This window comes from Centruroides sculpturatus, unplaced genomic scaffold (assembly GCF_000671375.1).
Source record: "Centruroides sculpturatus isolate CEXI.00-Female unplaced genomic scaffold, Cexi_2.0 scaffold55, whole genome shotgun sequence".
Taxonomy (NCBI): Eukaryota; Metazoa; Arthropoda; class Arachnida; order Scorpiones; family Buthidae; genus Centruroides; species Centruroides sculpturatus.
The window spans coordinates 434,818-495,765 of NW_019384374.1; the positions used below are offsets into that span (position 1 = coordinate 434,818).

The 60,948-nt window shown below is 33.1% G+C and overlaps 1 protein-coding gene across 2 annotated transcripts; it reads right to left on the reverse strand.

Annotated features, from left to right (window-relative positions):
* Window positions 1-31,879: 31,879 nt before the first annotated feature.
* Window positions 31,880-57,749, reverse strand: LOC111616079 (putative uncharacterized protein DDB_G0286901). Of its 2 annotated transcripts, XM_023357522.1 has the most exons (10): window positions 57,288-57,748; window positions 53,311-53,476; window positions 49,120-49,305; window positions 44,163-44,263; window positions 38,888-39,029; window positions 38,096-38,238; window positions 37,964-38,018; window positions 33,504-33,943; window positions 33,376-33,421; window positions 31,880-32,308 (listed from the first exon to the last, which is right to left on the reverse strand). In XM_023357522.1, exons 1-10 carry the CDS (start codon window positions 57,552-57,554, stop codon window positions 32,262-32,264), a joined length of 1,593 nt encoding a protein of 530 aa, XP_023213290.1. In that variant the 5' UTR covers window positions 57,555-57,748; the 3' UTR covers window positions 31,880-32,261. The 2 variants fall into 2 exon arrangements, with proteins under 2 accessions (XP_023213290.1, XP_023213284.1); XM_023357516.1 differs by having other exon boundaries at window positions 31,880-33,421; window positions 57,288-57,749.
* Window positions 57,750-60,948: the final 3,199 nt, after the last annotated feature.

Sequence of the window (60,948 nt, forward strand, 5' to 3'; positions counted from 1 at the left end):
AGATCTGACATCTAGCGGTATTAACGCGAACTACGTAATGGCGGCTGCTAAGGGTATAAAGTCTGACTGCAGTAAAGTTTGTGGTCTGTTAGAATTAGAAAGTGTTCAAGCTACAATGGTAAATAATAAGTATTGCTGTGAATTTAGATGCAAGTCTAAAGGTTCATCAAACTCAGTACATATGCGCACATTCGCAAAAAATAAATTACATCGAAAAAAGTGGGAAATAAAACTGAAGTTATCACTTTAGTTTCACCAACACCTAATTTTGCTGTACTTAAAATTCTTTTATTTTTACAAACGTTTTTAACCTATCTAATATAGACCATCGTCAGGTTTAATATTATAAATGTTCCAAAATGGAACGTACCGTTTTTGAATATTTTACATATTTAAAATTCAAAAAAATAATTTAACTTTAAAATAAATTGAAAGAAGTGTGTATATTAAATAAATAAATAAAAAGTAAATAAAATAAATCAAAGACAAGTCTGTCTAAAAGGGATCACCATTGAAGTAAGACGTCTGTGTGTCACCGATTCTTTTTACTTTTAATTGGATGTTTGCGTTTTTTAAAGGACTTTTTTTACCTTTGGCGGCATGAAGCCCAAAAAAAGGAAGACCTGTCGCCATTAATGTGTATGTGTAGTCTGAAATGCAAAATAAATGGTGATCCCTTTTGGACAGTGATTTATTTTACCATAATCCAGCCATCGACGGAAAAATTCAAAAAGTAAATAAACAAATAAAATATAGAAAACAAAGCTAACTAGAAAGAAACATGGTTTTGGGTGCTCTTTTATAAAAACTCGAGAATGGTCTATAAGAAAAAGAGCACCCAATATCTATAGCTTGCTACAGAACGATAAAGATAGCATAAAAAAAAAAGAAGAAAAAGCTGGGGTATTAAAATGAAAATATATAACAGAAAAAATAATGGGACTTAAAAACCCTTAAATCATGTTTCTTTCTCGTTAGCTTTGTTTTCTATATTTTATTTTAATTAATATACACACTTCTTTCAATTTATTTTGAAGTTAAATTACTTTTTTGAATTTTAAATATGTAAAATATTCAAAAACAGTACGTTCCATTTTGGAACATTTATAATATTAAACCTAACGATGGTCTATATTAGATAGGTTAAAAACGTTTGTAAAAATAGAAGAATTTTAAGCACAGCAAAACTAGGTGTTGGTGAAACTGAAGTGAATTAGTTGCTTGGAGATGGATAGATATGAAGTTATCTGTTTTAATTATAATATTAGCCTTATCCTTAAACCTATGAGTTAGCCTATTTTCATATAATCACCCACGCCCTCTTCAAGGCCCTAATATTTCTTTGCGCAGGATTTGCCATCCACAACATAAAAATTAAACAAGATATACGAAAAATATCCCTTCTTTAGCATTTCCTCTCCTTATAAGGCCTCTTTTCCGATCACCGACATATTCTAAAATGTCATAAGGTGTAATCATTATGACTTAAACAACTACGAAATCAACTAGGATTAATGTCGGACACAAATGCGAATAAAACGTTTTGACTGCAGAGAGAAAATACATTAAAAAGACAACACACATATAACTCTCGTATGTTGCCACGCACGCTATACCCTTTGTGGCAGCCATTTTGGTCGACTCATACGCCACCTATATTTACTGGCACAAGCGAATAGAGAGCGGGATCCTTGTCATAATGCGGTTTGCGCGTCAATTTTCGTACGTATGTTAATCTAGCCGAATAGTTTGGCCGAATATACTATTCGTTGCAACACTAATAAAAAATGAAAGCACTTACTATTAATACTTCGCAATGTTCCTCCTCCTGATCGCCTCTACTTTGATGCTTCCTCTCACCTTGTTCCGTTTTATCTTTTTCTTCTATATTTTCTTTAATCTTTCTGGCCATCTGTAACCAATATTAAAATTCTAAAATAAACTATATGAAAAAAACTCGCGTGCCTCAAATACACAGAAAAAATACAATGGCGCGCGCTTATGAACACTCGCAACTCCGTTAAAGCTCGAAACGAACCTTTGAACACACTCGACTCTGCTTCTTTACTGTCTGTCTATTCACTCTCCGCTCGTCAACACGTCTGACGTCGCCGAGCCTTGACCCAATATAGGCTATATAATATCGTAGCGCACCTGTCCAATCGCTTGCAATGCGACGTAATCCGCCTGCCGTCCAATTATCTACGACTATATAAATATATAAAATTGCTTGTCCTGACTGATTGACTGACTGAATGACTCGTTCATTCACTCACTGATTCATCATCGCTCAGAGCAGACCGCTTAACCTAAAGAGGTGAAATTTGGTAGACAGTTAGGGTACGTCATGGAAACGCTCACTAAGAAGGGATTTTTCGAAATTCCCCCGCGGAGGGAGAGGGAGAGGATTTAGTCTTCATCGAGTACTTAGGTGTATTAAATTAATAACATTTCAGACAGTGTTATAAATATTTTTATCTATTTCGATTTTTAAAATGTTTGAACCGTTTTAAATTCGAATTATTTATTGCATATTGATTCGATTATAGAACGATTGTAAACGTTGCAGAAAATTGATCAAATCGAAAATATTTCGTTTGATTCTCGGCAATTCTCATCATTCTCAGCGGTAGGTGTTATATAACAATTACTATGGTTTTTGAAATACATGAGGTTTGCTTGCAAAATCCGCGCGGGCAAAGCCGCGAGTAACAGCTAGTATGTCATATCCAAGAAAAGCATTAGAAGAGGAGTTGAATTTGTATCAGTCTGATTTAGATTCATTTAAACTTTATAGAGAAAAAAGTTTTAAAGTCTGCTTCACAATCATTTAAAATTAGTGGAGAAGGATTAGTTAATGAATTAGATAAATTAACTGATAAGCTGTTAGGAGGAAATAAGAAAGTGTATAATAAAATTGTTGAAATTCTACATCTATTATTAAATTCGGGAGAAATAACAGCTGATACAGTGAAAGAATATTATTCAAATTAGTTAGTGAATTAGAAAAATTAACTGATAAGAGTAATTATATTAAGATCAGAATCTATCTCAGCGAATCTCAAAAAAATAAATTGAAATCAGCCTTTAAGAATGATGAAGAAATATATTTACAAATTGATAAATCTAAACCTCCTAATCATGACATGTTTTTAACAAAAACACAAATAAAAAATATTAATGAAGGAAAGAGAATAAAAATAAGAAGAACTCAGTTTAAAAAGAATGGAGGCTTCTTACCATTTTTAATTCCTATTCTAACAACTTTAGCTACAGGAGCTTTATCAGGTGCTGCAGGATGGGGAGCTAAAAAAGCTTTAAATAAAGTAACTGGATCTGGATGTAATAAAAAAAACGGTGGTCTCCTTCTTACCAAAGCCCCTTTAGGTCCAAATTGGCCAAATTTCAAATTAAAGGGGAAAGGAGTGATTCAGAATTGGGAATATCCAATGAGACGATAAATAATAATTTAAAAAATGAAGAAGGTTTTAGAGGTGTGTTTACGATTGATCTATTACCGAAAACAATTAGAAAATTTGAAAACGGTATAATTAATTTAGATATTTCAACTGGAGATGATACACACTGGGTTTGTTATTATAATGATCCCAAATATCCCTTCGTTGAATTCTTCGATCCTTTTGGAGAATATAAGTAAAAAATGTAAGATTGAAAAGAGAGATAATTCCAAAAGAAATCATAAAATATTTAAAAACATCTAAAAAAAAAATAAGATATAACTCTAGTTTTATTCAGAATCCTACATCTGTTAGATGTGGTTACTATTGCATGAAATACATAGTAGAAAGAAATAAAGGAAAATCTCCCATTGAAGTTTTATACTCATTTACGCAAGAACCGAGCGAGTTTAATGAGAATTTTGTTTTATATAAATGAAACTAATAGTCTTAGATTCGAAAAATGCTGATAAATCAGAAGACTTTACAATTGAGTTTAAAAATCCAATACCCGTAAATAANGAGTAATTATATTAAGGTCAGAATCTATCTCACGGTATAATTAATTTAGATATTTCAACTGGAGATGGCACACACTGGGTTTGTTATTATAATGATCCTATATATCCCTTCGTTGAATTCATCGATCCTTTTGGAGAATATAAGTTAAGAAATGTAAGATAGAAAAGAGAGATCATTCCAAAAGAAATCATAAAATATTTAAAAACATCTAAAAAAGCGATAAGATATAACTCTAGTTTTCTTCAGAATCCTACATCTGTTAGATGTGGTTACTATTGTATGAAATACATTGTAGATAGAAATAAAGGTAAATCTCCCATTGAAGTTTTATACTCATTTACGCAAGAACCGAGCGAGTTTAATGAGAATTTTGTTTTATATAAATGAAACTAATAGTCTTAGATTCGAAAAATGCTGATAAATCAGAAGACTTTACAATNTATTAAATTCGGGAGAAATAACAGCTGATACAATGAAAGAATGTTATTCAAAATGTTTATCTTATTAAATGAGTAATTATATTAAGGTCAGAATCTATCTCAGAAAATCTCAAAAGAATAAATTGAAATCTTCCTTTAAGAATGGAGAAGAAATATATTTACAAATAGATAAATCTAAACCTCTTAGTCACGACATGTTTTTAACAAAAACTCAAATAAAAAATATTAATGAAGGAAAGAGAATAAAAATAAGTAGAACGCAATTAAAAAAGAATGGAGGCTTCTTACCATTTTAAATTCCTATTCTAACCACTTTGGCTACGGGAGCTTTATCGGGTGCTGCAGGATAGGGAGCTAGAAAAGCTTTAGATAAAGTAATTGGATCAGGATGTAATAAAAAAAAACATCGCGGCATCCTTCTTCCCCCAGGCCCTTTAGGTCCAATATGGCCAAATTTCAAATTAGGGGGGAAAGGGGTGATTCAGAATTGGGAATATCCAACGAGACGATAAATGATAATATAAAAAACGAAAAAGGTTTTAGAGGTGTGTTTACGATCGATCTATTACCGAAAACAATTAGAAAATTTGAAAACGGTATAATTAATTTAGATATTTCAACTGGAGATGGCACACACTGGGTTTGTTATTATAATGATCCCAAATATCCCTTCGTTGAATTCATCGATCCTTTTGGAGAATATAAGTTAAAAAATGTAAGATTGAAAAGAGAGATCATTCCAAAAGGAATCATAAAATATTTAAAAACATCTAAAAAAGAGATAAGATATAGGCCTAACTCTAGTTTTCTTCAGAATCCTACCTCTGTTAGATGTGGTTACTATTGTATGAAATACATTGTAGAAAGAAATAAAGGTAAATCTCCCATTGAAATTTCATACTCATTTACGCAAGAACCGAGCGAGTTTAATGAGAATTTTGTTTTATATAAATGAAACTAATAGTCTTAGATTCGAAAAATGCTGATAAATCAGAAGACTTTACAATCGAGTTTAAAAATCCAATACCCGTAAATAATTCGAAATTAGCTCTGAAATCAATGTCTGTGGGTTTCTTGGCATAATATCGATGACAAATTTAATAACAATACCTTTAGATTTTTTGATGAAACAAAGTGGTATGACGTAACGATAGAAAATGGAAATTACACTCTTTGAGAACTAAATAACTTTTTAGTAAAATTCTTTGGAATACCTCCTATAAAGTTTGGAATTCATTTTGGAATAACAAGATTTATAATTCATTTAGAACCTGGATATAAAATTGATCCAAGTAAAGGTAAACTCCACGAGATATTAGGTTTCGAACCAAAGATATACAAAGACGAAGAACAGAAACGAAAATACATAGCAAATATTTCACAAGGAATCTATGATATTCATATTCATTACAATGTAATCAGTGGAGTAGAGTACAACGATTTCACCGGTGATATCTTTATTCTTTTACACCGTCTCATCTGATAAAAAATGAAGAGATTAATCGCATATTTGCTGACCTTAATAGAAATCATTATATTTATAAAATTCGAAAGTGGATAACTGATCAAGATGATAATTTAATTGACCTTAATAAACATAAACATAGAGTTGTTTTTTTGTTTAATTTTAGACTAAATAAATGAATTACAATAAACATAGACTGTTAGTTCGAAGTAAAAAATATTATGGTGGAAATATATTTATCGATGCAATTAAAACGACTGGTAAGAAGTTGTTAAAAATAATAGGCAGCCAAGCAAAATTTGTGGTTGAGGATAAGATAAAGCAGTTTGTTAAAAATAAACTTGTATCTAAAACATCTCCGACTGTGGAAAACAGAGTAAGGAATATTATAAGTAAGCAAAGTTTATATGGAACAGGATTCAAGAAATTTTTATGCTAATAAATGGAAAAGATTTGGGATTTAACTCTTTCTAATTATTACAACAACGAAATCGAAAGTTTTGAGTACAAACAGCATAGAGCAGACAAAGTTACCGTCGATGAAAAGGAATCAGCGAAATATGAATTTAATATTAAAGATGTAAATGATATGATTTTATATTCTAGTGGTTATATCTGTCCAGAACTCAAAATTAAGAAACAGGATGGTTCTTCCATCGGAAGTGATAACGTAACCTTGGTAAATACTGGAAATTTATTTTCGAGATCTGAATTACACATTGGTAAGACACTAATTGAAGAAATTGAATTACCCTCCTTAGTCCATCACATTAATGGTCTTATAAACTTTACAAAATATTATTCTACTTCCGAAGCAACCAATATGCTGTTTTTCATTGACACCCTAGAATCACCAGATAAGCAAGTTTTGATATTTTATGGACCCGATGATCTATCTCTTGGAACTGGAGAAAAAAATGGAGACCTTTTTAAAAGGATTAAAGAAAAATGCAAATTATAACGAAGGATTTACAGAAAGATGGGTATTAACCAAAAACAGTAACAAGATCAAACTGTGGATACCAATTTAACAGATGTTTGGATTTTTCAACGATATTAGGAAAATAATATTAAATATCGATGTAAGATTTGTGTTCTGGAGAAATTCAAATAATGATATGATCTATACCGACGTTGACAATCTGAATTATAAAGTTATAATATCTGATATTTCACTTTGATTTCCACATATTAAACTATATCCAGAACCTCAAGTTAATTTTAATAGTGTATCTCTAAATCCCTCATCGAATATAGAAATTAATTGGTATTCTGTTAGATTAATAAAAAGTAACGTTCAAAATGGTTCTAGCGGGACAATAATTGTAAATACAACCACAGATGAAATCAGAAATATTTTCGTAATCCCACAATATCGAGAAAAGGAAAACGATCAGAATCAAAATAATATGATATTCGATAACTTACATATGATGAGATACTGGTTAAGAATTAATAATGATAAATATCCAACAGAAGATTATAATGTTAGTTTTAAACCCGGAGAATTAGATTATTCCAGATATTATTCTGATTTCTTAGCTGCGGGATTAAATACTAACAGTGCAGTCTGGTTGTTTAGTAAGTTATACAAACTATGGAAGACTATCCAATAATTCTGTGAGGATCCGAATCCAGACTTTCAGTATATTTATATTATTAAATCAGAATATCACATAGTAGCTATACTTTCGTTAAATAACTGTCAACTTTTACACCTGGGAGCTAAACATCTGTTTAGTTCTCAGGCCTAGTAACGACGCTTTCTCATCATCTTTCGACCTAATATTTCGACATTACAACATTGGAACAGACCAACAAAGTGACGCAGTCGTCGCCCTTCCCTCTTGGATTAATGTCAGCGAAATTTTCCTTGTGTCAGTGACAATTTCTGTGCTCAATCAGTACCCTGTCGGATTTTTCCCGTTACTTTCCATTGTGCCTAGAAGAACTTTCTTGATCCAGGCCAAGCCAGCGATCAAAATCCTCGCCCTCAAGATCCCAATCTCAACCCCAAGTCAAGAATCTCAATCAAGATATCATAAAAGGTATTTATCGGCACGCGAAACTTCTGTAAACTCGCTCTCTCGGGAATGGGAAAAACCGTAATATCAAATAGATCTAATATCTATCAAATCGTAGAAATGTATCAAAAAACTAGCATATTTAAAATTGAAATGTTGTATGGTCTCTCGTTACCCATTAAACTTTAAAGCCATTCGTTAACCATAAAACTTTAAAGAAATTAAATGGCTCGGTTTCCTTTTGGTCATTATTACGACGAAGTAAAAGAAGGTCCTCCGGGTAATGGTTTCAAATTAACGTATGATGGAAATTATGACATGAAAAATAAGATCTTAAAATATTGCCAACATCCAATAGACGAAAACCATGCTGCAATCAAGGAATATATTGATAATAAATTTAAAATAATCAATGAATTAAATATTGATTTTCAAGCTTTTGCTAAAGAAAATGCTAATAAATTAAAAATATTAGAAGATCACATAAGAGATAAAACTAATTCAGAAAAAAATATTGATGAATTAAATTTAAACGTTAATAATTTCATAACAGAAACAAGCAAAAAACTTTAGATATTAGATGTCTGAAAATACATAATGGCGCTTTCAATGCAAGAAACAAAAGAATTGGTAATGTCGATGATCCAACGGAAGACAAAAATGTTGTGAATAAAAGATATTTAGAGAATAATGCTTTAACCATAAATGATGAGGATGTGTTTGATGCAAAAAAATAAAAAATAACTAACTTAAAAAATCCAATTAATGACACGGATGCAGTTACAAAATCGTATCTCGAAAATTATTTCAAAATTAACCATTCATTCATCCTAAGGAGTTTTCTGAATTTAACAAAATCAGCCGAAGATGTGGAATTTTATTTAACTTTAGGCCATCTTCCTATTGATGATAGTGATATAAAAATGATGGAAAATGTGTGTCAGAATCTAATGGTTTCATTAGCAAGATTTATTTTACATGCAATTTAACAATACAAGCAATATCTTGTTTATCTGCGGGTATATTTATCAGTGAAAAATTAGCATTTTCTTTTAAAAAAGAGAAAGAAGAAACATAGTCATAAATGAAACTATTCCATTCAAAGAGATATAATTACAGTTAAAACTACAGAAAAATATCCATCTTATGAGGAAGTAGATGATGTTGAGAATTTCTTACAAGAAATTTTAAAATATAGTATTTCAATATTTATAAATTACTGATTAATTTTTTTCCTATATAAATGGAGACATTGAAAAAACTAAACAATATTGGTAAGCTTCAAAATACTTCAACGAAGAAATTATACGAGTTGGAAATTGATTACGAATATCCAATTCATTATATTAAAACAATATCCACTCGCTTTGGTGAAAAAAAAAATTAGTAGTCCTTAGGGATAGAGAATTGAATGAATTTCAAGTTTTTCTACCTGATCGATTCAATAAAAAATTAGAGGATGACGATTTAGATGAGAGATTTTAAATTTGTATACAGAGATTGTGGGAATATGTATAAAGCTCATTGAGTTTGTTTGACTTTTTTTTATATTTTCTGTTTTTTTTTTGTAATAATTGACTATTTTACAGGCTTGATTAAATTTAATGAATTAAACAGGCTTTAAATAAATAAAAGTAGGAATCAATGAGATTTCAGTGGTTTCTAATTCGTGTTTAAATTCAGTGAATTATACTTTTGATTTGATTAAATTCATTTCATTTTTTTAGACTTAAAAATTGTGGGGTAGAACTGATATTTTTATAGGTCGTTAGAACTTATAGTGACTACTAATGTCTGAAATGTTATTAATTTAATACACTTAAGTAATGAAGACTAAACGTAACAAAAAATTGCATTTAAAATAGTACAGTAGAAGCCGTTCTTCGGGTTAAGCCTTAATCCTTCCCTCTCCCCCCGCGGGGAAATTTCGAAAAATCCCTTCTTAGTGTGCATTTCCATGACATACCGTAACTGTGTACCAAATTTCACCTCTTTAGGTTCAGCGGTTTGCTCTGGGCGATGATGAATCAGTGAGTCATTCAGTCAGGACAAGCAATTTCATATACAGTATTTAGATTAATAGTGGAATTATCTCTAAAAAGAAAGAGAGATTTACCGGTCTCTGATAAAATATGTCATCAATAAAAAAAATTTTATATGCTCGGTAATTTTTTGGTTTTTCATACTAAGAACACAGTGGAATAAAATAAACGTTTTATATTATTTTTCTGCTCGTCTTCGGGAGCAAACAATCGTTCGGGACGGTTACATTCTGTAAGAGGTATTCGGCATATACAATAATAAAGTGTTGTAAAATGATTAAAACGCATCGATTTACTTAAACTAGGCCCACATTTCGTATTAAAATCCTACGGACCGAAATAAAAAATATTTAAAATGACCTTAAATATTATTACTATATCTTGTAAGAGTAAAAACGTATTAAAGAAAATACAGAAAATAAATTGATTCGTTTACCTCTCGGTTAATTCGAATATAATAAAACTAAAATATAATTAAGCTAAAAGTTTTGTATTATTTAAATGTATAAATGGTATCTAAATCTGATACTGTATGAATTTTTGTAGTCATGTAATAATATATTGTGACGCCACAAAATAACACCAACGTGTGTGTTATTCGCCAGATCTTATCGATGCTTCCTGTCGAGTGTCCCAGAAGATAAAAAAAACCCGTTAAACATTAGTAATTGGTTCCGATAGTCTCGTGGCATTTTCCGTATTATTTATTTCACGTGTCTCGCGGAGGCCTTCCTTCTTGGCCGATTGCCCATCCCTTACTTTGCTGTAACTAGACTAGGCCCTTAAAAGTGACGTTTTAGGCGCTTAAAATAAGCTCTTAAATTGCGTCGTTTAGGCTTTATAAACAAAAAATAGGCGGTCAAAATTCGCACAACGAACAATTAACGTACTTATCGGGACGATGGATTTTTTATTTAACATACGTGTTCCAAACAAAAATGCACGTATTCAGAATGATGCAAACACAAATGTAGACGAACAATTTTTACATTTTAAGTAAAAAAAAATAAATTTACATGGCCAACGACTGAAACAAAGAATTATTCTTTGTAAAAAGTTGTATTTATTTTTAGTATATTAATCTTTACATTTTTTATTCGCTCTTGATTATCGCTTATTGTAAATCAACCAATTGTCGTTTATCCATTACATTTGAGGCAATTAATTAATTATATTTGTGACGCATCTGAAAAATCGTTTACGCTCATTAGTATTAACAGTAAGCTTTTAGTCCCTTTTTTAAGATATTTAATACAAATATACTTTATTACACATACGTAGAATATTATCACAATGGAAGGGTATCGCACACCTGAAACTATTAATGCCTTGTATCCCTAAAATGCATTCGGCCCTCTTCAGTTAGGTGAACAACACGTACGTGCATTCTAACGAACTAGAATATACTTCTTATTCAAGCTCGTTGGACTACTACTAGGCAGAGGCTGCATAGCATAGTAGCTCAAGCCCAACCGTCTCATAACCAACCAACCAACACAGAGCAGTTCACTAGGTTAACCCTTTCATTGTAATAATATCCCACGTATGTGTTATAAAGTATATTTGTATTAATATGTTTATTAGTATTTTAAAATTTTGAGTTATTCTATAAAACCGTTAACTATTGCGTTAAGAAAGAAGCGAGTGTATTAATACAGTAAATCGAATCAGTCAGAGAAAAAGATTCGTACCTGGAGTTAAAGAGGTTTCGAGTTACGAATGTTCGGATAAAAATCAAGATGTGTTCGAAAAAGGTTTTCAACGGCAGTTACATTATCTAGGTCACACGCAATCTGGAAGCACCATCCCCCCCACGCCTGTTACAACACCCGATATTTGTTTTTAGTCACACAGTAGGTGGTTGCCGCCCTTTATAGAAAGTTGTCGATTAGTTTATTAGATAGACGAACGTTAATTATTTTATTTAAATTAAAATTCCTGAGAGTTTATATAAATGCTGTATCGAAACCCTATTCGAGTTAACTGGTTTGATTTACGTGTAAATCCCTAACATAGACTTGTAAAATGTTTTTTCAATTAATAAAAAGTCTTAAAGATTTTATTTTATGTTAGTAAAAGTAACGTTGTTTTTATGGGGGTTGAAACCACTACGGGCAGCTAAATTTTCTCAAGACAAGAGGAAAAGTCCCCAGCTTCTTCCCCCTCTTGACGGTTCCGAATACAAAAAGAACGGAGTTAAATTACAAATTTTAAGTCTGTATTTAAATTATAGGATTACGTTCGAGTATAAGCGCCAAGTGTAAAGGACCAAACCCGTTCGGCTCCCGATAACAATTTAAGCGGTACCGAGCCGCTCAAAGTTAGAGGATAAAGAAAATTATAATAATAATAATACTTATCTTTCAACTTTGGGGGCCGAATGGACCCCGATCCCTTACAGTCGACGCTCGCGTTGTATTAGTGTATAGAGGAACGAGATACGGTTGCCTGGACAACAGACGTATATTGATAATCAACACTACAGAATCGCAGAATTAAAATAAATAGATGAAATCAATAACCAGTGGCGTAACGAACATAACTGGCGCCCAGGGCATGAAAATTTATTGCCCCCAGTAAGAAATCTTGTTTGTCTTGGAGACCATTTGGCGCCCCTTTGCGAGTGCCGCGCGGGACATGATAGACCCCTTGCTCCCCTCGCTACGCTAGTGTCAATAACTTACAACGAAAGTTTAAATTAACTTTATTTTTATTTATTCTAAATAAGCCACGAAACGAAACTGCAAATCACTTCCGAGAAAACCAGCAACACATCTCCGAGTTGGGTGCACTTACCTATCAGCTACGAGGGAAAAGCCCCTGGCAATTGCACTTCATCCGCAATTGGATGACGCAGTTCTCTCGAAGTGGAGAAACACCTGATTAGGTGCGCCTAACAAATAAGTGGCGAGCTAATAAGCGATCTTTTATTCACTTCCGCGATCTTATTTTTTAAGCATACGGCCCGAGTCGAGTTACGGATGCTTCAAAAGTCAGTTAACCGTGTTCTTGTGTGCTTTGTTTCTTTGTGTGTTTTGTGCGTGTGTTCCAGATAAACTGAAAAATGCTCTATGTGTATATTTTATCCTTTAAAAATTGAAAATAATTCGTTAAGAAGCGGTTAATTAGAAAGATTCACCTTCTATACTTTTACGCACATTACTAACAGGAAACAGTAAATCACGGAATATTGAGGTGAAACAACTGCTGCGGTCTTGGGAGAGGAGGAGTCTTCGTGTACACGAGGCCATTGCGATACGTTTTAGGCGGTCCTAACCATGCTCGGACCACCTCCTCGGTTACGCCTTCGTTCGCGACGTCGAACGATTACAAGTAGAGACAGTAAACACTTAAACATGCAAATATGTAATGTTATTGTTAATTGACTACTTGGACTTTACTTATTAATAGGACTTAATACTGGTGTTTAAAGATTGGCACAGCAATGAGAGTTAGTTCAGGAAAGAGCAAAATTTCGTTATTATATCACCTGTAGTAATAATTTCTGCTCTTTCGTCCTTGGGTATTTTCCATAGTAGATGCTCAGTAAACACCGCAAAATCTTCTTTTTTCATTATTGATGGTCCATTAAAATTAGTTCCCAATTCGATCGTTCTTCTTATTGAACTCGGTATTACTATATTTGTTGTATTCACAATTAAGTTTTTCTTCCATTCTTCTCTTTCTTTAAGTGAAGGGTAACCTATTTTTTTGATTAATTTTTTATATTTATCTTCAAAACACTTACCGGTATCCTTTATCTCTATTTTTTCTTTCTTCTTTTTTCTCAGTAATTTCTTTAGTTTGTAATTCTTAAATTTAATATTAGATGACAAGATTATCTTATTTTTATTACATCGTGGTTTTGTAGGTTCCTGCTTATACTTACAAGTAAACTCAGTGTTGGTAATCTGATTTTTATCTTCTCTATTTCCTCTGATAACTTTTCATCCTGCATCTTCTCGAACACCAGAATTTCGGCTGTTGAATTATTTCAAAAAACAAGTAATTGTAAAAGTATGAGGGGCATGCTAGCCCGAAACACGTATAATATGTATACAGAAATTATTACTACAGGTGATATAATAAAGAAATTTTGTTCTTTCCTGAACTAACTCTCATTGCTGTGCCAATCTTTAAACACCAGTATTAAGTCCTATTAATAAGTAAAGTCCAAGTAGACAATTAAAAATAACATTAGAATTTAAGGACAGTAAGGCTTTTACAAATGCAAATATGTAGATTGGCGACTTTGCTTTTGCATTACGATGACGTTTATCGCGCCATTAAATTCCAGTAAAGGACGTAAACAATGGTCAAAAAAATCTCAAATAGGCCTAACTCGCGATTGTAAATTTGCATAATCGTAAATTAATACAAAGGTTATGTGAAGAGGGTTGGGGAGAAAAAGTTCAACTCCAATTCGGTTGGAAGGGAAAGTGTTAGAAGACGACGGATCTTCGGATAAGGAAATCTGGCAGAAAGGATATTTGTACCTTCTCTGGCAATGCTGAAGGAAGGATGAAGAAAGGATCGAGTTTGCTTCGTCGGCCCTTATCTAAGACGGTAGAACTTATGGTGAATGCAACACTTTAGTGTCTTTTAGAAGATCTGTGGCCCAGTGATCAATCTATTGGGAAGAAAAAGACGTTAATGGATCCTTCTGATCCAACTACGCCTTTTTCCATTCGAAAGAGCTTCTTCATAGGTCCCGGTTTTTTTTTCAGAGAAACTCTTTCTAGGGATGTTTCTCAAGAAAAACGGTATGGATCTCTGGGTGGGGAAAAGAACCCGTGACTTTGGGGACACAAGTTTTTATATAAATCGTATTGTTTCTGTTCTCCCGATTGGTCTCTGTTCTGTTGCTAAGGTCCGAATTCGAGTCGCGGGGAGACGGACACCCCTCCAACCGATGCCGGCCCCGATTCTCCCCGAAGAGTGTAATTACGACTTCCTCGGGATGATAGCCTGTAATTAGAGGGAAAGATGTGTTTTCCTTTCCGTTTTGGGAGGATGCAGTTGTAAGGATACTGCCCGACGATGGTCTATCTTACTTGTTAGTAAAAGACGAGAATACGCGCTTTATCCGCGATCGGTCAGAATGACGCGAGAATTTAAAATCGTATGGGGTTAGTTAAAATGGAAGCGGTCGCCATGTTGTTTAAGAATTTTGCTGGATCTAAAGCGCATCTATAGCCAATTGCGTGGTGTCTATAGTATGTTATGAATTTCAAATTCAAAAAATAGGCGGAAAAGTAGTTTATACTTATTGTAATCAGCAGTTAAATAAATCATCGCTACAGAACTCGCCGAAAAATGATTTTCTATGTTAACCAGTTCGCGTGTTAACTGCCAGTAACATCACACAATGAAAAATCACGTGCACAGATACATAACATAAAAAATTGTGCTATATGCCTGTACACGTGTCTTAAATATTATATCTAAAATTTGACAGATTACATGAAAAATATTAATTGTAGAAGCGAATGAATTAGGCTGAATTTTATTCGATAAACAGAAGTAACTAACCCACTTTTGTTATTAAAAGTTAATACGGTAAATACAATTCTCTAGTTTTAAATCAAAATTTGATAATTTTAACAATTTCAAAATCTAATCGTATAATAATATATAAGCATTATATAAAATAAAATTCTAATTAATTATACTGATTTTAATCGGGGAATTTAATGGTTAACACAACTTTCCATGTTCTACCGGAAGTTGAGGAAGGTCCAATCACGTGACATTCCTCAGGTTTGTTTACTTTTAGACACGGTCAATAGAAATATAATTTATACAGTGACGTACAAAGTACACCATAAATATAGGTGATATAGGTGTACAGTACGTAAAAACTTACCAAAAATAAGTGTTTCCTTCAAATTAATTAATTAATAGTCGATGCGAAAAACATCGTATCAGTCACGTTTCTTTAAATAACTATATTGTCTCATAAAATTATTGTTAGGATATATTATTATTTATACATAAAAATAAATTTAATTCGACTTTTTTCTCCATTTCTTTGGCACTTTTTTTAGAGAAGAAAGTGCAACATTCCTCTCTTATTCTTGCTTTGTTTACCCAATACTATTCACAAGTGTCTCTAATTACTCAAAAAACTCTTACTGTATTTATATTTAAATTAAATATTTTCGATTATTTTTAATTTCTTACAGGTTTTTTATACGAAGATAATGCTCCATACAAAATAATTTTGAAATATATTTTATACATATAGCCTATTGTCTAAAGAGGTCCTATGTAGGCCTATAGAATTTTATAAAGGGGGGGAACTTATAAAAGTGCTAAAAAATAATTTAATTAAACTTTAAATGATTATAGAAAATTAGGCAGCGAATGGCTAGCCAAAGATGGGATTACTGCTCCTAAAAAATTAATTTAAAAAAAAAAACAAAATAAAAGTTTCTTTATCATCAATTTTAATTTAAATATAATACTGTTTTAAAGTAATATTTACTCTAAAAACCTTAATGTCGTGCGAAATAACTTAACAGTACATCGTTCTAATGAAAGATGTCTTATTATAGTTATTGTCGTGTGACAGAGATTTTTTAAATCTTTTTTCAATTTTATATCTTGGTTTAGCTGAAATAGTAATGAAAGATATAGATAAAAAAATAGAAAACATTCCAGGTGTAAAAGCTGTAATGAGGTATGTGGATGATTACTTATTGATTTTTAATAATGAAATAACAAATGAGAAGATAATTTTAAATACAATAAATAATATAAACCAAGATATAAAATTTGATATATAAATTGAAAAAACTAACTGTCAGAATCCGAAAGAATACATAGGGGAAGCACGAAGGACATTAGAATTATGTATAAAAGAACACGAAGCTGCCATAAGACTAAAAGATAATAATTTCCCATGGTTTAACCACATAAAAAATAGCAACTGCCAAATTGATAGAAATAATATTAAAGTCCTACACTACGAAAAAGATATTTATAAACGTAAATTTAAAGAAAACATAGAAATAATAAAATACATTTATTAAATTATTATTATTATATCAACCGGTATGCAAATAGACCAGCAATGGTAGGCTATACAATAATACAGGGCGCTAAGATAGATTAGTTACATCATAAGGATTATACATTTTTATTATATAACAAGATACAAGTTCTTAAAGTAATTTAATTAGAAAGATATCAGTATTTATATTTGATTTTGTTTAGTTTTTTTTATTAAAAAAGTTGTTTAAACATTTGTAAAAAGTTATAATTTGTATGTTATAAGGTAGCAAGCAGACCTTTTTTACAATACAAGGTACAAGCCCTTTGAGTAATTGTAAAAATATTGTAAACGGGACTAAAAGTAACGTATAAGTGTAAAAATTAGAAACTCTTTAAGGTATTATGAAATGTGCTTTTTAATTTTGTTGTAACATTATCTACTCGAATTGTTTTTTATCAATTTTTATAATTTANGTACAAGCCCTTTGAGTAATTGTAAAAATATTGTAAACGGGACTAAAAGTAACGTATAAGTGTAAAAATTAGAAACTCTTTAAGGTATTATGAAATGTGCTTTTTAATTTTGTTGTAACATTATCTACTCGAATTGTTTTTTATCAATTTTTATAATTTATTTTGTAGCACTGAGGAGGGGCTAGTAAATTAACCTAGCTCGAAATGCATCTGTAAATAACAATAAAAGGAGTTTATAATCCGAATTGGCTGAGGTGGTCTACCGGAAAAATTTTTCGGATTGAAGAGACGTTCACTAAATCAAAGAATATTTTGTTATTTTTATGTACTGTACGTTTCTATTTAATTATAAGTTTCTTAAAAGTATATTCGTACAATTGAAGAATATTTTGTACCAGCTATGTACAGTAAATCCACCACATATTTTACCAAGTTGTTATTATTTTCTTTATAATTGTAGCCCTTATATCGTGGTTAGCGATTCGGAATGTAATTGTGATACTAAAAATGAATTTAGAAGAAGTCTACGGTTTTTACTGGCTTATCGAACAAACGATACGAATGGACCCTTGACCGTCACTGACGCGCAATGAACCGATTGCCCCTGGAAGTCGGCTTCTTACAGAAACACGGCTTCCCCATCATCAAATGTCGCGGCACACCACTGGAATATAGGTCCCGTATATCAAATGGCATTTACAAGTTTTTATAAAACCCATCCCATTGGCGTATCCAGGGATTGGGGAGAATGGGTACGAACTCCCAAAAATCCTAAAATTTTAAGTATAAAAGAGTTTTCCGTTAGTAGAACTACAGTACAAATGATATCGATGTTGACATGAAGCTCAACCCCTAAATGAAATTCCTGGATCCGTCCCTGCATCCCTATCCTCAAAATTAAGCTTTTTGCCATTTTATAATAATTAAAAACTTTTTATATTTTTAATTAAGTCCGCATTTTTTTGAAATTTTTACTCTTCCTCCCCCATATGTCCCAATTTGTTCAAGTTCCCTTAACCTGCTATCCTGGGAAAGTCGAGCAAGAGCGCTTGCCATATTTTTGGTGTGTCAGATAATACACGGACACGTAAATCAAAGGTGTTTAGTCATTCCTGTTAGATTTCGGTTTAGTATGGCTCGAGGAATTCTAAGAGAATTGTGTTAAGTAGAATTACTTGTTACTAAGCGAGTTATAATTTATTCAATAACTTATCCTGCAAGTGCCCAGGGTTATCTGCTTGTAAAATAAAATGAGCAGAAACAAAATACATTTTAAGCAAATGCAAAGATTTATTAAGCTATTCGAATTACATAATTACAAAGTAATAAAATAAAGCAATACAAATTTTGTGAGTATTTAAAAATTTTTAATTAATTTTTAATTCCAAATAATTTCTAACATTGGTTACGAACAGAGTAATACAATACACTGTCAAGGTAATAACAATATAACTTATGGTAATGCAGTCAAACCTTAATAACGAGCACGTTTTCAAGAACGATTTTGGTTGTATTGGTTATAAGTGGGCAATCTGCATAGGAAAGATGCCTTCCGGGAGGACTTACAATGGGAAACTGGCCCCTATTCAGGTATTACAATCGTGAAGAAAACCCGGAAAACTTCACGTGGCCAGCCCGTCGGCAAAGGGCAAACCCTCCACCGACTACCAGTGTTTGGTGGTTTTATTCGCTCGGCCACTGGTGGGCCTACGCTAAAAAAATATATATACAAAATAATCTCCAAAGAACAAATGCCTTATGTTCCTGTTGGTGGCCTTGTTCACAGGTTTCACTGTATTACAAACTATATTTCAGTCTGACTATTTTTTAGCACCAATGTCAACAACTATCATATTTATACTGCTACCATAACAATAACAGTAACAATTACAAAATTATCATCAGCGGTGGCCAAACATATCACATACATTCTATTTTCATGATACTAGTCTCAAGAGGGTCTTCAATTAATAAGTCTTAAAAATAATGTAAACTGCTTACAAAAGACAATATAATGAATGTTGAAAATTTAATCATGGTTATGACACTGCAATAATCCAAATACAGTACAGTACTCATGTGTGGGGCCAAATGGAATTAAATGATAGAGAATCAGTTTGTAATTAAAAAAAATTGTAAATTATTTGATAAACAAATGAGTATTCATCTGTCATCTATAATTATTAATAAATTGGATGATTTATATGTATCTTATATATTCAACATCTCTGACATTGACATTGTTTTATAATATCAATATATTGCGCGAAACCCCATGGATATAGATTTACTTAGTGGCAAATCAATCAAATAGTCAGAATCATAGCCTAGTACTGAGATGGCCATCTGGCTATTTCATTACTAGCTAGACATAAGCAGATGATAAAGATTTCAGTTGATAAGGAAATTCAGGAATATTTTTTTATAGTCAGTCTGTCCCAGATATGACAGACTTGCCCTTACCACCCATTGTAACCCTGTTAGAGATATAATAGGTATGATTAAGAGAAGCCTTGGTGTGCTTAGAAGAGACTATGCTTTTCAAAGCATAGTCACTTCTAAATTTAAATGTCATTAGAAACATCCAATGATTGCCTAAATGATTGGTCTACAATTGCACTAATTTTAAATAATTAATACAAAGCAATTTGTCACTAGCGGTAAGCGTTAGGTGCCATCTAATAACTAAATTAATAATTATAATTTTTAATAATTTATTAAATAATTTAGAANCGGATCGGGAGACCTACACCCTCCCCGGCGGTTCACACATAGGTTTTATAAATTTTCTGAATTCTAATTTGTTGTCTGTTCTATTAATGGTTATGTCTAAATAATTTAAACTATTATTACATTCTGTTTCGGCTTCAAACTGTATGTTGTTTCTATTGAATTTGCCTGTTTTAAATTTTTTTTTCTTTAGTCTTTCTACTATCAAACAAAATAATGCAATCATCCACATATCTATTATAAAATATTATTCCTTTTATATCTGTAATTTTTTTATCTATGTCTATCATAAAGATTTCGGCAAGTCTTGGGCCTATGCACGTTCCCATTGGTATTCCTTCAGTTTGACTATAAAAGTTATCACCATACTTGAAATGATTGTTATCCAGTACTAACAAACATAATTTAATAATCCAGATAGGTGCGTTAATTTTCTGTAAAGATTTTTCAATGTTACTTTTTGTTATACTAGGATACATATTTTTTATATCTAAAGATAACAATTTCGTATATTTATTAATTATAATATTATCGTTTTTTAATCTATTTAATAATAAATCAACATTTTTTAAACTATAATCGGAAATTTCTAACGTATTAAGCTTATTTTTTAAAAATTTTTCTAGATTATAGTATACATAATTTTTTACATCAATTAAAGGTCTGTACTTAACTGGATTTTTATGCGTTTTTACCCTAATATTGAATTTAGGGATGAGATTGTTTTCGTTATTAATTTTCCTAAATTCTTCATCTGGTATCAGATTTCGGTTTTTCATACCTTCTAATTCTTTATTTAAATTATTTAGCAATCTTTTTCTTGGGTCCTTTTCCAATAATTTATATCCACCTCCTTGTATTAATTCTGTTATAATATCATTTTTCTTTTCAGACTCTATAATTATCGTTTGTTTTGTTTTATCACCTTGGAGTAATTCCAATTTATTTTCTATTAAAAGTTTTTTAACGTTATTTAAATGTCTTTTATAATTTTGTACTTTATCTATCGTTTTTCTTTTTAGTTTTTGATTTTTTATGATGTTTTGCATACCTTTTCTTGTTCCTTCTCTTTCTTCCTCGGGTATTTTCCATAGTAGATGCTCAGTGAACACCGCAAAATATTCTTTTTTCATTATTGATGGTCCATTAAAATTAGTTCCCAATTCCAGCGTTCTTCTTATTGAACTCGGTATTACTATATTTGTTGTATTCACAATTAAGTTTTTCTTTCATTCTTCTCTTTCTTTAAGTGAAGGGTAACCTATTTTTTTGATTAATTTTTTATATTTATCTTCAAAAAACTTACCGGTATATTTTATCTCTATTTTTTCTTCCTTTTTTTTCTCAGTAATTTCTTTAATTTGTAATTCTTAAATTTAATATTAGAGGACAAGATTATCTTATTTATTTTTATAACATCGTAGTTTTGTAGGTTTCTGCTTATACTTACAGGTAAACTCAATGTTGGTAATCTGATTTGCTTCCTTTTGCAAGTTCTTAAATACCAGATTTCTGATTTTTTTCTTCTCTATTTCTTCTGATAACGTTTCACTCTGCATCTTCTCGCCCACCAGAATTTCGGCTGTTGAGTTATTTCAAAAAACAAGTAATTGTAAAAGCCTTACTGTCCTTTTTAAATTCTAATATTATTGATATTATAAATTTCTATTTAATTTTTTCACTAATTATTTATTTACTCAACAAAATTTTTGAAACGAGAAAAAACATCAATACATGATTACACCTGAAAGTGCATTAAAATGACAAGCGATTCACGTGCAATTACAAAGGCTGTGGATCTTGCTTTAAACGAAATTATGAATTGCAACAACATATGTACAACAATCGATCAAAAAGTTCTACATATAAAGATGAACTTACATATTATGACAGCATTATTGTAAAGAATGACCGACTCATTATAACTAAGTGATATTTGCAAATGCTTTGCAAAGATTATCCAATAATCTTTGCAAAACATTTTTCTTAAAAATTGCTTCAAAATATATATATATATATATTTATATGGATAAACTAGCTGTTACCCGCGGCTTTGTCCGCGAAAATTTTGCAAGCAAACTCCATTTATACTTTGTATTTCAACAATCATAGTAATCGTTATGTAACACCTACCACTGAGAATGATGAGAATTGCCGAGAATCAAACGAACTATTTTCAATTTGATCAATTTTCTGGAACATTTACAATCGTTCTATAATCGACCAATATGCAATAACAAATTCGAATTTAAAACGGTTCGAACATTTTTAAAATCGAAATATCAATAGATAAAAATATTTATAACAATGTCTGAAATGTTATCAATTTGATACACCTAAGTACTCAATGAAGACTAAACATAGTTGAATACAAAAAATCGCATCTAAAATAGTACAGCTGAAGCAGTTTTTTCAGTTAAGCCATAATCCGCTCCCTCTCCCTCCGAGGGAAAATTTCAAAAATCCCTTCTTAGTGTGCGTTATAATGACGTACCCTAACTGTGTACCAAATTTTACCTCTTTAATTTCAGCAGTTTGTTCCGGGAGATGATGAATCACTCAGTCAGTCAGTCAGGACAAGTAATTTCATATACTTAGATTATATAATCTGTAATAGTATCTGTATTCATTGGTAATAATTATAAGTGTCGGAAAGCAGTTCGCGTGTATGGTGTGATGCAGTTGCGAGACACGGATTGTATTTAACTATAAACTTTTGCACAATTATATAAGCCAAACAAGTAACGTTTTAAAATTTCTATTGAACGCAAAAAACTATATAAATTTTTCTCAACAATTAATAAAAAGATGGAAAAATATGACTGTGGTATCCACCGCATTCACTTCCCTTTAAGGTGACATTTTTCGAATGGTTAACCGGAACTCCAACCGAAATTCGTCTATTTGCAAAGACCTATAACATTACCAAAAAAGGACAATTAAAAAACTAGAAGGACCCCCCCGAATAAAAGGGAGGGATCGATGACGATTATAATCCAACATTATCAAAACTTCGCCCTCGCCAGAGTTGCACTAGCGCTCGGCTACCTTACCGACACCGAAGATTTTTAATAAATTCACTTTCCTCTCTCTGACGACCCTCCCGTCACCTGAATAGTCCGAATATCAAGATGTCAAGACCTTGCCAAATATACCGAGTCTTTCCATAGCCATCCATCGAAACTTTCAAAATATCAATTCGACGTGTCGTCAATTCAAATTCTCAACCCGATTGGGAACGAAGCGCATCCTCAGATCCTCTACAATGTATTTATCCGTCAGAGAATTTGTGTAAACTCGCGGACGGATACACAACATACTAGCCTTATAAAGGGATCGCCCAAATGTTCAACTTTCCAATTGAAAACAGCCTGTGTTTAGTCTAATTGTAAATAGCTTATAGTTAATAAACGGATATTTGTTATTGTTGAAATTGCTTGGTGCACTTCCTTAAAACGCGCCGTCTCTCGTCCCGGATCCGACCGCTATTCAAATTTTTGTCACTTAAGACATAGTAGTGTCATTTTGACGTAGTGCCGACCAGGCGGTCCAGAACTTGTGGTTGCTTTTAACCATAATAAATCCATCGCAGTGGTTTTAACTTTAGCAGCTAATTTTTTTCATCGCGTAGAGTACATCAAGCACCTACTAGTACGTGTAGTTGTTTGACCTTTAGTACTTTTAAGCAAAACCAAATCCTAATGAGTATTTTTCTCCATACATTGTATTTCTTTGAATTTTAAGTATAAAAATTCAATTTCGAAAAAAACTCGTAGAACTAATGTTCTTCGACATTAAAAATTGTAAATAAAAATGTTTAGAGGCTAAAACCCATATTTTATAGTTACAAACCGCTGTGCGTTGTATCACTATCTATCCTATCACGTATTCTTCTCTATTAATCAATGACACATGTACATAAACTAGTAAAATTACACTATGTTGATTCAAATTTGTAGAATTACTTTTTAATCAACGAAACTATTTTCTTTCGGTACATAAAAGCAATTTCTTTATATACAATATCAAAGTTACAGTATGAAAAAAATAAAACTTCAAACATTTCTTCTCTTTATATTCAAAAAAATTGAAATACGAATATTAATACGAATAAATACTTTTGATAACATTTTCCTTCATAACAAATAGCGTTATTCATTGTTATTATGACATTTAATAATATGACTATTTAAATTACTTTTATAACGGAACTTTTGAAAGCAATACGTACACGAGAATGGCTTTATCCCGTATGAACTCGCAGAAGTTGATTCAGAGTTCCTTTCTGTGTAAAACTCCGTTTGCAATGATCACAGGTGAAGGGTTTTCCCCTGAGTGAGTTCGCAGATGTTCAATCAGAGTTCCTTTCTGTGTAAAACTCCGTTTGCAATGATCACAGGTGAAGGGTTTTCCCCTGAGTGAGTTCGCAGATGTTCAATCAGATTTCCTTTCTGTGTAAAACTCTGTTTGCAATGATCACAGATGAAAGGTTTTTCCCCTGAGTGAGTTCGCAGATGTCGAATCAGAGTTCCTTTATGTGCAAAACTTTGTTTGCAATGATCACAGTTAAAGGGTTTTTCTCTGGTGTGAATGTTGACGTGCATACGAAGATTGCTGGATTGATTGAACCGACGATTACAAAATTTGCAAGACAAGAGTCCTTTTCCACTATGAATCCTTTGATGATATATAAATCTTGGCTTCGAAATGAATATTTTCTTGCAACTGTCACATTGATACTTCCCATTGTTTCTCTTCTCAATTTTTAAACCTGTAAAATCCGATAAATAAAAGTAGTAAAAACCAATGTTTAAAGACCAAAACTGTATTCAATTAATTTTAATCAAATATCTAAATTTAAACCATATTATTTTAAAAGTACTGTTAATATTTAGGATGCGATAGAAAAAGAATCTTTCTTCTCTGGTAATTTTCTTTGAATAAAATTTAAAAGTTAAACCTACACGAAGGAAAATATTATACCAGAAACACTAACTATTCAACCATATTACCCACACACTAAACAATATCACAAATTAATAACAATTGTAATTTATACATTTTTTCTGAAAACAATTTATATGGAGTGTATTTTGCAAAAACATAAATATATATTTGAAAAATAATTTTAAAATATCTTCGTTGATTTTTCTTTCTTCACTCGCATGAAAGATGTTTTCTTTGCTGATATATTGTTGTAATGATTTCCCAACACTAGCTTCAATTTCAGTGTTCCGTTAACGACGGAAGTCCAACACATCCATCGACTATTCTTGTGTTTTTCTAGAAACTATTCTTCATTTAGTTAACAGGAATGTTTTTGATTGGCGGTTAGTGTATCTGAAAGCAATAAAAAGTCCCGAATAAAATCATATAGGATAATATCGTTACACATTATTTTCTAAGTAAAATGTAAATATTTCAAAATTAAACCAGTAATTTTAGAAATTATTCTTTAGACATTCATTCAGCTCATAAAATTACGGCTCGGATTAAAACCTGAAAATGAAACGAATTCTTATTTAGAAACAATATATTTATACGTATGAAATAAATTCATATTGGTTTTATCTGTAAATTTTAATAATAAGAAAATTAGTTATAAATGTATTTTATGAACAATTAACTTCCCTTCGGTATTCCTATTTTACAGCTTTCATTATAGAAGTAAAAGTTATACAAACTCAATCGTTTCTTGAAAATTGTTCTTAAAATTACCTTAGGAAAAAAGTGAAAATCTACTTACTACTTTAAAAAACTTCAGTCAAGAAAGGCACGGAAAAATACCACAATACTCGTTAACACAGTCCACAAGAACAAGGAAATTCCATACTTCATCAAATGTTACCTGATAGTCTACTGTCGCTTCGTTAAAATGTTCCTTCTGTTTTTTTTTCTGGTGAAATCGCCAACGCGGTTTTCTCCTTTTATCAAGACTGGTAATTATATTAAATTTAAAATAATCCACACCCAGACTATTGATTGTCGAAATATAATGGCGACAGTCAAAGAGTCGACAAAAGGACTCACCTGCCTGTGTGTTCGAGAATTCCAAATGCTTGCATTCATTTCGTCGTACGGCTGAAAGGACAATACAATCTTCACCCTCTGTGTCTTCACAGACGCAAACAATTGTGGGTTATCAACAGAGTAAAATAAAACTTCTGTCGACTTTTTTTCTGTAACGAAAACAGAAATACGTCACTAGTAACGAGCGAAAATTCGTGTATTACACCTATTTATGACGAGGTACGAACCGACCCAAGACGATGGCTTAAAAACGAACACCAGTTAAACACCTAAATGAGACGTCTCCTTCAATTTGTTAGTAAAAGATTTAGCTCATCAGAAAACAATTTTGAATCTATTCATTACTTNCACTCAACAAGCCACCAATAAAACTCAACTGCCTAACCTATAACCAAAGTCTCCTTTTAATTTGTTTTTTAAAAAAAGCGCTTGACAAACTTGCCCCGCATGCCGAAGTTGCCCCGATCTCCCCTATTTTATGAAGAATTAACTTCCCTTCGGTTTTCCTATTTCACAGCTTTCATTACAGAAGTAAAAGTTATACAAACTAAATCGTTTCTTGAAAAGTGTTCTTAAAATTACCTTAAAAAAAGTGAAAATCTACTTACTAATAGGATCGACGAAAGGACTAACCTGCCTGTGTGTTCGAGAATTCCAAATGCTTGCATTTATTTCGTCCTACGGCTGAAAGGACAACACAATCTTCACCCTGTCTGTCTTCACAGACGCAAACAATTGTGGGTTATCAACAGAGTAAAATAAAACTTCTGTCGACTTTTCTTCTGTAACCAAAACAGAAATACGTCACTAGTAACGAGCGAAAATTCGTGTATTACACCTATTTATTTTTTCTTCCTTTTGCTAATGACGAGGTACGAACCGACCCAAGACGATGGCTTAAAAACGAACACCAATTAAACACCCAAATGAGACGTCCTAACTTCCAATTTAAAAAAAAGTAGCGCCATCTAATATTTAAATTCAATGATGTCTAATTATTTTTTCAGAATTTGTAGGTGTAAAATTTCTGAAAATAATTGTGAGTATACAGATTGAACAGGGTTCATTTCTAAGAAATTAGGAAGAGAGAGAACGATTTAAATTTCAATAGAAATTAAATTTTTGTAACTTTAACAAATTTTCGAATCAATGGATGTTAAAAACTTTCGACTTTGATAGGAAGTTCATTTCCTTTCTCTGATGAGTACTAAGTTGATTCAGAAACGGTTGCACACGACACTTTGCCGGCTGTAGGCCGTCGACTAGGATAAAAGGGACAATTTTTCCACTATTCGGGGCAGTTCTCGATACGATGTCGGACTGATAGCCATACCAGTCGGGCAGTCCATACAGACAGAGAACCATACGATTCAACGCAGTTCTCCATACAAGAGATGACCATAGTTAGCCGTTCTACGCATTCGCCATACGATAAGTAAGAGAGAAGAAGACCGCTCGAAAATGTTGATCGTGTCGAAAGAGCGCATCTTTAGAAGCAACGATTACTGAATGTTCCAATNCTTTCATCTATAATTATTAATAAATTCGATGATTTTTATGTATCTTATATATTCAACGTCTCCGACATGTCGTATGTAGTATAATTTGGGGAGATGTGGGTATAGTCAATTAAAATAGGTTATACCTTTATCTCACTGTTATCATCTCGCAATGATAATATCTATACCTTTCTACAAATCTGATCATCTTGGCGTCTTGTTGTACAGCCATGTAATGGAAAGGCAAGTTGAATAATTTTTTGATTTCCCCCCCTTGTAGTTATCTTACAGTATATTCATTAAGTGTCCAAAAGTTTGTGATAAGTTTTTATTGCATAATGGGGCTCCTCGATGATAGCAAAATGACTGTCATTGAGTTTGTTTTCCCAGTTGATTATGTATTGTTGTTTGAATGTTACAGTAATGCATTTGATAAAATGAGACATGCTTGTCCTATTTTACAAAATGCAACAAATGGCATTTCACATTTTACCTGACTTTATGGAGAAGTAGACCAAGACTCACATATTTATTAAATTTAATATAGTAAATATGAGTACCCCATTTTACCCACATCTCCCCTTTAAATTATATATTAAACATCTCTGACATTGACATTGTTTTATAATATCAATATATTGCGCGAAACCCCATGGATATAGATTTACTTAGTGGCAAATCAATCAAATAGTCAGAATCATAGCCTAGTACTGAGATGGCCATCTGGCTATTTCATTACTAGCTAGACATAAGCAGATGATAAAGATTTCAGTGTGGATAAGGAAATTCAGGAATTTTTTTATAGACAGTCTGTCCCAGATATGACAGACTTGCCCTTACCACCCATTGTAACCCTGTTAGAGATAGAATGGGTATGATTAAGAGAGACCTTGGTGTGCTGAGGATGGAAATATTAAAAAATGACAGACTTTATTTATGTGTTGCTGATATTTTTCTAAACAACACTGAACTCATTTCAAAGCATAGTCTCTTCTAAATTTAAATGTCATTAGAAACATCCAATGATCGCCTAAATCAGCGGTCCCCAACCTTTTTATCGCCGCGGACTAGTCAACGTTTGATATTTTACCACGGCCCACTGAGGGGGGACAGGGACAGGACGTTGATTGTTTATATTTTAGATTGATTTAATTTAATAATTTTGTATTTAAACAAGCCTTCAAAATAAAATATAGTTAAATCACATTATATTCATTTTTTGGTGTAACATTTTAACTCACTAGAACGTTAAATCAATGAGAACCCTGAGCTTGTTTCTTTGCAACAAGACGGTTCCATCTGGGGGGTAATAGGAGACAATGATACCCAAAGTGTGTTTCTTATGTCCAGTTTATTCCATTGTTCCGTCGTCCATTAAAAGTCGCACAAACTCGAGAGAAATATACCATAGTAAATAAAATGGAAATACCAGTAATTTAATGTTCCTTGGGCGGCCCGGCACCATTTGATCCATGGACCAGTATCGGTCCGCGGCCCGGGGGTTGGAGACCACTGGCCTAAATGATTGGGCTACAATTGCACTAATTTTAAATAATTAATACAAAGCAATTTGCCACTAGAGGTAAGAGTTAGATGCCATCTCATAACTAAGTAAATTATTAAAAATTATAATTATTAATTAAATAATTTAGAACCATCAGGAAGAACAGAAACTGACTCGGGATGGGGCTTGAAACCCAGCATCCTCTCGCTTGCCAGTTGTGCCACCCAGACCCTGGCAAGCCTTTGCTTCCAGATGTATTTGAATTTGGATATAACCTTACACTGTTAATCATGGTGTCAGCTGGCTTCTCCTAAGAATAACTCCACCAAGGTACTGTACATGTGATGGAGGATGTAGGAGTCATCCCCAGTATGTCATATATTTGCCATGATTTGTATTCTATACAACATTTAGAACCATCAGGAAGAACAGAAACTGACTCGGGATGGGGCTTGAAACCCAGCATCCTCTCGCTAGCCAGTTGTGCCACCCAGACCCTGGCAAGCCTTTGCTTCCAGATGTATTTGAATTTGGATATAACCTTACACTGTTAATCATGGTGCCAGCTGGCAACTCCTAAGAACAACTCCACCAAGGTACTGTACGTGTGATTGAGGACGTATGAGTCATCCCCAGTATGTCATATATTTGCCACAATTTGTATTCTATATAACATAAATAACTGCAAGTACAAACCATTTGATTCATGGACTAGCATCATAGAAATGACTATTAATAGAGTTATACTGAAAATATATGAGTATTTGAAAGTTTGGCCACCCTTGATTTACAATTATGTACATTTATTTATCTACTCTTACAAAATACTGCATAAAAAGATCAAATCTGAGGAAGAACATTTGCTCTCCCCAGATTTTGAAATATATTTAAGATTATATATGAAAGATTTTGTAAACATAATAAGAAAGGCAAGCAAGGTTAGTAAAATATTTTGTTTTGCTATTTGACTACATCAACATTGCACATTGTAATCTTTTCCTTCTCATTACAAGGCTTTCAATATAAATTATTTCACGTTTATAAAATCTACTCAAATACGACTGAACTAAAAATAGTCATTGATCATTTATAAATTATATTAAATATTTCAAATGTAGTTAAATTTACACTAACACATTTTAAACATTCAATTACATTCAACAAGATTAAAATTTCAAAATATAAAACAAACAAGCATTAATTATACTAAGATGTAATTTACACTACTTCTGATCAAATAATGTGTTTTATGTGCATCATTTAAAGCACTTTTATCACAAAATCTTAATGAAGTTTCCAAATGCAAAATTCTAAAATCTGTTTTAATTTAATAAACTAATCATCAAATTTTTACTTACTAAAATACCATTCTGGAAATTTTTGATAATAAATGGAATCTGACTGTAAGGATTAGATATTTGAATGAACTTCCTTATTACTAGTACCAATTGTTTAAATAAAATTATGGCTCGATCCACATTACTACGCTGCTCACAATTCAGTCAAACAATTATCAATTATGTATAATGTATGTATTTACCCATACACTATGAGTAACGCTAAAGTCTCAGTCCAGTATCCAGAAGAGTTTATTACAAATAATATTTTATGGAGAAAGATCATATTTGTCTGGGACCTCTACTAATAACATGAATTGTTTTTTTTTTCTTTTTTTTTAACTCTAGTCTACTAATAGTCAGTAGTGTGTGTCATGTAGCATGTTGTGTATATAAATTATGAACATGTGCTTATTTTTACCTTTCTAACTTTTAAACACAAATATTTATATATATTAAAACGGTGACATTTTTATAGAGCACTTGGAATAATTACTAATAGTAAAGTGGGTGATTTCATTCAAGATGGAGAGTTTCTGACTGTGGATTGATTGCATGTCAAAGAGTATTTATTACAAGAACAGACCAAGAACAGTGTGTAATCAGATGAAATATCTGAATATGTTACGTAACTGTGATTAGAGTGTGAGCAGCTCAGTAGTATGAATCGAGCCTATGTGGAATTTCATTCGATCACCATCACATCCAGATATCATCTATTAGCAATAATTTGCAGTCTCAATTTTATAAAAATTGATAAATTAAATTATCAATTTTTATAAAATTAGACAATTCTATGTTATAAATTTTATTTCATTCGATAATATAATTGTTAAGATCCCCCTAGCGGGAATATTACTTATCGTCTGTCAGACGAAAAATGCGTGACGAATTGTGACGTCACGATTACGATATTAAAAATCCGTGGATGAAGATATAAACAATTTCAAGCATGGCCGCACTTAGTAGTAGACATTTACTGAGAAAATTCATCCGTTTTCACAGACCTTCATATTCATCAGTTAAGGTCAGAATTACTTTAACTATCTTCTTAACCGATTATAATAATAATAAATTGCATAAAATGCTCTTAAATGGTAGAAATCTTCAATTTTGTGAACACAAATAATAAAAATATGCACTTTGTTTATGTTTCTGTTCAGTTTTATTTAAGGAATAAACTTAAACAAGGAGTAAACAAAAAGTTTTCTTGCTATTATGGATCGGGCTATGGCTCGGTTCGAGCACCGGACGATATGTTTGGGACCTTAACAGAGCCGTAGAGCGTACTCGTAGGAAGAAAAAAGTCAAAGGAACCGTACCTCTACGAGCAACCCTTTGCAAGATATAGNTTTTAAAACAAATACATCATTAAACAAAGTTTTAAACTTGTGTGATCTCTAAAATATAATTATACAATACTATAGCTTATTTGTACATGACAGTATATTCTGATGTGTAAATTGCATGCAAGAAAAATCCAAACTTTGAAATGTTTCTAAATTTAAAAAAAAAAATGTGATTTGAATATTGATATTTTGTTCGATAAAATTTTAGAATAAACAGTGAAACCAGTCATAATTTTAACATATTTAAGTGTTAAATTGTAAATTTGGTAAGTACTTTCAGCTTGTAATCACCTAAACTTATCACATTACATGCGCAATATATGAAATTTGCAATCAGATAGCAAAACTGTTATCACTATGATATATAAATATCACTGCAAGTTTGACAACTTCAATTGGTTTTGTCACTTGGCATCTCTTGTTTGTCAACTTCCATTTCTAGTAAAAATAAAATTTGTTTAAGACTACTAAACAATTATTATTAATCTAATTTACAATGAAATTATTTTAAGATATTTAATTATATAAACACACACTTCATAAATTTACATGAGTAAAGCTGCAAAATATCAAGAAACTTCATAAGTATCATCAAACTTCAAAAATATTATAAACATTATTGAGATTTATTAAATGTACAGAAATAAGAGAACCGTATTATAAGTATATCAGACTTATTCCATTAATGTTTGCAAGCATTAAAAGATGGCTGGATGGCTGAGGCAGTTAAGATTGAGGGACATGGGATTTTTTGCAAGATACCTGTCACAGATACTGTATGTTGGGCATAAAATTATGCTACTCCTCTGCAGTCTGCCAAATCCACACAACAAGTGGGATTATAAAAATGTTGTTAGCACCAACAGGGCAGGAGACAAAAATTTGAAAAAGAAACATGAAGGAAAATAATAATTCTCAGGTATATTTGTCTTTAGAAAGTATGATATTGATTTTATACATTTTAAGGAAGGAAAAATATTATATGCATCTGTCAGAGAAAAAAGAATGCACCTTTAAAAATGTTTGACAAAACGCTGAAGTGTAAGTTTTCTAATTGATTTGGCATAGAAAAAGTTATAGCATCTTATATTAATTTCAAAATTAATTTTCATCAGAGATAAAATAAAGTTAAACACTAATCAAACGTTCAGATTTTACAAGGTTCTATATATATTTTCAGATAGTTAAAAATTATAAATGAATTTAGCACCTGAGATACACTAGTAAAAACAATTAGGAAAGCATATGATTGACTGCTGTCATTGAGGCATGGCAAAAAACTTCCCAACACCTCACTGATAACATTTTCAAATCATTAAAGGGCCATCTTCCAGATTTCCCATTTGACCACCCATGCCTGAAGATGGTCCTTTAATCACGGTGAAAATATCAGCATTCCTTAATCTTCATCCACTGTTAAAGGAGCATTGATTAATCATATACAAAGTATAAGTCTAGTTTAAAGACTAAAACAATAAAATATAATATGTAAAAGTTAAACATACCTTCTGTTCCTAAAAATTCTTCATTATTAAATAATGATAATGATGGCTAAAATAAATAAATACATTATATAATGTATAGACATAATGAAAGTATTTAATAATAATTATGTTCAAATATAAAAACTTACATCAGTTGAATCAGAAAAATTTTGAATGTCAGCTAGGAGTTCATCTATTTCTTCCAATGAAAAACTGTTGTTATTTTCAGTTGGTGACTTATCTCCACAAGAACTAATCAAATCCAAATAATTGTTTTTAACATTGCTCAAATCTAATAAACTTTGCATTTCATTTACGGCAGTTATTTGATTGTTTTGAGAATCTTGATTTTGTATCCAATTATTCTGGTTAACCAAAGTTTGAGTGGCTGAGTGAGTTTGAATGAGAGAGTGGCTGAGAGTTTGTTTTTCATTTTCTTCATTATCATCGAGAAACTGTATTTTGCATTCATTAAATTTAATATCTGTTTGAGAATCACAATTTTCTTCAAGGTTTAGACTTCTGTTTTGATAGCAATTTGATGGATTTTTCGTGTCAGAAATGTTTTCATTTCTGTTACTTTCCCATTCTGAAAATAATCAAAGAGTTAAATTGACATTGTTGCTTCTGATTTTGCATTTCTCAAACATCATTTTTAGATTTTCAAATAGTTTAAATGAAGGCATTTCATACATCTCCATACAGTCTATTTGAACATCTAAAAGAAAATGTAACTGATAGCTTTATTTACTTTATACGATGAATAATAATTAAATAAAGAAATAAATAAAATGCAATCTTAAAATTCTAATTTTTTAGACTAATTTTCCTCAAAAATGAAACTTTTCGTTTTTTACATTAAATCTGGATTAGAATATTTAACATGTTTATATAAATATGGTCTTTCAGAAAAAATGCTACTATTTTAAAATTATTAAGCTGCAATTTGAAAAAATTGTAGACCTATACATTCCCACTGTCTTTCCTTAATCTCGAGAACAGGGTTAGATAGATGAAGATGAGACCAGAAATGAAAACCTTAGGGACAGTAGGCTTCAATTAACTATATATATAAACTTCTGAAGCAAAGCAGAAATCAAGTTATTTCAATTTTAACCTTTTCCCCTGAAAGCAGTTAATAGATGACTAGCATAACACTAGTGCTAATGGAAAAGAATGATGTTCAGGGACAAGACACTACAGTATTAATTTGAGGTAGAGAGCATATATTTTAAATGAAATAAATTAAAAATATGATTTAAAATTTTAGCCCGACATTGTGACGGTGTCACAATAAATAATTGCTCATAATTATGTTAATTATTATCTGAAAATCTTCCAAGTTTCACATTTGCCCATTACAATTTCTCAATGTATGCATGTCATGTCACATGGCACACGTCCAACTGATATTCAAATTCTTCCTATTGATAGGTTCTCTACAGGATATCCATCATCACTCCTCCTGACTACAATTCTATGGTTCCTGCAGATTACTCCTGTTGCAGATGATGAGTTATTCCAAATTGAAAAACAATATATTTAATGTTGTGGAGTTGCCATTTTCTTTTATGGCACTTCTGAAATATAGTAAACAATGAGACCTTTGCAGATGGAGGCAAAACTGAGATGATTATGAATTGTTGTACGTTGCATACTTTTCTGATAATAATTAACATAATGACAGTAATTTAAAATTGTATAATTCATTTTGAAAGAGCCTGTATTTTAAGTCAAAATAAAACAGTTTTCATATTTGAAAATATATTTCTTGAAGAATTGATAGTGAGATATTAAAATTACTTTCACTACTAATTTTTTTTACATTGGTTCTCTTATTAGAACTAACAATGACTTATTCTTGCTTTGTTACACTTCATAATTAACTTTTATATAAAATACAGTCACACCTCCAATAATGGCCACTTTTTGGAGCAAAAATGCAATGGCATGCAGTGACATTTGATGATAGGGAAGCTGTGTTTCTGTAAGAAGCTGACATCCAGGGGCAATCAGTCAATTTGCCCATCAGTGATGGCCTAGGGACCATTCGTATCGTTTATTCGATAAGCCAGTAAAAACCGTAGACTTTTCTAAATGCCTTTTATATATCACAATTACATTCCGAATTGCTAGCCACGATATAAGGGCTACAATTAAAAATAAAATAATAAAAACTTGGGTGAAATAAAATATGTGGTGGATGTACCGGTACATACCTGGTACAAAGTATTCTTCAATTGTATGAATATACTTTTAAGGAAAATTATAATTAAATAAAGCTTTGTAAAGAAACGTGCATAAAAATATAAAATATTCTTTACTTTTTTAAATCTTAAAACAATGCACTTATTCAAAAAGCTCCCTACGAGTGGCTAATGGATAGGATGGAAGACTGTTGCAGAGCATACATACACGCGGACTGCCAAATCCCCACAGTGCCGATACCGGTCAATGTCAAGTACCTCTTTTGTCGCATCACTAGTATATCTCAAAGGACGTAACAGGGCTGTTGTAGATTTTAAACGTTCCTCACCATAGCCATAAAAATCTAAATATGTTAAACTTAATAGTCCTTTGTTTCTAACTAATTCGTTTTAGGACCAAGTGTCCTCGGAAATTTCCAAAATTTACAACTTTTCAGTCACTTTCATTAAACTGGAAAAATTTCTGTCTTTATTACATCTAATATTTCAAAGAAATCAGTCCCCCTGTACTCGGCTAGAGATGGTTTGGTTAGGCTTTTGTTTAAGTAAAATTTCGGCTCTTTCGTCAGGGTTTTGTTTATGTCCCCAATTCCCTAATCGCTTAATTATTTAACTACTACTTAAGTAGAAATAAGTCGAAACTGGTTACTTTATACTCAAATATTTGTAGTCTTGGGAAAAAAGTGGAAAGACAAATTTTTATGACAAATGGATACATAAATCGTAAATATAAGGAAAATAAATTCTAGAGCTTTTTCTGGACCTGGTGCATATCTCTCATTCATTAAATTTAGTTGTAAATGACGCTGTCGAAGTAACGGTTAATTTTTTAACATTATACAAGAATTGTACACGTTTTTTCTACATCCCCTTAAAGATGGGATATATGAAATCATAATATCACTGGTTTAACATTGAAATCTGTGAGTAATATAAAATCGGAGAGCGGAATAAAAATATCAAATATTTTAATGGATTTTTTTAAACTCCTGTCAACTATACAGAACTATTGTAAAAACATACCAGTAAATTCTTATCAGTTGGGTTAAATTATAAATCTACTTGCGATTCACGTAAACTGGCAAGGGCGGCCAAATATCTAGCAAGCAGGCGGCTAACAGCCCAGAACTGGTCCCGGATAGAATTGAATGCGGTGTACATGTAGCATCCACCCAAGGTCCTAGGCTACCACCAGCTAAACTGGGTGAGGTTGGTGCTCTGTAAAGCGCATGCGCAAATCTGGCTTTTTGGATGCTGACAATACAGAGATTCCACTCCGCCACTAATATTCAAATATGTAATATCAATCTTTTTTTTTCACGTGTAGTACAGAAATTTGTAATAAGATACGTAATGCGGCTATAATAAAATATTGTGCGATTATTTTCGTATAATTAAAATTAATATGTATTTATTTTTTAGGAAATACAAGAAAGCGGCACATCCACTGCTTCTAATGACAGCATGCCACTGGATTCTATCCAGGGCCAACATAGCTTCCCTATCAACAAATATCACCAAAACGACTACTAGTCTTAACATTGTATTGAGTAACAACAATCCACAAAACCTTTGTATGTATTGTTACGGACACAACAGTGTTATAAAAAGGTTTTGTGGATTGTTGTTACAAATATCACTGCACGTCACTGGTAATTTCCATTCAGTTATATCAGTTCTATTAATAATTCTGCACTTGTTGCATTCAGACTTTCCCACATTGCATCTTATAATACAGCTCTAAACATAGGCATCAATTTTACTTTTCCAGTTGTTATATATAACAGATGGGAAGTATGGCAAGGTCAAAAAATGACCCCCTGCCAAGATTTTTACATTTTGGACTTGGGACCTTGAATTGTCAAGAAATGCAAAAAAATATAGAGGGTTTTTCCTTATGTATGGATGTTTGTGTAGTGTGTGGGGGGAATGATTTTGTTCACCCACTTTAAAGCGTAATAACTCCTGTATTGTTTGTCAAAAATTTGTGAAATTTTGCAAAGGTTTTTGTATTAGGGGGTTGACACCATTAAATTTTGGTGGTTAAAGATCAAGGGAGTGAGGAGATATCGGGGTTGTGTCTTATCTTGAGTGGAGTCAGACTTAATGAAGATTTTATTAGCATTTACAGTTTTTATAAAACTCATCTGTATCCCGAAAATGAAGCTTTATCTATTTTATAATGATTAATACTATAAAAGCTTTTAAAAATAAAATATCATAACAGATGGCACCACTACAATTTAAATTTTCTTCCAGTAAAGTTTTACAACTCATTGCTGGATTTTTGACATAAAAAATGAATTATATTTTATATTATTTTATAAATATAACATCTGCACATTGACAGAAGAGAATTAGTATGGGAATTAATTAAATTTTGCTAATGAAATGTAACTTACTTTTAAGTTCTGCAAAGATATTTGTTTCATTTTCCACTGACTGATTTTCAGGTCTCTGTATTAAGAAATAAACAATGAAATACACTGTGACAAACTCAAAATTTGTGGTAAAACTTAAAAATTACAACTTACATTATCAGAGGTGATGACATTTCCATGAAAAATATTGCCTAGATGATTCTCAGAAAGAGAAGCATCCTGCAATAATACATCATTATTTGTCAAGACATCCGTCTGAAGATTATCTAAATCTTGCTCGCTTCCTGAACTCGTATCTGTTGAAAAACCGAATTGCTTGTCAATAACTGGCATTAAATCTAAATTTCTGAGTCAGAAGGCAGAGGCGATAAGCTATATTGTTTTTACTTTCAGAACTGTTCATTTAGATATAATTAGACTGGTTACTTAAGTGAAGACTGTATGGAGATTAAGTAGCATAAATATACTTAAGGGCATATGCAGAGGGAGTGCTTATGGTGCTGCAGCACACCTTGATACCAATGCAATCTTTGTTTACTTTAAAATAAAAAATAAATATAACCAAGAATGACCCGAGAGGTGCAAACCATCCTGGGTTCCAGGAATTAGAAACCTCTTACAATGTTTATTCCTTTACTTCAATATAATAATTTTCTATAGAATCCCAATACGTATTTTGTCCTTGGCCTCCAATTTCCTCTCAGCAGCACTGATGACTTCAGTTAGATAAGGTTAAATAATTAAAATAATTCTAAAGTAATTGTGAACAATATTTACAAAAAACAATAAGGGACATGTGCCTTGATCCCTCAAATCTGCCTTAAACAATACCCATATTCTGAAAATTGTGGACACAACACTGAATTCACCAGTAAGAAAGTAAAGGCATCATAAAAGTTTTATTCAATTAGTAAAGAAATAAACAAAACTAAATTTAGAACTTACCATTAAAATTTATCAATAATGCAGTTATATTTTTTTCTCGGTTTTTTGTTATCATCAGTTGTAAATCACCTTTTGTTAATGTCTCTACTAATACATTTCTGCCAGTGATGTGCTGTCCATGGAAGAGCTTTTCTCCTATTTTCTAAAATATAAATACATATTGTGCGATTATTTTCATATTTTAACATACTTTGAATTAATTAAAATTAATAACAAACAACTTTTCCTAACCTGTTACCGGTGCAACCTTCTTCTATAAAAATCATAACCAACAAAAATTACATAATTTAGATGTGTAGTAATTTAGCGATGCTGGCTAAACAGTACAGTAGAACGCTCATAAGCCTTACTAAGGCTTGAGCTCGATAAAAATTTCTGATGGACTGTAAAAGGAATGGAATTTTGCCTATGTCCTTTTTCCTTATTCGACTTCCACCTGGCAGCGAGTCGCTACTTTCTAAGGTCAGGCAGATATGCCTAAACAGGGCCATCTGGATAACGAGGAAGACCGTATATACAAAAATAGCAGAAATAATTCAAATTGAGAATGTTATGTTCAAAATGAACCCAAATGGTTTATGGCTAAAGAATGCTAGGCTAGTCGCTGTGCAAGAAAGGCTTACTTACAGCTTAAGGAAGAGATATCACAAGAAAGCAAGGTGGATACTAAAGTTCCAAACGTCTAACAATCCTACTCTCTCAGAGTTCCCATTTATCTTATGGGATGATCTGCAAGTACCAGCATTTGTCGAAGAAGTCTTGAGCTTAGGGCCAAAATTTGTATCCCCTCCTAGGAGAGATGATATAAACATCATACCAGACGTAGAGGCACTATTGATAGGCTTACTGGACATGAATAAGAAATATTATAGGTAGAAGGTCACACATATAATTAAAACAGGTAAGGAACAAAGTGAAGTAAAATGATTAAGAACAAAAATTTGGTGCATACAACAGTGGATGAAACAGAATGGAACCACATTAGTTAGGGCCGACAAGTCCAAGGCTATGGTCTTTATGAAGTGCAATATGTATGACCGATTGTTATCGGAGCACATTGAGCATACCAGTTCTGACGTTGTACAAAGAGATACGGTGGATAAACTACAAACTAGAGTTAAGCACTTCAGAAATACTAAACTAGCTAAGAGCCTGAAAATGAGAAATATCATGGTCGATTCGCCTGATACACCGAAGCTGTTTGCCTTTGAAAAAATCCACAAAGTTGGGCAGCAACTTCACCCTGTTATATCAATAGATAAGGCCAGAGTGCCGACACATATATTAGAGAAGTTCGTCCACAAGCTTATCACGCCCTACTTGGAAGATTATCCATACATGCTGAGTGACCCTGTGAACCTACTAGACACCCTCAGGCAGATCACCGTACCACCTAGGTTTCTCACAGTATTGGATTTCAAGTTGCTTTTCCCATCAATCCTACTCCCGCCTGCCTTTTGCACCATCAGAGATTTACTACTCTCTATCCTCAACGATAATACGTTACACCAGCAAATTCTTGAGATGGCGCATCTTTTGTGTTACAATTCTTTTTTCCAGTTCAAGAGTAATGTGTACATGCAAGGAAGAGGAGTCCCTATGATGTTGTGCAGGTGGTGTGGGACGACCTTAGCTTCGAGTTGTCTAATCACCATCTCTCATAAGTCCAGTCTCTGGGGACTTATGTGAGATGGTGATTAGACAACTCGAAGCTAAGGTCCTCCCACACCACCTGCACAACATCATTTTATATAAGAGATATGTTGACAATATTATCATATAGTGGAAAGAAATACCGGACTTCAAGGCTTTTGTCGACACAATGAATGATAACACATATGGATTAACCATAGAAATAGAACAAGTGCACCGGACGAATGTACACTTTCTAGATATTGACATCAAGGTAGAAGAGTCCATAATCCAAACTGCAGTGTGGGTTACTGAAAGTTAGGATCAAAGGGCACATACATTCCAGTAGGGTCATGTGACCCACCACAATATAAGGTTGCGCCATTTAAAACCAATAATTAAGAGAGCACACACGCACTCTTCTACTAAGCAAGCCCTACAGTCAGAGCTAAGGCTTACATATCAAATAGCCTCTGAGCACGGATACAGCAAGCTCATATGCAAGTTAATACATGGTTATCAAAACCCAGCTCAAGACCTACCACAAATGAAGGAACAACAAGATATGGATAAGATCATTCCAGTCACTTATAATCTGTATATTAGAGGGATGTATAGCAAGATAGCTAAAAAGAACCACATACATATCTCCTATAGAAGATGCACTTCGATATTTAACATCCTAACCAATGGAAAAGATCCACCAGATAAAGATAAGCTGTCAGGGGTCTACACCATACCGATTATAGATTGCAGATGGGATAGAAACCTAGTGTATGTGGGCTCCACCAAACGATCCTTAGAGATTAGACTGAAAGAACACGCTGTGGATATTCAGAAGCAAAGGAACACGACGGCTCTGACAATTTACATGTCTGATCCAAATATAAACCACGAATTTAAGAAAGCCAGAATTATCCACACCACATGGCACATACACCACATCAACTGGCTGGAGGTGGCCAGCATATACTTAGCTAACCTTAAGGATAATCAATGCATCAATCATAAAGAAGAGATTGCGCTATCAGTAGCATGGCAGGCACTTATGAACAGTAATTTATGATAGCTGTATTGGAATGGACTGCGCATGACAAACAAAGACATAAACAGGAAGCATGCATTTGAATGTACATATTTTTGAATTTGATGTTTAACGAGCTGCATTTCCATCAGAGATTCAAAAATACCTGAAGAAGAACCATCGTTGGGGTTCGAAAACGTTAGTAAAGAGCTATTTTTGTTGGTTACAATTTTATAGAAGAAGGAGAATGCACCGGTAACAGGTTAGGGAAAGTTGTTTCTTAGTATTCTCCGGGGTTGAGATAAAGATGTGTACAGTAATTAAAATTAATATTTTATTATAACTGCATTATGTATCTTATTGCAAAATTTTATACTACATGTGAAAAACAATGATAAGATTGCTATTGTATATTTGAATGTAAATTTGTATATGCATATTCCCAATGGAAGCACTGTATTGTTGAATATGGGATAGTTTCCACGGTGAAAATATTTGAATCGTGTAAAGCAGCCAGATTATACGCATTTGTGCATGCACTTTATAAAGCACCAACCTTGCGGTTTAGCTGGTGGATGCTACACACCAAAATATTGTATAATGTTTCCAATCATTCTATCCAGAGCCGGCACAGCTTCCCTATCATCAAATGTCACCACACGCCACTGATTCCTGCAAGCTTTTTCAGCCTTTCCCCCAATAATTATTGTGTCTTTCCATGCATACATTCTTCAGTTTATTCAATGGCTTTAATTAAAAATATTTAAAATAAACTTAAGCTTGTACATTTTTAACAATTATGCAATGAAATCATTCAGCAACTGATTATTTAGAAACTTTCACACTTAAACACTTAAACATTTTTTGAAAAGTATAGACTTGGATATTAACCAATGAGCATCAGCCACTGATCACTTAGTTGTGGCAAGTTACTTTCATTTTCTTCCTCATTTACCATTATAAATGTTATTGCCATTAAGCAATCTTGGGCTCGAAAGGCACTCCACAGCAGATATTTCTATGATTTTGTTGGCAAAACTGAATCAAACAGCTGGTTAGCTTGAGAATGTCTATATGGGGATACAGAAGAGTTCATGATTGCCATACAAGATCAGGTCATAAATACTAAAAACTACAGAAAACACATACTCAAAGATACAACACTCACAAGTGACACATGCAGAAAATGTCACATCATGCCAGAAACTATACAACACATCACTTCTGGTTGCAAGCTCATGGCACACACAATTATTTACATAAACATAATCAAGCAGCAAATATAATACACCAAGAGCTTGCAAAGAAACACAGATTATTAGACATCCAAGAACCATACTACAAATACATTCCACAAACAAAAAGAAACAAGTTGGCTTGACAGCTATATTGGGCTTTTAATTAATTCCCATTGACACAATCACAATATAGGCTATACATAGAACAACTCACTATAACAAAATTGACAAATTTTCAATGCCCAAGAAATAACAAAATAATGCTTCATGTCTTTTCATGTTTCCCTCTCCTCCTCCTCCTCCTCCTCCTCCTCCTCCTCTTTTATGGAGCTCACAGCACATGACAAAAGAAAAAAAAACAATGAAGGACAAGTAACACGAAAATACAAACGAACCTACTCACGACACTTTTTCTACTGCATATAAACAGTGAAAAAAAAGACTAATGTGTTCGGACGAATCTCCCACCAATCCTTTCTTCCTTGAATATGTTGTATCTCGATGTTAAAGTGTCATTGGTTGAATGGAATTAGATTGCTATCTCTTAAGCCTTATTCCTGTCCTGGGTCTTTCTCACACTCACTGCCTTGATCTTGAATCGTTCACAGGTGGCCAGAACACAGCAAGCAGGAACAAGAAAAAAGATGCCTACTATCTGTGGGTCACGACCTTTTATACCGTGCCAGGCAAATATCATCCCCATGTGACTTCTATTGGCCAAATTGGCTGCCAACATAAGGTGAACTAGAAAAAGATGGTACAGTACCACAAACAAAAATGAAAGGGTCAAGGGAAAAATCAAAATGCAAAAGTACATAGTTGCAAATCTCTACACAATACACACAAAATATACTATGACAGCCATAATCACAGATAAAACAATTTTCCACAACAGACCAGACATCACACTCATTGGCAAACACAATAAAATCACATACATTATAGACACATCCATTCCAAACACTCACAATATACAAAACACATGCACTGAAAACATCAGCAAGTAAGAACTTGCCCAGGAAATAAGGCATGTGTTGGAGGATGGATTAAGTGCTTATTGTATCTGTCTCTCTCTCCTGTACAGGTGTCATATCAAAAGCCTGGGATCATTGTAATGTTTCCCAACATTACAATTGAATGTTACAATTGAATTGTACATTACACTACAGAAGGCCACTATATTGAGTACATGTCATATTGTTAGGATATTCTTGAATGCAGACAAGCACACTGAGAATTATTTAATTTTTGTCTTGTTTTGATTGCTATGCCTTGACTCTGATCTGGCATAGTACACAGCACCCGGTGCCAACTCAGTATAATTCACTAAACTCAATGTAATAATAATAATAATTAATTAATTAATAATAAGAAAACTCACTTTAATGTAATCAGCCAAAAAATCCAAACAATCAACAATTTCAAAGTTGTGCTGATGTATTTCTCTTGTATCATGTGATGCATCACTGACAGTACTTCCACCTTTAGCAAATAAAAAAATTTTGCATCAAAACTGAATAATATATTAAATAACTTTAGGCTTTTCATAGAAAAGTGCTTGATTACATTTTAAGTAAAATAAGTAATGGGATATAAGTTTGCACTTCACACCAACATAAACTATTACTATAACACTTACGTGCAGTGGCATACAGGAACTGTAATGCCACTGCACGTAAGTGTTAAAGTAATGGGATAAAGTAGCTAAGGTAGTTTTTTTTAAAAATAAACCTAAAAAATAGTTATATTCCCCCAAATTACTTTCTGAATTATTTTAGCTTGTTTAAATGAAATCAATTCCATTAATTTTTTCAGAAAAAATACTATCCATTCAACTTATCTTGGCAATAACTTTTATTTCTTAGCATTACATCTTGGTATTACTGCTGATAAACTTTGTATTTACAAAAATTAAAGTTAACTTCATACAGGCCTGTTAGTGAAAATCATGAAATTTTGTAAATAAATCACACCATCGACATCAATAACAAGCAAAAAGAACAAATTTCATTGCAGCATATACTATAAGTGTTTTAAAGCCATCTGAGACCCACCAATTTCCCAAATTTTGATGGTTGTTATATACCTTTGTATTTGTGAGAATATAGACTTAGCATAAACTATGTTGTAATATCAATTTTGTCAAATATCTCTCAACTTTTACACCTAGGAGATATACTCCCAGATGTGAAAGTTCTCAGCGTGGATAACAATGCTTTCACGTGACCTTCTGACCTGCTGTCCTGATTTCATCATTTTAATATAATATCAAATGGGCAGTCAAGAAGTCGTTGCCAGTTCCTCTAGGATTTAAGTCATCGAAATCTTCCTGTGTCAGTGCCAATCATACTCTATCAGATTTTCACATTACCCTCAACTGTGCCTAGAACTTTCCTGGATCGATCTAGAACTTTCTTGATCCAGACCTGTCCCGAACAATCCAAATCCAGACAATGTCAAGACCATAGACATCAAAATAGTCCTCACAAAATCTAAATCATGAAGCATCACCATCAACACAGGTACTTCACGACTCGCAAATAGGCCTACTTGTAAACTCTCTCCCTTGCGACCGCTAGATAGATAGGCTAAGTCGATATGACATGATATATATTGTATATTGTATCTATGCCTTTTTGTAGAAATTAAACAGTTACTTAGTTGTTGACTTTAGTGTCTAAGTACTTTACTTCTGTTGGGCTGTCTCTCAGTCTCCATCTGGAACCCAATCACTTTCTCATGCGGCCGCTCGAATGAACTACTTTTTAACCCAAACTAAACTCGCTGTCGTGGCTCCCATGTCAACCGAGACATGGTGAGGGTCAGTCCTGACAAGGCATTAAAGAGATGCTGACCCTCTGGTCACAGTTTACAGTTTACAGTTGTGAAAGAGACGGCCTTACCAATACGTATAGCCCGGGGAAGAAGGGGGGAAAGGGGGAGGAGGAGGAGAGGAATGGGGAAAGAAAAGGAAGAGGAAAAGGGATCACATGAGGATGGCTGGGAACCGAGTAATAGTGGTACAATCAAAATTGCTAGACTGACATAGCAGTCCAGATATTATAAAGCAGATACAATAATCAGAGGTACATAGCACAATTAAACAGAAAATACACTTTAGAGCGGGTTGAACATATATATGCCCTTTCAATTAGCCAAAATAAAACTGTACAGAATAAAGCAGATCCCGACGTTGGCATGCAGGTGTTAGTGACATAAACTAAGGCCGCCTGAAGTCCTGGGTGAAGAATCGCGGCGCTAAGAATATAGACCATGTGATAGAGAGATTGCCCTCCACACACAGTTAGCTGAGCACCTTAATTTGGCGAATAAAGTCATTGAATTTTGTGAAAATGTCTTTGTTGCTGAGAAGAAGACTTGCCGGACATGGCCACACTTCGTTCTCCTGCATCACAGCTTGTATCAGTTGTCTTCGTTTGTTCTCGTACAGAGGACAGCGGAACAGCATGTGGTCGCTGTCATCCCTTTCATTAAGCGAGCAATGGCATTGCCCATTCCCTTTGCCGAGGAAACGGGCCAGATAACCTTTAAAGTTTCCGTGGCCCGTCATGATTTGCGTGAGTTCATAAGAGGGGGTGAAGTGGTCAAACCTTGCCCTGTTTGCCAGCAGGGGAAAAAAGCAGGGGAAAAAAGCAGTAGGTTGTCCTCCCAGTGCTGCTGCTGTCCCAGTTTCTTTGCCATTGTTGGTGAATATAGCTGAGCAGCTGATTTGCCATCCAACTGTAAGGCACTTTCGAATAGGCGCTGGTACCAAGGTTACGTGTAGCCTTTTTGGCAAGGAAGTCCGCACGATCGTTTCCCCTGTTGCCTGAGTGCCCTTTAGTCCAGGCGAGGGTGATGACTGTGGATCCATTGAGGTGGTTGAGGGCGTTGATAGTATCCCTTATAATGGGGAGGTTGACATTAAGATTTTGTATCTGGTGCAGGGCTACCTTGCTATCGGTGAAAATGTATACAGCCTTGTTCTTAAAGGTTCTTTGTTCCTTCTTTATGTAATGCAGGGCCCTTAAAATAGCCAAGGACTCTGCCTGGTTATTGGTGCAATGTTCATCCATTTTAAAGTAATGCTGGTGAAGGATTTCCTCCGCCCTTCCATACACTACAAACGATCCCCCAGTCCCACTACTTGACCGGGACCCATCCGTGTAAATATGGAGCCCAGAAGGAGGAGGGGTAGTACCATTCATCAAAATATCACAGCTGAGACCCAACGCCGGGTGAATCGGGCTGCTGCTATCAATTTTGTCTAGCCCTTTCTCAAGGAGGTAATTGGCCAGATTCCCAATGGTGTCCCCATCCACCAGATGATTTATCTTAGTATGAAACTGATCGATGGTGATTTCGTTATAAAGGAGGTGCTTCATGTTATGCCTCAAGTACCTTTCCTGGATATAAAAGTCAATGGGGAGTAGGTTTGAGATGACAAGAAGACCGTCTGTTGGGGCCGTTTTGTATGCCCTGGCTATGTACAAAGCAGAGAGCCTTTGCAAGGAGAGGAGCTTCTTCCGGGTGTGAACCCTGTTCGTGCATTGCCCCCAGACTTAACAGCCATAGGTGGCTATCTTCTGTGTGACGGCGATATAAGTTGTTTTCCTTGCTTTGTAGTTAAGCCCCCATTTGTTCCTGCAGATGGTAGCCAGGGCGCTGGTGACTGCTGTGGCTTTCCTGTAAATGTAATGGATGTGGTCATTCCAAAGTAATTTATGATCTATAATAAGCCCCAGATACTTAAGGGACGAGGTGTTCCCAATTCTATGCCCATTGATCCGGATCGAGGGGCCTTTGCTGAGGGGGTTCGCCTTGGGGAAGACTATACTTCTGCATTTACTATAGTTTATGTGTAGGTTTACACGCTCACTCCACTGATGCACTTTTGATAAAATTTGGTTCATGCTGTCCTGGAGCTTCCCTTGATTCGGGTGTGACATGACAATAACTGTATCGTCGGCATACCCTTGGATCATTGTGTTGTACGGTGACTCCTCTTGCAACTGCAGAAGGCTATTGTAAAGAGTGTTCCACAGAAAAGGTCCCGATTACCCTCTGGTCACATATATATATATATATGTATATACGGTGGGTGATGGGTTAACGAACAGTTGGGACTATGAACAAAACGGACACTTTTGTGAAAGTTTTTGACACATAGGATAATGAACACTTCTGTGAAAGATTTTTATGTTCAGATAACAAACACAAGAAGAAGCAACATAAAATAATGAATACCAATTGGTCTTCCCTTGTCTTCAGGCAACAATTTGAAACTTTTCAGAGCATGAGAGACATCAACACTCAACCCCCTATATACTGATTGGATAGTATTCCTTCAAACTTTGGAACTCTCCCTTGTAATTCCAGCCTTTTATTTTTCTGACAGAAACAATTTTTTATAATATTCGTGAGACTGTCAGTTCGGGCACTCGTTAAGTTTTGCATCAGTTTTTATTTCCGAAACATGAGAGTATAATAGCAAAAGTAAAGAGTGGGCAGAAGATGTCTGATGTTGCTGGGAACTATGACTTAAACAGGTCTACAGTAGACTGCAGTTCAATCTTATCTAAGAAAGATACAGTATAATCAAGAAGACTCGAGCAGCTAAAGGAGTAACAAAAATCACATCTGGGAAATACAGAATATTGAAATGCTCATAATGGAACCCGAAATGAATCTGACGACAGAAGAGCACCAAGAAACTTGGCGAGATATGTTTTCTTCTGAAAAAGAGGATTAATGCCAATATCTGCTATTAAAGATCTTTTGAAGAAGTGGGAGGACAACGGTCTTAGAATTACATCCAAACCAGGTTGAGGTTAATAGGCCTAGGGATCTCTACAACTACAATGCTATTAATTACTTCTGAAAAATCCTGAAGAAGAGAGAAAAGCAATCAATGTTAGACAGTGTGTAACGCGTATAAGATATATACAGCAGGTGACAAACGTTTTCAAACTATCTTGCAGTTCTTCCTTGGGTCAACTAGTTTCTTTGAAACTATGTTGTCATAAATGATATCACAAGTTACAACATCACAAAATCATCAGAGGAAAACAGTCAAGTGACTACTGAAATATCATCTGATGTCACATTGAAAGTGACAACATAGACTAGTTTGCACTTAGCCTTAGACAAAGGAAAAGATGTTTGATAAGTATGTAACTGTAAGTTAAAAATCATTTCCACATAATTGACTCATTTTATAACCAACACCCAATTTAAAATTCAAGTTTTAAGCATGTTATTCATGGATTATCTACATGAAAGTACAGTAATTATAGTGTCAAGATAATTTCTAGTTTTATTAAAATCTAATAACTTACTTGTAACAAGGATATTTTCATTCCACAAAGGATTACTTTTCTGCTCCACTTGATTTTGCATTTCTTGCACATTTTCGTTCAGGTTTTCTGATACATTAGGTGGACTTGTATTGTCTATTTGATTACTATAATTGTTGTTATTTTCATGAGCAGAAGCTTGCATTTGGACTTCGTTGCTTTCATTTCCTACAAAAATTACAATCTTTAGGTTTGGGTTTTTGGATTTTCAAATTACTTTTTGCTATAAATGAAAACAAGCTTCATGTTTTGAATAAAAAGTATATAAAAATATTTAAAATTCTTTTCTGTTTTGTATCAAATTTAAATAGAAATAAAGTGTGTCCTATTCGTAGTAAGAAGTAACACCCCCACCGGCTGTAATGAAAGGACTGCTGCTGTTAGAAAGCTTCCCAGGGAGGGGGTTAAGATAAGTTATTATAGGTTTTTTTTTTTAAGGAGGGAAGAGGGAGTGTAGTCAGAGTCGAGAGTGGAGTGAGGAAGTAAGTGGGACCCATTACAAAGTAGTCGAGCAAATAAAAATTAAGGAAGAGCACAGAACAAAGATGCGAGGAACTTAAGAAATAAATGAAGAAAGATTGCCACAAACAGCATCAAGTCTGAAAGATATAAAATTAGTAAAGACTCATTTAAAAGTTCCAAGTCTTATACCATTTAATCTCTGTAACAAGAAAGGGTATTATCATACCATTGTCGGGCCTTTTATGTTATCATGCATAAAACATTTCAATATCTTTCTACATCCTTCAGGATCATTCATGAACTAATTAAAATTTTGTTCTGTCACACTTTGTTTCATGTCTTTGTCCTGTTACGCCCAAGAATGATAGATTAATATCCACATGTAACTGGATAATACAGTTCACTTGTTTATTTTATTAGCTTGTTGCTAAAGGTTTAATGCTTTTTTTAGCTTACATTTTCATTCTACCTATCTCACAAAAGCATTTGAAAATATAAACATATCCAATTTAGACAAAATTTAACAAACAAAATTGGAAAAAAATCAATTCTATGCATGGAAAACTAGAACTACTGTATTATAAGTTATAATACTTATAGGAAAAAAAATCAATTAAACATCTAAAAAAGAAATATATATATTTTTTGGATGAATCAACTGCATGAACTTAACATTACTTTCAATAATAATTATTTCCACTAGTTTATAAGTGACAGACAATTTCTAACAAAGTTAAATTTATTAATAAAAACTATATACAACAGAAATTTTACCTTTATAATCAAGTTTTATTAGTTAGATCTAAAAACATTAAGAATAATACTTTCCAAAAACAAAATTTAAATTTAAATTATTTCTAAGGTTACAATTAATTTAAACTGTATTGTTCTTTTGGAAATTACAGTGGGTGATCAGTTAACAAACAGATCGGACAATGAACACTTTTGTGAAAGATTTTTATGATCGGACAACGAACACTTCGCTGAACAAACACAAGAAGAAGCAACGTAAAATAACGTATACTGATTGGTCTTTCTTTGTCTTCAGGCAACAATTCGAAACTTTTCGGAACGCAGGAGACGTCGACATCAACGTTCTACCCAGTATATACTGATCTGAAAGTATTCCTCCAAACTTTGAAACTCTTCCTTGTAATTCCAGTCTTTTATATTTCTGACAGAAACAATTCTTTTACGTTTTCTTCTGAAAAATGCGGATTTATGCTGATATCTGCTATTAAACATCTTTGGAAGAAATGGGAGGATGTCAGAACAACGGTCTTAGAATGGCATTCAAACCAGGTTGAGGTTAATAGGCCTAGGGATCTCTACAACTACAATGCTATTAATTAATTCTGAAAAATCATGAAGAAGACGGAAAAGCAATCGACATTGGCCAGATTCTTTAACCCTCACAAACGGAAAAAACATGACTAATAAAAATGCAAGACCGTGTATATATGTATTTTTATTATTACATATGAATAAAGATAGTAAGAAAGTGTATATTTTTTTATTTTTTGAAGGTCTCCAGAATGAATTAATCAAATTCCCATAGAAACCTATGGTAAATCAATAATTGCTTAACGAACAATTTGCATAGCGAGCAAAGTCTTGGAACCGATTATGTTCGTTAACCGATCACCCACTGTTTTTTCTTAATGGCTTCTAACTCGGGTGCCAAACATGCAGTCTATCATCTGTTCTTGCATTTGAATGTTCAAAATTTTGTTTTGATAACAAGCAGTTGAATACTACAGGTACTTATTACTTATATCTTATGTCTGACAAGGAAACATTGGTGGATTGATGATCCTTTCCTAAAGAAATAATTTGCTACTTATATCTTCTTAATGATAAATGCAGAGAATTATTCATTTTAGATAAAATTTATAAATAAATCAATCAAACGTTTCAATTATTAAGGACAGATGAACATTGCTAAAATGAACATTAAATTAGCTTGAACTACACTACTGTCAGTGCTGTAACTAGGCAGGTGCACCCATTCGAGGTCCACTTGGAAGGGGCCCAAAATGCATGTATTTGTTTTATTATTTTCCCAAACCTAATTAATTAAGTGGCCTAAATGCAAATTCTTGCACAGGGTGCAGGAATGGCAAGTTACAGCATTGACTACTGTTTATGAAAATTGCAACTAAATCACACCGACAACAATAACCAGCAAAAACAACAAAAATTTTTACTGTAACTAATGTTTTCTTCCATATACAGTTGAACCTGTCTATCTCAAACATGTTTATCTTGAAAACCTCTATCTCAAAATTTATTATTTCCACAGCATTTTTCAACTAAATTCAATATAGTTTCCACATTTATCTCAAATAATTTTCTCCCGAAACATCTTTATCTCAAATTATGCACTGAAGTATCAATTACAAATTCAAAGTTCTGTGACTTTATTTTGAAGTCACATAGCTTTGAATTTGAGTCAATGACTTTGTCTTTGATGTACAAAGGTATTACAGTGACAATGTCCATGCTCTCTGATGCAATAAGCACACCTAAAAGAGTTTAGGCCTAGGGGTCAAAAATAAAAACAGTATTACGTATGCCTAATGGAAAATAGGCAAGGAAAATAAACACAAGAACGAAGCAATTGACGGCGATTGCTTTGTTCTTGGATCATCTCTTGATACCTGGCCAGTGCAAGAATCATATCTCCCGTGTCTTGCAGGTACAGTACAAGGATAGCCTCTTTTGTAGTAACAAGTGCAAAGTTTACCTGTCCACATCTGTCACATACTGTACACAGATCACTTCTTTCCTTCCAGCTCCATTTCAATTTTATTGTGATATTGTGAGGTTTGCCAATTGGGTGAAAAGTGTCGTGACAATTGTGCGGTCAGCACTGTCATGTGGGAGTGGAAAAACTCACTGAGACAGGTTCTCCATCGTAAACTGTTTAATAAATATAGAAATTTCTCTTACAACGAATCCTTAAAAAGGCGTAACACCTATCCAAAGTCAAGAAACAAGTCCATAACACAAAAAGTTCAACTGTTTTGACGGTAGTTTTTCTTCCATCAATGGTGGCATGAAAACATTGGCTCCGAGGTGCACAACACTACTTGGACCGAGGTCTTCTAGCTATAAGGTGGACTTTAGTGATCTTGATGGCACAGTAGGGTGAAGACAAGTCCTCCAAATATCTAACAAACTCTCGTGGGAGAAAATGTCCAGATGACAAGAATCCCGGAGAGGAGCGCTGCGAACCAAGTACTTCACATCTTTTTTTCGCACAGTTTTTATAAGTTTCTTTTGTGTCCCAGACCGAACATTCTGATAGGTCGACGTCGACTCTCCCCCTTTCTGATTGGTTTTTCACTCATTACAAAAGGTAACAAGATCAGAACCCAGACCAACTGACAATTCGATCCCTATCAAAGATGTTCGATCTTAGAACCTACATTCACCCATTGTTTTAACCCGAGTAGTTCAACTTTCTTAGAAATTTTTACAGGCATGTCCTTTTATGGACATAAAATATTCATTTTTTGTTTGATGATTTCTTTTTACAACATAAAATAATAATAATTATTATTAATTTTTTTTATACGAAATTAAAACCATTTTCTGTGCATGAATTTCGATCCACTTCCGGAGCTTCACAATATGACAAAGTTGCTCAATGTCCTAGTTAAAATACAATAGAATTCACAATGAAATAAAACTAAATTAATAACTTACTATTCAAATCTTTCAATTGATAATATATTATATTGTCTTCTAACAATATCTTTTCAAGAAAATCTTTGACTTCAAGTTTGTTTAAAGCATTTCTAAACCTGTCTTTAGCCTTTGTATACTTGTTTGGGTCATTTTCATTATAGTTTTCCTTCATTATGCTCCAAGCCTGTAATTAAACATATTTTAAACAAAAATGTAATTTATATATTTTTATGGTTACACAAAGAAATGATTCATCAATTTAATATTTGTTGAAATTTAATACAATATTGTGAGACATCATTTTAAGTAACAAGTTGTAACAACAAATAAAATTTTATTCAAATTGACAATGTAATTTTTACTAGCCACAACACAACCCATGATGTCAGCTGAGGAGCATACTCTTGACAAACACTCAGCATAACACAAAAATATTAAATAAAAAAATCAGAAAGAGGTGTACAAAGGGTTCTAAACAACACAAAAGGTTTAATTTACAACAAGAATAAAAAAATAACTAAATAATTAAAACTAATTTAATAATAATCTAAATGTTAATATATAAAAGGATTTTACCAATAGAAAGCAAAAGTGTGGGCTAGAAAAATAATTGGGAGAGAACAAAGAAGTATCCCAATCCTTTGCTTGATTAAGTCCATCAAAAAATATTAATAAGTGCCAGTGTTACAGAATAATTTCTTCGATCTTGATCAAAATGAGGACATCGTCTTCTCACCAAAGAATTTCCAAAATCCAAAATGTCTTACTTTGTATTAAACCTTCTCGGCTTCTACAATTGTGAAGATTTCTCACCAAACAGCCCTCATCTTACCAATGCATTTCATAAAACTGTAATCTGCTTTCCATTCTTGTGTGAAGATTAGTCAAAAAGTGCCTTTTTGAGGCTCCTATATATACTGTCCACAAAATCTTGTGAGATATGAAAGTGTTTTTGCAACCCACTAAGGCAAACATCCCCCAAAATAAGAAATATGTGCAGTAAATGTTAAAAACACAATTTATCATGTGATGTAACCAGTGGTGATATTCAGCGGGTTCGCACAGGTTCGGCCGAACCCGTTGTTAACATTTTCAAAGTTTTCCAAACCTTGTTAAACACATGTAACATTTCTCGATGGTTTTGATTCTTTTAAAAAATATATTAAAATATACGTATTATACTCTGTAACACTACTAAACTAGAGCCTTCCGATGCACCATTTGAGCGAAAAAAAATTAAGGAAAAATTTTCTGTTAGCGAACCCTTTGTTAAATATTTCGAATATCACCACTGGATGTAACCATGTATAGGATCCATAATGGATACTTCGAAAGTAACCCAAAATACACTCGTTGGCCGAATAATTACAAAATATCGCAAATTGTACAAAAAAAACTCAAGATTACTTATTACCCAAAAATTTCTTTATAACTAATTTTTAAAACTAACTTATACTAAAGAAAAGCAGAAAACAGATGCTAGGGGGCAAGAAGTATCAAATATAATGGATAGAATAGAATACCGAATAAAGAACTCTGGTTTTATAAACATCTTTCTGTTGTCACGAGGGACCACGTGAAAACTTTCTCGGATACAATTCGTACTTCCGTTCACCTTTCCTTAGTCCAAGAGGGTTTCTATAAATCTCTAGTCCTAGTTGTTCATCACCCGTCTGAGCTCAAAACTCCTCAAGTTGGGATGCAGACTTCAACACTATAATGTTGGTCCACGAAGTTCAGGAGTCTCTCTTCCTCCAACTTGGCTTCACCCGTCTCTGAGGTACTCGGCAATTCTCCCTATTCTCCTGTTTCTCCTCTCACTACAAGGATCAGCCAAAAAGTTACTTTCTCTCCGTGCGTGCCCTGGGGAAACATCACATTTATTTTTTGATGATTCCAGGAATATTTATAGCCTCACTTCCAAGGGGAAAGAGTAATTAAGAAGAATAGAAGGTTTTAAAAGGTGGAAAGAACAAAAAAAAAATATGCTAAAGATTACAGCCCTGTATGAAGTTAACTTTAATTTTTGTAGATGCAAAGTTTATCAGCAGTAATGTAACCAAGATGTTATGCTAAGAAATAAAAGTTATTGTCAAGATAAGTTGAATGGATAGTATTTTTTCTGAAAAAAATTAATGGAATTGACTTCATTTAAACAAGCTAAAATAATTCAGAAAGTAATTTGGGGAAATATAACTATTTTTAAGGGAGTTTTTTAAAAATAAACCTAACTACTTTATCCCATTACTTATTTTATTACACTTAATTTTACTTAAAATGTAATCAAGCACTTTTCTATGTAAAACCTAAAGTTATTTAATATATTATTGAATTTTGATGCAAAACTTTTTTATTTGTTAAAGGTGGAAGCACTGACAGTTATGTATCACATGATACAAGAGAAATACATCAGCACAACTTTAAAATTGTTGATTGTTTGGCTGATCGTATTAAACTGAGTTTTATCATAATTAATTAATTATTATTGTTATTACGTTGGGTGTAGTGAATTATACTGAGTTGACACCGGGTGCTATGTACTATGCCAGGTCAGTGTCAAGGCATGGCAACCAAAACAAGACAAAAATTAAATAAGTGTGTCAGTGTGCTTGTCTGCATTCAGGAATTTCTTAACAATATGACATGTATTCAATATAGTGGCCTTCTGTAGTGTGATGTATGTGTTTCTATTCAATTGTAATGTTCCCAGGCTTTTGTGTAGTGTGTGTGGTAAGACATCTGTAGAGGAGAGAGCGACAAGTACGATAAGCACAAGATCCATCCTCCACAGACGCCTTATTTCCTGGGGGAGTCCTGTGTACTTGCTGAATTTTTCAGTGTATGTGTGTTGTACAGTAAGCTATATTGTTATTGTGAGTGTTTGGAATAGATGTCTCTATAATATACGTGATTTTATTGTGTTTGTTGATGAGTGTGAGGTCTGGTCTACTTTGGTAAATTAGGCTTATTATTATTATTATAAAATGGCAAACAGTTTTTTTTTAATAAAATCTCATAACAGATGGAGCCACATACAAAAGTTGCTTAAAATTGTGTGTGGCTCCATCTGTTATTTTTATTGTCTGATAGTATATCACAATTATATATATATTGTCTGATAGTTACACAATTAGTTACTGGATTTTTTAATATATCGTATAATACAGTTATTTTGTTGTCTGAATTTTTATAACAAGCGAAGAAATGAACACATTTTAAAATTAATAAAATAATAATAATCAAAACCAAACCGAAACCGAAACCAGTTGAATCGGTCATTAAAAAAACTGCCCATTACGATCTTCCGAACCGTTTCGTAACACAAATAAGAAGATATTTTGTTAAATATCTTCTTATTTAACGAATATTAAATGTAGCCAATTAAAAAAAAATTAACGATGATAATGCATATTTCCCGGAAAATTTCCGCTGTTCGACACGAGCGAAGTTTCCGTAATTTTCCGGAGACGGACAAAAATTATTTCGATATTCCCAAAATTTCCCAGAGATCGTGGACCCGCTGAACCCTCACATACATGTGAGGGTTCAGCGGGTCCACGCATACATATGAGGGTATAGGCCAGTAAGATTTCTTTTTTTCCAAAAATATAAAATAAAGAAATTTTTACACAAATTATTCGAAGAGAAAATTGAGGACTATGTTTTATCAATTATTTTTTTAAAAAAATTGACTGTCGAGGTAAATTTTTTCCTTCCGAAACTTTTGTTAAACAATTTAGAAAAGTGGAAAGACTACGCCTGTTCGTAACGTCAATATGGCGAAAGACACCGATGAAGCCGTTTGCCTCCACCTTTACCATTTTAATTCGTAAAAAAAAATTAGGATTCGATCTAACGACTGGAAATTACGATTAAAGATATTCAATGTTACCGAGACAATTATTTTGCGAATGTTTGCGTACAGTCGCGCCTTACCATTAACGCGATTCTCGCCAATCCACGAATATTAGCCACGAAAAAATGAAAGCACTTACTTTAAATACTTCGCAATGTTCCTCCTTCCAATCGCCACTACTTTGATGCTTCCAAAAAAGTTTAAAAATTCCTTCTTTTTCGTTTTCCCATTCTAGTAATTTGCCAAATGTTTTCTTCTTCAAATGAGGTATAATGAAATCCGGAATCATCCTAGTGTTTTTCTTCGGTGACGTTTTCGTTCGTTTTTTCTTCCCGACAATCTTTTTCCTCTTACCTAGTTCCGTTTTAGCTTTTCCTTCTATTTTTTCTTTAATCTTTCTGGCCATCTGTAACCAATATTAAAATTCTAAAATAAACTATATGAAAAAACGCTCGTGCCTCGAATACACAGAAAAAATACAATGGCGCGCGTTTATGAAACACACGCAACTCCGTTAAAGCTCGAAACGAACCTTCGAACACACTGGACTCCGCTTCTTTACTGTCTGTCTATTCACTATCCGCTGGGCAACCCGTCTGACGTCGCGGAACCTTGACGTCGTAGGAGGGAAAATCCCGGTGCACCTGCGTAATCGCTCGCAATGCGACGTAATCCGCCTGCCGTCCAATCATCTACGACTATATGTCATATATTGTTTTCTGCGTGACACTTGTTGGAACAGAAAGGTTTTATGAACAAAAATATATCCGCTACGTTTATTAAGTAATTGGCTAACAATCGGAAAATACTCCTGAATGTCTTTCGAGTAGAGAGAACAGGATCGTGTGTAGTTTCCTTTATTTCTACTTTCACTTAAAAATTATGAAAACGGAATTTTAAAAATTACATCTAAGCTATGGAGGTAATAGTCGAGGAAGAAGCGGCAACTTGTTTGCTTTGGTTGTGTGGGTTACAGCGAAGTAACGGATGGGCAATCTGCCAAGAAGGAAGGCCTCCGCGAGACACGTGAAAAAAAAAAAAATAATAATAATAATACGGAAAATGTCACGAGACTAACACGTTTATCGGGGACCAATTATCTAATGTTTAACGGTTTTTTTTTTTTTTATCTTCTCGGACACTCGACGGGAAGCATCGATAAGATCTGACGAATAACACAGACGTTGGTGTTATTTTGTGGCGTCACAATATATTATTACGTCACTACAAAAATTCATACAGTGTCACATTTAGATACCGTTTATACATTTAAATAATACAAAACTTCTAGCTTAATTATATTTTAGTTTTATTATATTCGAATTAACCGAGAGGTAAACGAATCAATTTATTTTCTGTATTTTCTTTAATACGTTTTTACTCTTACAAGATATAGTAATAATATTTAAGGTGCTTTTAAATATTTTTTATTTCGAAATGTGGGCCTAGTTTAAGTGAATCGATGCGTTTTAATCATCTTACAACACTTTATTATTGTATATGCCGAATACCTCTTACAGAATGCGAACGATTGTTTGCCCCCGAAGACGTGCAGAAAAATAATATAAAACGTTTATTTTATTAATGTGTCAATTCGATCTTTTCACTCGCTGTTATTATAATAATAAATAAGACTTTTAAACCAAACAAAACCATAAAACAATATAGAGCCACGCCTTTGTTACAATTTCCTTTTACAATGCCATGTGACTTTCACTCCAATATCTGTTTCAAGGTTTTGTGATATGATGTCATTCCACCCCTCCTGTAGCTTCACTCTCTTTAATTTTGTTAATATACATCTGAAAAGTGTTCTTTTTTTATATATAAAGGTATATTAGATTTGAACTTTATCCTAAAATCAGAGTATCTTTGATATCAGGTGGGATCTCTACATCATTATAATTAAGTAATAATTTGTTTTTCCATTGTTCTTTATTTAAAAATAATCGGTAACTTAACTTACTTTCTAATTTTTTAATTTTTCTATTTAAATATTCTTCACAATCCTTATCCAATTTTCCAATGTTATTCAAATTGCCCCCTATTTTTTTAAAATTAATTATGGATTTTAATACAATCTTTTATATAATATTAACATCGTGTCTTTGGATACAATTACTAATACTACGAGGGATTTTTGATCTCTACAACTGTTAATGGGGTATAGTACCATATGTCTATATTTAGTCTATTAATTTGACTAAGGATTACTTCTAGTTTATTACAACCCTATTTATTAGTCTAACTAATTCAACCTAAATTAAAGTCGGGCTAGAAGCTTTATTTAATATAATATTGTAGGAGTTATGCCGATCTACGTTTACACTTTTACAGGTAATGTTGAGTACAGGTACGATGCCGAGTAAAGAAAGGAGAAATTCAATTTATTTTCGTGGCCAGACCCACAGATTTTCCACCAATGGCATACAGCGATCCGAAAGCAGCCTATTTAACTCTTTGGCAAATTCTCGCTGACTGTGGGTTCACACCGTCAAGATCACTTGATTTTTTTTTATAAAGTTAGCTTCTTGTCCTTAATTCGTTTCAAAATATTCTTTGTCTACAAGTGTAATAAGTCCTGAATAAATTAAGGCTCGAGTAGGCAAATAATGTTTAAAAAGTTGAATTCTTTCCTCCTTACTCGATATCCTGTTTTACCAGAAAACAACTCCTACGGTTCCTCGTTCATGGGACACCTTGTAGATTGTATAACCAAGGCCACACTCGATGGCTTCTAGCAAAGCGATCGAGTGGCGAACTAACATAAATCGTAGCAACATCTGTGAAACTACACCCCTTTTAGACATCCGCCGTGTTGCGTAATATGTTGTCGAGACGTTCACAGAGCACGTGTAAAGCTATCGACAGCTAAGTGTACGGTTTTAAACATTTTAATTGTTAATAGTTTATAATTTTAACGTCTTGTAATAAATTCTTTAGGATAATTTTGCCTTATATTTTATAAATGTTTTTCATCTAACGTAAGAAGGCCATTAACACCAGGGGCTAACACGCATTTTAGGGATACGTAAGGTTTTAATAGTTTCAGGTGTGTGATAACCATTTCATAGTAATAATGTCCTACGTATGTGTAATAAAGTATATTTGTATTAAATATGAAACCACTACAGCTAAATTTTCTCAGAACCAGAAGAAAAGTCCCCAGCTTCTTCCCCCTCTTGACAGTTCCGAATACAAAAAGAATGGAGTCAATTTACAAATTTTAAGTCTGTATTTAAATTATAGGATTACGTTCAAGTATAAGCGCCAAGTTTAAAGGACCAGACCCGTTCGGCTCCCAATAACAATTTAAGCGGTACCGAGTCGCTCAAAGTTAGAGGATAAAGAAAATTATAATAATAATAATACTTATCTTTCAACTTTGGGGGCCGAATGGACTCCGACCCCTTACAGTCGGCGCTCGTGTTGATTAGTGTATAGAGGAACGAGACACGGTTGCCTGGACAACAGACGTATATTGATAATCATAACACTAGAGAATCGCGGAATTAAAATAGACGAAATCGATAACTTACAATGAAAGTTTAAATTAACTTTATTTTTATTTTCTAAATAAGCTAATACTCCACCACGAAACGAAATTGCAAATCACCTCCGAGTTGGGTGCACTCACCTATCAGCTACGAGGGAATAGCCCCTGGCAATTGCTCTTCGCCCGCAATTGGATGGCGGCGCAGTTCCCTCGAAGTGGAGAAACACTGATTAGGTGCGCCTAACAAATAAGTGACGAGCGGATAAGCGATCTTTTATTCACTTCCGCAGCGATGTTATTTTTT

Coding starts and splice junctions, on each gene's coding strand:
- LOC111616079 (XM_023357516.1), bottom strand. CDS start 57,554: ATGGCCAGAAAGATTAAAGAAAAAATAGAAGGAAAAGCTAAAACGGAA. Junction 39,030..44,162: donor TTTTGGCTGATTACATTAAA/GTGAGTTTTCTT, acceptor TTTATATTTTAG/AAAATAGGAGAAAAGCTCTT. Junction 38,019..38,095: donor ATGTCATCACCTCTGATAAT/GTAAGTTGTAAT, acceptor TTCTTAATACAG/AGACCTGAAAATCAGTCAGT.